The 56,361-nt window shown below is 35.6% G+C and overlaps 7 protein-coding genes and 1 pseudogene across 10 annotated transcripts; 6 read left to right on the forward strand and 2 right to left on the reverse strand.

The window, feature by feature from the left end:
- The first annotated feature begins 345 nt into the window (after nucleotides 1-345).
- Nucleotides 346-2,227, forward strand: LOC140035047 (serine/threonine-protein kinase-like protein ACR4). The gene has a single exon (XM_072074426.1). It carries the CDS (start codon nucleotides 651-653, stop codon nucleotides 1,665-1,667), a length of 1,017 nt encoding a protein of 338 aa, XP_071930527.1. The 5' UTR covers nucleotides 346-650; the 3' UTR covers nucleotides 1,668-2,227.
- A 7,547-nt stretch (nucleotides 2,228-9,774) lies between these two features.
- Nucleotides 9,775-13,212, forward strand: LOC140035048 (NAC domain-containing protein 73-like). 4 transcript variants are annotated; one of them, XM_072074427.1, is made up of 4 exons: nucleotides 9,775-9,977; nucleotides 10,077-10,313; nucleotides 10,419-10,611; nucleotides 12,270-13,212. In XM_072074427.1, exons 2-4 carry the CDS (start codon nucleotides 10,149-10,151, stop codon nucleotides 12,854-12,856), a joined length of 945 nt encoding a protein of 314 aa, XP_071930528.1. In that variant the 5' UTR covers nucleotides 9,775-9,977; nucleotides 10,077-10,148; the 3' UTR covers nucleotides 12,857-13,212. The 4 variants fall into 4 exon arrangements, with proteins under 4 accessions (XP_071930528.1, XP_071930529.1, XP_071930530.1 ...); XM_072074428.1 differs by having other exon boundaries at nucleotides 9,775-9,957; XM_072074429.1 differs by having other exon boundaries at nucleotides 9,785-9,934.
- A 5,272-nt stretch (nucleotides 13,213-18,484) lies between these two features.
- LOC113726053 (GDSL esterase/lipase At1g28590-like) lies at nucleotides 18,485-23,089 on the reverse strand. Its single transcript, XM_027249595.2, has 5 exons — nucleotides 22,730-23,089; nucleotides 22,311-22,535; nucleotides 20,003-20,148; nucleotides 19,335-19,611; nucleotides 18,485-18,897 (listed from the first exon to the last, which is right to left on the reverse strand). Exons 1-5 carry the CDS (start codon nucleotides 23,004-23,006, stop codon nucleotides 18,623-18,625), a joined length of 1,200 nt encoding a protein of 399 aa, XP_027105396.1. The 5' UTR covers nucleotides 23,007-23,089; the 3' UTR covers nucleotides 18,485-18,622.
- A 6,705-nt stretch (nucleotides 23,090-29,794) lies between these two features.
- LOC140035497 (uncharacterized) lies at nucleotides 29,795-30,745 on the forward strand. Its single transcript, XM_072076751.1, has one exon. It carries the CDS (start codon nucleotides 29,795-29,797, stop codon nucleotides 30,743-30,745), a length of 951 nt encoding a protein of 316 aa, XP_071932852.1.
- A 4,764-nt stretch (nucleotides 30,746-35,509) lies between these two features.
- On the forward strand, nucleotides 35,510-37,089 carry LOC113723911 (uncharacterized; annotated as a pseudogene).
- Nucleotides 37,090-43,720: 6,631 nt separating this feature from the next.
- Nucleotides 43,721-44,913, reverse strand: LOC113726081 (uncharacterized). Its single transcript, XM_027249597.2, has 3 exons — nucleotides 44,420-44,913; nucleotides 44,193-44,315; nucleotides 43,721-44,114 (listed from the first exon to the last, which is right to left on the reverse strand). The coding sequence occupies exons 1-3, from the start codon at nucleotides 44,783-44,785 to the stop codon at nucleotides 43,899-43,901; spliced, it is 705 nt and encodes a 234-aa protein (XP_027105398.1). The 5' UTR covers nucleotides 44,786-44,913; the 3' UTR covers nucleotides 43,721-43,898.
- Nucleotides 44,914-45,398: 485 nt separating this feature from the next.
- On the forward strand, nucleotides 45,399-48,853 carry LOC113723914 (prohibitin-1, mitochondrial-like). Its single transcript, XM_072076752.1, has 8 exons — nucleotides 45,399-45,474; nucleotides 45,520-45,568; nucleotides 46,147-46,168; nucleotides 46,254-46,340; nucleotides 46,469-46,585; nucleotides 46,954-47,124; nucleotides 47,424-47,636; nucleotides 47,754-48,853. Exons 1-8 carry the CDS (start codon nucleotides 45,399-45,401, stop codon nucleotides 48,000-48,002), a joined length of 984 nt encoding a protein of 327 aa, XP_071932853.1. The 3' UTR covers nucleotides 48,003-48,853.
- A 4,287-nt stretch (nucleotides 48,854-53,140) lies between these two features.
- Nucleotides 53,141-54,012, forward strand: LOC113726082 (glutaredoxin-C9-like). The gene has a single exon (XM_027249598.2). The coding sequence runs from the start codon at nucleotides 53,248-53,250 to the stop codon at nucleotides 53,704-53,706; it is 459 nt and encodes a 152-aa protein (XP_027105399.1). The 5' UTR covers nucleotides 53,141-53,247; the 3' UTR covers nucleotides 53,707-54,012.
- The last annotated feature ends 2,349 nt before the right edge of the window (nucleotides 54,013-56,361 follow it).

Below are 56,361 nucleotides of genomic sequence, written 5' to 3' on the forward strand. Positions count from 1 at the left end.
AATCGCTACAGTAATTTTTCTACAAAAAAATCCAAGAAAATGCAATCCAAACAAGGCCGAGTGGAAAAAGTTTACAAGATTATTTGTTTCTATCCAATTTATACTCTATCTAAATTTGGCTAAATAGCTATATTCGACCGATATCCCTTAAATTCGTCGTAGATAATTTATTATTGAAACAAATTTATGAAATATTATAACCAAGTTGTGTCTAACACTCAACGTAACCAAATTGCTGTTTGGCGCAATTTATGGTTCGTTCTACTGCAATCATTTGTTTCTAGTGATTTTTGGTGTTATATAATGACAAATGAATATCGGTATCAACGCCAAAACATTAAAGTTACAAAATCATGCGGAGCAGAGCAGCCAACCTCAGAACCAACATAAGAGCTACAAGTGCTACTAGATTTCCTACTTTCTTACCAATTCCCCACCCCTGAGCCACTGATTTTCCAAAGCCAACACTTCTACGTCAACTGAGATTCCGTCCTTTTTATACAACTTTTCTCTCATTCACTTTCAATCTCCTATATAAACGAACTTCATCCCTCTGGCCTCCCGAAACTTGTCTGCAGTGTTAACTGCCCCAAAAAGTTGCAGAAAATTCCTTAAAACCACCTGATAATATCAAGAACCAGAACATCATCATGACTCATAATGAGATTACTCTTGTTTACGATGTTGTTTTGGTTTTTCTTGCCATTTTTATTAGCGTTCTTGCTACTTTTCTCCTCTTCTTTTGCAAGAAGAAGCCAATCAAAGCAGAGGAAACTCTGCAGCCCGCTGCCAGTTGCAAGCTCTGTGCATGTTCATGTTCGTTGATGGATATCGATTCTGCCACTGATGGTTTCAACAACAGAAGAATTATCGGAAAAGGCAGATTAGGGACGGTTTATGCAGCCGTGATGCCACGAGGAGAATTAGTAGCTGTCAAGAGGATCCATCCGCGGCTTGTTTTGACTAATGCAGGCTTTGGATTTTCATCGGCAATCAAGTGGTTATCCTTAGCTGATCATCCTCACGTTGTTCCCATCATAGGATATTCTGAGGCACCAGGTGAACGAATCATCGTCATGGAATTCGAGGGCATGCTTAGTTTGGAGTTCTATTTGCATCATAATCCTGACGGGGCTGTACTTTTGGATTGGAGCAGGAGGTTGAGGATAGCAGCCGGGGCGGCTAGAGGGATCGAGTACCTGCATCAAGGCATGGCACCGCCAATTGTTCATGGTTGTATCAAGCCATCAAATATTCTGATTGATGTGAAGTTCTGCGCAAGGTTATGCGATTATGGGCTGCAATTTTTGGCACCTAGGGAGCGGCAGGGTCTAGAGGGATATGTTGATCATGAGTATTGGGTGGAAAAAGGAGGTGGTGCTTCCAAGGAAAGTGATGTGTATGGGTTTGGGGTGGTTCTGTTAGAGTTGTTGAGCGGTAGGAGAAATGAAGAGGGATTGATTGCTAAGTGGGCTTTGCCACTGATTAAAGAAATGAAGTTTGATGAACTGTTAGACCCTAGACTTGTAATACCTTCTGATATTAAACCCCTTATTAGATTGGCAAAAGTTGCTTCAGCCTGTGTTGGGAATTCCAGACCAAGTAGGCCTACTCTCAGTCAGATTGTGCCCATTTTGAACAACTTAGAAGTGGAGATGAGCATCTGATTACAATGCAGCAATATTAGTTCTTCTGTACAAATTGATGAGCTAGAATTTACGAGGCCAATTCAAGAAACTGGAAATTCTAGCGGCCTCTGATGTTGATCTATCTTTTTGTTAGTGTGAAACGGTGGAACCCTCTTGGACGGGAATGAATGAATTCCAAGAGGAGGTTGGGGCGGTGGTTTGTCTTGTAGGAAAGGATGGTGACATGGATTGACCTTTTCATGCGCAGGCAACGGAAGATATCTTGGGTGCGAGAGGGACACTTCCGTCTCCCATTGAATGAATGCTCTTTTTGTTGTGTACAAATTTGTAGTGAGGACGCAAATTCATGCTTTTACCAATTGATTTATGTATCAAATTGGATCCACCTAGAATGATGATGAAGATGATAAGGTAGCTAGCTACATATTAGAATAGGTGTTAAGACATTCCATACCGTACTATAGATACTTTTGATCTTGTACTTGGTGGTAAACTTTTTGATCATTCGGTCTAAGGCAGATCCCCGCCTTGATTATCAATGAGTTACTGTAGAAATAGAAATATGTTTTGTTGAGTAATCTGTCTCCAAGTTGGCAACACGCCGCCGCTGCATTGCCCATGATTCCGATCTGCTGTCTCAAATTAACGGTCGTTTGATGTTTGGATATACTATTTATGATTCATAAAGTACTTTGCTGGGCCAAAAGCTTCCCTAAGTTGTTCTCAATGTGAGAATCGGTTTATTTTTTTTTTCTTTTTTTTGGGCTCAACTTTATTGATTTGATATTTTATGTGTAATCTACGTGTCGAATTAGGCAATTGTAGCCCTCAACTGAGTAAAATGAAAAAGTGTGAATGACGGTAAAACTTACATTGTAAAGTTTCAAAAAAATATTTTTAAAATGGAGATAAAATAATTGTAGCCTCATGAACATCGGCACTTGTTTTCAATCGTCAGATCTACTGCTTAATTTTTTTTTTAAAAAAAAAAAATCTAGATTTGCCAAATAGACTCCAAAAATTCCAAATGTGATGATAAAAAAAAATCTGGAAAACTCAAATCTAATAAAAAATAAATAAAAGAAACGACCTAAAACTCTCAGTAGAAAAGTTTAGGAAATTACCAGGCAACTCAAGGAGGGAAGAAATTCTCGATAAGAAATCTTAGAAGAACACAAATGAAAACAAACCAGATGGTTCCTCTCATAAGGAAATATCAGAAAAATCTGATGTCTCACCTATGGGAGAGAGGGAAACTTGGAGGAAGTTTTGGTTAGAAAGTTTTTCTAAATAAGAGGAGGAGAGAATGAAGAGAGTACTCAAGTTCTTATTATCCTATTTGATGTGTTTCTCTCTAATGTATAATTAAGCAACTATTTTTTTTTTTCCAAATATACATTGAGAAAACATGAAGGTGCATCTTGCAATTTGAGGACTTGGACAAAATAATAGGAGAAAAATGCACCGATGGACATCAGAATTGGAATTAGACACTCGAAAAACTTGTAATGATTTGCTTTCCAAATTTGTGTCGTGTGTGTATTAAGAATGGGCTAGCTCTAGAATAGAAAGTAAATAAAAAAATGAAAAGAATCCGGAAAGGAGATGTTTAACACCTGAGAGGAAGGAGAACGTTCAACAGCCTCAAGAAGACAGTTGGGCCTCACTCCTATATACAGCTGTCAATCTTTGCTAACATATAGATCCATCACCCGAGTTTGAGCCTCGAATATCGAGCTTTCGTCCCACTTCCAACCCAAACAACCCTACTTAGAAACTCGAACATGTTGCAAGCCCACATCTCACATTGTTTTGTAGTACAAATTACGCACGGCATACACTACACAGGAAGGAAACAAATTGCTGAAGCCTCTTTCACTGCTAGCAAGTGTGTTTGGTTAGAAGATAATGTGGAAATTATTTTAGAATAATAATTACTGTAGTACGTTTTTTTTTTATAATGAGATGTATGTAAGATAAAAATATATAGTTAAAAAGATAAAAAAATAATTAAAAAAATGTTTTTCACGCAAGCAAATAATGATCAATCCAAAACAATGGTCAAATTATTTAGGGGTGTTGTCTATTGTAGAGTTTTAGCTGCTATCTAGAATTGGGGCTTTCTCTTTATTGACAAAGAGCGATATCTTGACGAACAATTCTAGCAACATATAGCTTACATTTGGATTAGCATTTATAGTTTTATTGGAGAGGCAATAGAATTAACCTTTGCTTGATTTGCTTTTAAAGGATCGGAAATCCAGCTAGTTAAGGTGGAAGAAGGATTAAAGAGAACTAAAGTCCTACCTCTACAGCTCTACTTCAGAGCAGTGCATTGTTACGCCTATGTGCTTATAACTCAGATTACAATCGTATTCGTCGCTAGATCATAGTCTTGAATGTTTCTCGTAGGTCGAAAACCAATGTAGTTGGTCATGGCATAATTTCTTATTAATTTGATAATTGCATTCAAGTTTGAGTTGATTATAACTTAAACGTGCTATTTGGCCTTGTTTGAATTGTATTTTGACACATAACTTTTTTAGATTTCTATGAAAATATTCGTTAACATATTTTCTAACTATTTTTTTTTTTACCTCATCACATCTTAATAAAGTGCTAGAATGTATTTTACTACAAAAACTCTCAAAAAAATTACAGTCCAAACAAGTTCTAATGCGCTATGGAGTTTCCAACAAAACAATTTGCAACTCAACCTAAACCTGATATTGCTAAGGGAAACAGGAGGCCCCTGTAGTATCCCAATTAGAAACATTACAAGATTGTTGAGTCGGTGGTTAGTCATGGAGTATTTCCACGTTATCAATTGTACAGATAGGGAGAATCTCAGTAGTAACCGCCATTTGTTTTGTATAAATAAGAGAATTAGAGAAGTGCCTAGGGAGTTGATTTGATGTAACTAATTCTCACCCTCGCAATAAAATTATCTCTCTTCTCTCCCAATTTCTTCTTCTTTCTCTTTCCTCTTTCTTCAACCCTCCACCGGGTCATTACAGTCCTGTTTGGTAAATGAGTTTTTTGGATATTTGTCTAAAATTTTACTATAACTTGTAGGAAAAATTTTTAAGATGGAAATTATTTTCTTTTTCTTTTTATTTTTCTGTCTTTCTTTTTTCTCTTTCTCTTTGTTCTTCATTTTCTTTCTTTTTTTTCTTTACTCTCTTCTTCTTCTCCCTTCCCCTCCCCCTCTCCCTCCCCCACCACCTCTCCCTGCAATGCCAGAAGAACCCATCAACAAACCTGGAATTTTTTTTTGGTTCTTTCTCTCCCTCTCTTCTCCCTTTCCCCCGCTACCCTCGCCCTCCCCTGGCTAGGATCTAGTCTCGCGATCTAGTCACATGACCAGATCGAGTAGAGAGGGAGGGGGAGGGAGAGGGGTGAGAGAGGTGGCGGGGGAGAGCGGAGGAGAGGGGGAGAGCGGAGGGGAGGGGAGGGGAGGAGGAGAAGAGAAAGAAAAAAAAAAAAGTGCTAGCGCTGGCCGGTCTTGGCTAGCAGCGTGGGTTGAGGTAGGAGAAGAAAGGAGGAAGGGAAATTTTTTTGTGTGTTTTGAAATGTGTTAATTAAAAATTTTGAAAATTTTTTTGAGATTACTATAACAAAAATTGTTAAAAAACTAGTAGAAGCCAAATTTGAACAAAAACTCATTTGCTTAACAGGCTCGGAATTCAGGCCTTATTTGGACACATTTTCAATCGCCTTTTTACTTCATATATATCAAATTGTTACAATAATTTTTCTATAAAAAATTCAAAAAAATACAATCCAAACAAAGCCTTAATATGCGGATGGACCCATAGTTCGCCTTTTGTGTGTTTTGAGTATCAATGATTAATCTTGACATGCCATGTATATAAGTGATCCTTTACTTATAATTACTATAATGTCTTGAGTGCGAATTGTTATACTTTAACTCATTTGATTGTTATGCGTAAATAGATAATTATATTATAAGAGATTGGGTATACCATGAAGTATGGAAGGGGCAGGGGGATGATCAATTAAGATCAGCCACATATTGTGGCCAAATTGTGGGAGGCAGGGGTTGATCCCCTGATCAACAGCATCACCATTATGGTGATGACCACTGGACCAAATGGCCAGTGGCAACCCTGTTGACTGTACAGTGCAGAAATTATGCCAAAGATTTGTACTAGTCTGGAAAGGCCTTTACTATATATTACTTTCCATAGGTGAAGAATATGATGAGACTAAATAATGAGACAAAATTAAGGAATTCGAGTCATATATTTGTGTCGATTAAGAAAACCGGATCTTCGTCCTTTTGTTTTTGTTGAGATACAGACCTTCATATTTGAGCCCTGCACAAATAAGGAATCGTATAGTGTAAGTTAAGGATTTGACTTCTTCTTCAAAAAATAAAGGTGATTATCGACAAAAGAATACCTTGATGATCATCACAACAAGGAAGGATCTGATCCAAGAATGTCTACAAGGCCACCATCTATATTTTAATATATGTTAATCACATCATAGAATCAAAAACGAAACTCTCATATCAATAACAATATGGATAAGTTACACTTATCCCCTAATAGTATCATATATTTTTTATTTTTCAGAGGGAGAGATGGATGGGATGATACAGGAAGAGACACTGTCTCACTTACACTTAAAAAAAAAAAAAAGATTTGATTTTACCTCGTTTGTTATTTCATATTAGCACTAGAGCTTCATATAGATTTCAAATATTAATACTTTTTGGACAAAATTGACCCCCTCATGCAGGGCTTTCCTTTGTTATTATCTCCTCCATTTTATCATGTCACCACTTCCTCCCCTTGATCATCTCCTTTTTGTTCCAGTTTCTTTAGCTTATTCCCTCTCCTTGTGATGTAAATACTTGACTGTTTTTTTGTCCCGGTGATGTTATCAATTACTTGAATATATAAGCTAGGGACTATGAATTGAATTACTTGAACTTGAGCTAAATAATTCTAATTTACACGGCAAATGCATTTGATAAGTAACTAAGGCTCGGTATGTTGTTTATCTAGATATATTAATTCTTTATATAGGAAACGGTTATGTGAATGTTGCACTGAAACATTTTGTTAATTTTTCTTTTCAATTGTAGTTGTTCTAATCAAATATAGTTGAAGTAAATATAAGGGGGTTGCCAGTCATTAACCCAAAGTTTTGAACTACTAGGAACAATAATATAAGTACTCCTAGGGCGCTTTCTTCTTATAATAATAATTATATTATTTTTTTAATCTCCTTGTTTGGATTGCCCTTTTTTCGAAGGGTTTGTTTTCTTAACACATTTTTTGCTTCACATACACCATGTGACAAAAAGTGTTCCAGTTTTTTTTTTCATACAAAAATTTTATTAAAAAAAAAGAAAAGAAAACTCTCAAGAAATGCAATCCAAATTCCAAACAGCTACACTTTTTTTTTTTTTTCTCTTTTGGCTTCAAACAATAAATGTCAACTTGTCAAACAAAAACTGGTAATTCCATCTTCTAGCCATGCAGCAGCAGCAGGTCACTTCAGAAAAGCCTGCACTAGAAAAGCTCAAGAAACTGCCGTAGAAAGTAGAGGCAGAGCAAGACCGGAAGGTTTAGCAAGTCTACAACGTCAACAAGCTTTCTATTTTGAATCAGAGAAAAGCATTTAATATGAGGAAGACCGGAAGGCAAGTCTAAAAGGGTTTTATGCATGTGAAAGCTCTGAGAGGAAAGATTAAGATACAAGTCGTCACGCCTTGCTTTTCCAAATTATATATGGACCGGACGATATTATCCCTACATAAAACCCTCATCCGTACGTTAAAGTAAACCCTAATAAAACTTCCTCGTTAAGCTTTCTGTTGCGTGGCTTCTATGAGAAGCTCTCCAAGCATTTGTGAATTGACTGCCCAATCATATCCACCATATATATGTCGGCTATCTACAATTTTTTTTTTAAAAAAAGGGTTTTAAGATTAATTCATTGGCATGACTTCTGTGCAATCGTCACCTATTTGGCCAAGTGTTTACTCATGTAGTATAGCAACTTTTGCTAAATGAGCTATAGCTACGTATATGAGCTAGGCAGTATACACAATTTACAATGTTCCTGTTTAATTGCTTTTTTTTTTTTGGTATAAAAATATATCGTAACGATCTGATGTATGTGAGATAAAAATATGATTGAGAAATATGTTTGTGAAAAATGTAAAAATTTTTCTATGAATAGCTACAATTCAAATGAGGACACTTGGTGAAAATGGTAAATTGAGGTATTTGGCTTTTTGGAATTCACATTACATTTTTTGTTGGTGTCCTACGTTGGCCTTGTTTGGATTGCGGTTTTTCGTCAGAAAATTACGTCGTTTTTCGTGATCACATTTCCCTATTATCTTTTTTCCTCACATACATTAAATCGCTACAGTATTTTTTTCATAAAAAATGCAATCCAAACACAACCATTATTTAGTTTGTCAAAGAACTGAAAAGTGTTTTGACTTCATATGTCTCATTCAATCTAGCTAAGCTGGTCCTATTTAATAACCCAATTACATCATCGACTTATTTACTAAAAATTCCAAAAATTCTTGTCACAAGGCATCCTCAGTAATTTGCCATCGTACGTACATTGCATGAATATGCACAAATGGAACGTTGACGACAAAAAAGAACAGAATATTTGAAGTCATAAAAAAAACCTTTTCCAAAAAAAAATTTGCTAAATTTTCCGTGAACACATTTTTCAATCATCTTTTTATCTCACATGTATCAATCGCTACAGTAATTTTTCTATAAAAAATTCAAAAAAATGCAATCCAAACAAGGCCTTAGTCATAGAATCCTGTACAGTTGTCCCTGCGTATTGATTTGGTGCAGTCAAGACTGAAGACCAACTAGGACAGCATATTGCTACAAGTTTTATCAGAATCATCACTCCTGTCCTATGCAAGAAAAGATTGAGTTTAATCAAAGATCAAAACAAGTAAGAGACATAACACACAATTTGTTGCACCATAGGAGCTAATCTATGCTCTCTAAAAATTAATTAAAGTAAGCTGTAAATGTGGTTAATATTGTGTGTTTGGATAGGAGATTATCTGAGATAATTTTTTTTAAAAAATACCGTAACACTTTTTTGATGTGATGTATGCGAGATAAAAAGATGATTGAAAAATGTGTTGAAGATGCAAGCAAATCAGTTCAGTATGTGTAAATAAAAAGTATAAGGTCATGCTTGGATTGCTTGTTTCCGTCGAAAAATATTGTCGTTTTCCGTGATCACATTTCCCTATCACCTTTTTCTCTCACATATATCAAATCACTACAGTAATTTTTTCATGAAAAATGACGGAAAATGCAATCCAAACACAACCTAACAATTTCTCGGGTGGACTTGGTCAATCATTCCATTTCTTCTTTAGACCTTGTGACCACCTAAATATTCAAGTCACCATCGTGATACCACATAACGTTAAAACTTTTATAACATAGTAGTGTGAAAAATGCTTGATACCGAAATTTATCATAAGCATACTAAAGAATAGTAACAAAAAGAAACAAAAGAAAGGATGGAGTCCTCGCCTAATTGGGATGAGAAGTCTACGCAAAGTAATGGGAAATGGTACAAAAATACATAGAGATGAGGAATGTAATCCCGAGTTTGTTACCATCACATTTGTTGGTGAGTATATATACTACACTGACCAATAACCCATTAATTCCAGACATATATATATATATATATATATATATATATATATATATATATACATAGCTTTAAGCACACTCTAGCTTGACACTGCAGCTAAAACCCCCTCAAGCTTTGATCTATTCCTAGAAATTAATAAAGAGGTGAACTGTCCTCAAAGAATCAGTCTTGCCCCATATCCACTCCACTTAACACTCCTTTCCCTTCTTTCTTTCTTTTCTTTCCCCACTTTAACAATGAAAAATTTGTCATATTTTTTTTTTTAAATAACTTTCTTGAACACAGTTAAAACACAATAAGTGATAGAGTAAAAAGGAACGCGGAACTGCATATATTCTGGTACAGGTGTATATACACATTAACAAAACCAAACTTGTCCTCCAAGCAATCACATATTTTATTTTCTATCAGTTTCTTTGTCCTTTTACAGAATATAAGCAACAATACTCCGACCCCCTCTTCTTTCTCTCTCCCTGACTCGCTCTAGGCTCTAACTCTGGGGACTCAAGTAACAGCTCGAAAAGAGTAGACAAAAAGTGGAGAATTCTCAATTCCTTCCCAACTTCAACAAGAAGAGAAAAAATTTGGTTAACTCCAGATTATATAAAACGTGATATTTAAAAAAAAAAAGTGACAACTTTGCTTTCTTTCTTCTTTTATTAGAGTTCCCCCCCCCCCCCCCCCCTATTTTCCTTTTTTCTGATTATGGCTTTTCGAATTTTTGCGTAGGTTGGAGAGGTGGAGGAAGATTCGGGAGAAGGAAACCCAATTTGGGATGGGCATAAGGGCAAAAGAAAAGAGATGACATGGTGCAGTAATGAATCCAATCAAGAAAATCTACCCCTCCAAATTGTCCCAGCTCAGATATCTCATGAAAAAAGCACCACTGTTCTCAACTCAAAGCTAAATGAAGTTAAGACTATAGCTTGCCCTTCATGCGGCCACCCCCTAGAAGTTCAAGATCAGGTACCATTTTAGTTCTTATCTTTGTATAGCTCTTCATTTACCCAAAATTTTATTTAGTCATAGAAGTTCTCTTTTTGTTTTTATTTGTGGGAAAATTTGGATTAGACTGGACTACTACAAGATTTGCCAGGATTGCCAGCTGGGGTGAAATTTGATCCATCCGACCAAGAAATTCTTGAACATTTGGAGGCAAGGGTACTATTGGACAGCCGGAAAATCCATCCGTTAATTGACGAATTTATTCCCACAATTGAAGGGGAAAATGGGATTTGCTACACGCATCCCGAGAAGCTACCAGGTGAGTGGCGAATAATTGTTCATTTGTCCTATTTTACACAAAATTGTCTTTGCTCAGATTCGGACAAACAGCGTACCAGAATATATGTGCTTTAGCTTCCTTAAGCTGATAAAATTTCATAAGATTTTCGTGTGTCATCTTAATCTTGTTAGAATTAGTTGGCGGTGATTGCGTGGATCATAGTCACAAGCTGAAATGTAAAGTGACTTTTATTGCCTTTTTTTTTCTTTTTTTATTCTTACAAGCTATTCTGAGGTTTCTTGAATCCTTTGGATTTCGTGGAGCAATTTTGCTGGAAAACTTTGGGGGTTTTTCTAAAATATCGTATGATGCGACTTGTGCCTATGGTTTTCTGTGCTGTGACAATTGTTTTCTGAAAGTAGGAAGTATTCCTTCCATTTGCTTTAGCCTAATTAGTTACAATGTCATGGAGTTTTTATATTGGTAGTTTGTGATTTTTGTTTGCTCCACTAAAAGATTCTTGGTATTGGAAACCCAACGTTAGTGCGGCTTCAATAGTTTGCCTTACGTTGATTATTTCTTGCTTAAAAGAACAGTGGAAGTAGATTTTTTTTCTTATGAAATTTGTTTTTTTTTTTTTTTTTTTTTTGTAATGAAACCGAAGTAAAAAGAGTGATAGAAGCTCTTACAATTTTAATGTTTCCAACACATACCTCTTCCTAAAATCTAAATAAATTTTGGATTGTGTTTTACTCATGCTTTAGTGTTTGAACTTGGAACAAATTTTGTAGCCTTTTATGTTAGTCAAGCAAGTGTTTTTGGCAGAATTATGTAACAAGATGCCGCGTTGTATGGTTGTAAAACTTGACCATCCATGGCCTTGAATGAATTGAAACGTTTTTCTAAGAAAATGTGGTATGATATCCCCATATTTTTGGCATTATGGCATAGTAATTGCACAAGGAGATTGATATACGATGGTAGGCTAGCATGCAACCATTTCACGTTCCTTAGATCATCTTCACAAATTTTTGACTCACAAATGATGTGATTATATATACATATGTGTGTGTGTGTGTGTGGGGTCTAGGTCTAGGTACGGTGATAAGAGATTTTACTGAAGAGGATTAATTTACCTACCGTAAAACAGTATTAAGATGAATGAGTTGACTTGTCGATATCCTTGAATCATCTCCTAATTATTTATTTAATCCCAGTACTTTGAGATTCACAACATTCCCCCATGAAACAAAATGGTCTTTTGGTCTTTGGTCTCAAATGAAGCAAGAAAGCATGTTCACACCATAATTGCGATGAAATGTAAATCACAAACTGTTTTGCTTATAGGGGAACTTTCGATTCCATGATCATTGATGTTGTCCTATATTATCATGTACACTGTTGATTTATTGCACGGGTATGCAGGCTTCCTCAAGAAACTCATTACATTATTGTAATTTAAGCTTAATAGCTAGAGCCCAAAAGTTAACTCTAATCTAACTGTTATTTGGTCAGTACAGTTCTCCAGCTAATTAATTGTTAGACTATCTTAGTGGCTAATAGTTGTACTTTGATTCAACTCATACACTACTTAATCCTCAGATAAAGCAGGGCTTGTCAACTGTGGAATGAGTGAACAAGTGACAAATATGTTAAGTGAATGACTTAATATTCTTGTTAATTGCGTGATCATGCAGGAGTAAACAAGGACGGTCAAATCCGTCACTTCTTTCATAGGCCTTCAAAGGCATATACCACTGGAACAAGAAAAAGAAGAAAGGTTCACACGGACACTGAAGCTGATGGCGGTGGTGAAACAAGATGGCATAAAACAGGCAAGACTAGGCCAGTTTTCATAAGTGGAGCCTTGAAAGGGTACAAGAAAATACTAGTCCTCTACACAAATTATGGCAGGCAAAGGAAGCCTGAGAAGACTAACTGGGTAATGCATCAGTACCATTTAGGCACTAATGAGGAGGAAAAAGATGGCGAGTTGGTGGTTTCGAAGGTTTTCTACCAAACACAGCCAAGACAATGCGGTGGCTCGTCAAGCATCTCAGAACTCGACAAAAGATCAACATCTTCTGTAAGCCACAGCCATTTGATGAAGAGTACGAGTAATAACTTCATTGATTATTATCCACATCCCTACAATATTTCGTATAACTTGGGAAGCCAAAGTGGAGATAGTCATAGTTCATCTCAGCTAATTCCAAATCTTGTCGTCCATGGTGATGGCTCATCCTTTATCCATCTGCCTTCCAGTGTAAGCAAAGGCAAATAAGGAGGTTGAAGTAGGGAAAATATACGTTCTCATGCTACTAAGTTCATACAGCGACAATGACACTTTTGCTGGTGGTTGTTGCTTGTTTTATAGTTGTGAAGCATAAGTTATCGAGCTTTACAAATGAGGGAAGGCAAATAAAGTTATGTTGTTCTATCTTTTTCTCGAAGAGTTGTCCAGTTATTCTTTGATGTCATTAGCCTTATACAATAGGTAAAGAATCCTTGAATTTTGTAGTTTTGGTTCTTAGGAAGAATTAATATATGTTTTAAATGGTTGCTTGGAGTCCTTATATGTTGTACAAATCTTTGAATTATACTATGTTCTTAATTTAGTGAAATCTCGTTTCTCACAAAGACCTTATGTGAGCTGTTTTTTTCTGTCTAAAAATGTAAGTGGTGAGGTGTTTCTTGAGTGCGCTACAAGCGATGCTGCTTTGCTGATTTATCGCTTTTTGTTAGAATATAGAAGAGTTACGCGGTGTACTTTATTTTGATAGTTATCCAAATTTATATGTATATACACTGTATATACATTTATGGAAATTCAGAATTCCAGGACAAATAAGTGCTAATAAAATATCAAACTTATAATTTTCATTTTCATGACAACCTGAAATGGAAAAAAAAAAAATTGAGGATAATTTGAGATTGAAGAAGATACAAAGGATTTTGGAGGTGATGCAAAATAGCAATCACCTTGGTGCTTAATTTGAAGCGAATCAGCAGAAGTAGAACATGTCATTTTAGCTGACACAACCATTAATATAGAACTTGACAAGCAAACACCCAAAAGCGATACTTTTTGCTGTACAACTGAAATATTGCAAATTGCCTACATCATTGCAAAAACAAGAAACATATATGCATGGTTGTAATTACTAATTAGGGGGAGCCTATCGCTTCTGTTCTGAACGTACTTTCGAAGTTCATTTTGCAGCCATAAGTGCATGTTGTAACAATTTGGTTCTATAACATATTTTGGCAAATTTACGGAGCGGCAAAGGAACAAACTATGCCCTTTAATGGTAGATTTTTACAAAGTTATCATGCAAACGAGTCCAGGATATTTTCCCCATAAATGGACTTCAAAACATGGTAGTAGAACTTGAGAAACTGAAGGCGATTTGAGGATGCTGTAGACATTATTGTTTTCGATAGCAGAAAGAGCAAAATTTTCACACGTCTATATATGTTGCCCTTTTCAAATGTAACAGGTTACAAAGTTGAAGCCATGGAAGGTTAGTCACAGTTTTACTCGTCAATCACAGGGTGTTCTTATGTTTTGAACGTATAATACCAAACGAAGAAAAATATATAAAGAGAGGAATTTACTTGGGTAACAAGAAGGGACAGATTTTCCTACTAAAGTTCACTGATGACGACAACAACAGCAGGTCAATTCTTCCCTGCAAGACTTGGACAGGAAGAAAAATAAATGATTTACTTAGTCGAACAGAACTAGGAGAAGAAAAAGAAAAATATTCCAGCTGCCACAGAATTATTAGTGGTGTCAACGGGTTGGTTTCGGATTAGAATTGAACATTGCGGACCTAGACCCTTTTTATTTAGTAGACTCGGACCCAACTCGTATATCTTACGGGTCTTGATTTTAGAGTTCCGAAATTGGATCCGACGGTCCCGAGTCAGATTCGAGTATATTCGGAAAGAAAATGTCCAAACTTAAACATTCTAAAATTAAATCCAAAATTAATCACAAATTCAATCTCCAAATTTAAACAAATCAAATTACAAAGCTAAATCACAAATAACTCGCAATAGTCAATCTAAAACTAACCACAAATCAATCGACAAAGTCATTACTAAATTGTTAATTTGGTAAAAGAATGTATTTAGAAATATTTATATTTTAAAATTATTCATATATTGTTCGAATACCGGTCGAAATCCTATATTCTGTATCCTACCCTTTTTTGTTAGAATAAACGGGTATAGGTCCGAGTTCGGATCCAGGTATCGAAATTATATTTTAATCCAAACCCAGAAAAATTGATCGAATACGGGTCGGGTCTAGATCCAAACTCGACCCGTTGACACCCTTACATAGGGATTAACAGAAGGAAACGAAAAAAACAATGATTCGTCCCATATTTTTGACAAAATCTCATAGGCCAAGTCACTCTGCTTGATTTCATTGATCTCCAAGCGTTTTTCTTCTCTTGTTTGGATTGCAATTTTTTCGAGTTTTTGTATAAAATGTATTATAGCAATTTGATATAAGTGAGGTAAAAAGATTATTGGAAAATATGTTCACAAAAAACGTAAAAAATTTTTGATGAAAAATGGCAACTCATATAATTTCCTTCAAATTCCTCATTAATATACTCCATATGAGGAATTTATTGATGTCATAATCAGCCACCTTTTTTTTATATCCAAAAAAAAAATCATCAAATTGGTTTTCACTCCTCTCAAGTTCATAATTTATAGGTTGTTCCAATGACTAAACGCACAAAAGTTTGAGCTTAGAATAAGGGCTTGGGGGTCTTTTGTTACACGTCTTCATGTTACATTATGTTACACATCTTTTGTTAGAATAAGGGCTTGTCTTGTCTGAGACTTTTACATGTAGTACCTGTATAAGCCAAGAATGTTGTAATTTTAGGGATATAGAAAACGAAATTCGAACCAATCGTCGTGATACGATATGTTGGATTGGGGTAATGTAAAATTTCTTATAAACATGGCAACGTTGGTTTGGAAAGATATATGAATATTGATGTATAGGGGTCTTTATAGTTTTAAACAATCTATGTGAGGTAGTTATGTGAACCTCAATAACATTAGTTTTTCAAATTTTTTTAAATTCATAATTGAATCTTTTTTTTTTTTGGAAAGATATAAATTTCTCAACAGACCTACACTACAACTTCCTAGTAAAAAATTAAAAAGAAAAACTAGGTCCATTTTGATTGCGGGTTTTGATTTCAGAACCCAAAATCAGCCCAATCATTTTGGTCGAGGCTTTTCCCTCCTCACACTGGGCTATCTAGGCCAAGTTTGTGGTAGATCCCATTGATTGACCAATGCATGGGACAGGCTAAAACACAAAGCATACATACCAAGATAGCCCAATCACAAACCCACTAAACGGCTATTGGGCAACAAGAAGATTAAACGGATTTCGCAAGTAAGATTATCCTTGGCAATTTAGCTTCCCATTATTTATAGCTCCTCCAACAATTGCAGGAAACTATTCGCTGGAAAAAACGAAGGCTCTGTTTGGATTGTAAATTATTTGAGATATTTTTACTGTAGCACTTTTTGTGATGTGATGTCTGTGAGATAAAAAGGTAATTGGGAAGATAAAAAGGTGCGTTGGAAATTGTAATGATGATATAAGCAAATAAATTTTGGCTAATAAATCTCTATCCAAACAAACCCTTCGGGTTACAAAGCAAACAATTGTAATGGGAGCAGAATAAGGGTGTTTCGCGAATCGAGCTGCTCTCGAGCCGATCACGAGCGGCGCGAATACGAGCTCGAGTCGAGCTCATCAATATCAAGCTTGAGTCGAGCTCGAGCTAATTAATTCGATCTCGAGCTCGAGCTAAAAAACATTGAGCTCGTTGGCTCACGAGCTCAATTATATATATAATTTTTATTTTTTATTTTAATAGTGAAATTACATATATATCTCTAATATTTTATTATTTGTTAAAAAAATTATTGTTTTATTCATTTTAAAAAATAAATAATTATTTTTTATTTTTTTTAAAATAAAATAATAATAATTATTTTTTTATTTTTTAAGCTCGAGCTTGAGCTTGATATTTTGAGCTCGTCGAGCTTGAACTCGAGTTCGAGCTTCACAAAATTAACTCGAGCTCGACTCAAATTCGGCACGTTTGCACCCCTAAAGCAGAATGACCAGAAAACTCAATCTCAATCATCAGAAGGAGCAAAAGAAGCTGATGGAAGTTGAAGACCTCCTTAAATACTTACCTATCGTATCATAAAATTTTGACATAATCTGCGAGGCCAACCATCTGCTGCATTTCATTGATTTCATCTCCTAAATAAATTGAGAGCAAAGCCTTTAGTGTTTCCGGTTCGATTTCCTGTATTAATTGTTTTACGTAAAAAAACATTGTTGGCATATTAAATCAAGACTCAAAAATAGAAATTTGAATATTATTGTTTAGCAGTTTTTCAATCAAGTTAAGGTTTTAAAAATTCTATTTTTTTTTTACTTTTTTAAAAAAGTGTAAGTCGGAGATTTCGAATTCGAGAATTTTGACTTACATTCCCTTTTTTCGTATCACTCAACTCATCCCTTCCCCCAATTAATAATTCTAATTGAGTCAAATTATAGTAATTTTATTATTTAGAAGGGATAATTTCAAAAACCTCCCTTGAGGTTTCTGACAATTTCACTCGACTCCCCTTAGATTTAAAAAATTACACTTATCTCCCTTGACATAGTAAAATACCTATAATGCCCTCCACTTGGTAGACAATTTTAAATTTACGGCAATAAATTTACAAAATCCAAAAAAATCCAATTTTTTGTCTCTTATTTATTTTCACTCCTCTCTTTTCTAATTAATATAACATCTTTGTATTATTTTCAATTTTGTGGATATTAGCCAATTGAAATTACAAAATCAATAGAAAGAGTAGATTATGTGTCAAATTAGAAGGAAATAAAGAGACTCGTAGTGATACAAAAATAAATAATGAAATTGATGAAATTAGAAGAACTAAAGATGTAGAATTTGTCATATTTTGTTTTTTCTCAAGAAAATCTTTTATAAAATGTCAATAATTACATAAGAATTTCTTTCACTGGAGTAGAAATTTTTTATTATGGAAATAAAATTTATTCTCTACTTTTGAGATATTAAGATTGATAACGCCATAGGATGGTTATAATGGCAATTCTAAGTCAGACTAGCTTGTATTAAAAAGGTATTTAAGCATTGACATTTAATTTTGGGGTACAACTGGTTGTCAATGGGGTTTGTGTGTGTATTTTTTTCTTTTTTCTTTTTTTGCGTGACAAGCATTGATACTGTATATGCAATTTGAAATTTTTTAATTGGTTATTTGGTTTTAAAATTTATGTTTGAATGATTATTAGGAATTAGTGTTGTTGATTTATGTAAAGTATGAAAAAAATGATTGAGTATACTATATTTTTTTTCTTAGTTTTATACAAAAGGGCAATTTAGGATTTTTATAAGAAAATCTATCTTATTGAACCTACATTGTTACTAAACATTAAAAGTAAGGGAGGTATATATAATTTTTAAAACCTAAGTGAAGCTCTCTATAATTGTTAAAAACCAAAAGGGAGGTTTGTGAAATTATCCCTATTTAGAAATTGGTGTTTCCTATCACTCAACCCATCCAAGTTTCAGACATCTATAGATGTATCTATAGAAGTATAGACCTATCTATAGATGTATGAAATCACATTTTCATACATCCAAGTTTTTATTTTAAATTTTTATAGGGACTGTTTTTTTTTTTTTTTTGGGTGTTTGGTACAAATAGGGATAGAGCTGGTTAACATTAAATACAATACAGAAGGAATGCTCGACTTCTTGTTCGTTAATCTGCATAACTCTGACGAAATTGAACTATATTCTCTGCGTCGATCAAGTTTAGGAACTTAAGTTTCAATTAGCTACACGAGTTGAATCCCATACATCACAAAGCAGATTAATTCCGCAAAATCTTTGAAGCAATCTGTAATTCCAAATTGTAGAAGGTAAAAGATGAAATCAAATGCAGTAGTAGCTCATAATTGGCTAGTCATAGCTGACGCAAATCCGAAATCCTTCTTCATGGACGTGCAGAAAGTATTGATTCTAGGAGTAGTATAAGGCCCCTCAAGTAAACCTTTGGCCATAAATCTATATGCGGCTTCTGTAAGGTGAATGCCATCCCAACTGATATATAGAGAAGGCCAAGCACAAGCAGTAGACGCTGGTTCTCCACATTGCGCTGAAAAATTATAATTGTAAGGGGGACCTCCATCGCCGCAACAGGCCATAAGCGATCTTCCTCCGAAACCTGAAAAAGGGGTGGTCAGGGAATTGAGTCTCCTACATACAACTATCACGATATCAACTTACCGTAATCAGAATGATGATGAAGATGATAATTATACGAATAATACAAGGAAAAATCACATGCCTAGATGTCGTTGTTTCGTACTTTAATTGGATTCTCTAGTTTGGAATTGAAACAGTGCTATATATCTACATCTGAAAGAGATCAAACAGAGAATCTAGGAATTTCATTTTGGCCGGTGATTTCTTTAATTGGTTTCTCCTTTGGACGGTGAAAATGTTGTTTCCAAAATCATTGAGATACATTTCCTTGAGGTATCAATTTGGGTGCCAAAAGAGCCCGTGATCCCGATTTTGACCAAATTGATCCGCCTTTGTTTAACAAGCAATTTGCAATATCAGTTGCATTAAACCAGGAATAATGGAGTTGAGAATTACCGTTTTGTTCCGGAGAACGAAAAAGCTGCATCAGAGGATTGAAATAATCGGCATACAATATGAGTGCATCTGGGTGATTTGCTCGAACTCCATTCAGCTCTTCTTGAAGTAGTTCATTGTGATAATTGGAAAAATCGTTCAACCAACTCAGGCAGCCTGTTGCTGTATCATAATCTTCTTTGTTTGAACTCTTGAAATAGGTTAACATCGCTGGCGAGCATCCATCAGGCAATAGACCATTCACCATTATGTTTACCACTCCCAGGTCTATCAATTCCTACATCAGGAGCTCCCCAAAAAAAAATTAAAATCCTCCGTCAGGAATATAAATCAATATCATGCACATACTAGCCCTTTAACCATGTAACGTTCGTGAAAGAAAGAATCCCGAGTTAAAGAGTGGCAACGATGCAATGTAGCATAAGACCAGAAAAGAATGCCTAAAAGTTTTTTTTTTCCCCAGCAAACAACACTGAAAAGATTCTGGAGCTGAAATGTTGTTAGAAAAAGAAATGTGCAAGTCAGAATGCTGCATAGCGCCGTGAGGTGTTGAAGGTGGCAAACCTGACTAAATATATATATATTTTTTCTTTTAGTTGTTCCCTTAAGAAAGAGAAAAAAAAAAGTAGAACTTTGAGCAATAAAAACAAATAGGGAAAAATTCTTACGTTAATGGCAGACCTAGTGGCACTAATAACCAAAGGAACCAAGGATTTTGTCTCCTCCAAGCTTTTTCCTTGCAGAAATGCTTTGCCATAATCGTTGCCACCGAATCCCATAAGAAAGAGCGAGCTTTTGAAAACTTCGCTACAGCCTGCGAATGACTCCCCCATGAGCTATTAACGTTAATTTTCAAAGCCATTAATAAATCAGTAACTCGAGAACCTCTCAAATAAACCTTTGGCTTTGGACAGCACACCATCTGAGTCAGCTCAAAAAAATTTTGATACACACTATGCATTTCCACTTAAATACTTCAATATCCTGTTTTGAGTTGGATTGGGATTATTTTATGCAATTTTCATGGTGCAGTTCATGATTCTGATGTCTTGAATTTTAATTTGGATTGACAGGAGTGCTGGTGGGACATAGCTTTAAATCAATGTTTCACTTTTTACACGTTATTTTATTAGTGTTTATACCTATTGCATTTGTGACGATGCATATACGTACATATTGGAAATCAACAATCCAAGATACACACACCAAATAAGGTTGAGGGTGGCAATTGTCCCCATAGAAGTTCGATGATTATTTGTTTGACTTAGAAATCTTGAAAGTTTTTATATTCGCACCATTTTTGCCAACCTCCTCACCTCTATCTACTCCACCCACTAAATTTTGGAAACTCCTCTCGTCGCTACCTTAAGATGTGTTCGACCATTTCAAATTAAAAGCAGCTGTCACCAAAAAGTATGGAGAATGTGAATTATGATGTTCATAATAAATTTGAGCAAACAAAACAAATTTATTCAATGTATGACATATGCGTCTCCTATCACATCTATCGCTAAATATATTAGTGAGATCGACTAACATTTATGCATTTGTAAGTTTATATATACCCTCCAATTTTGTCTTCTTTTAGACCGCGACTTCATTGGTTACTGGACAGAACCACCGGGGCCACGTTGACAGCGGAGTTTGTGTTTATAAGAAATTGAAGATCATGAGGTCTTCTTCCAAATAAATACACTTTTAATTTGGAAGTTTGGTTTAAACTCGTATTTTGTACATGGGCTGCCCTTACCATAGACTCTCCTCTCTTCCCGTCTTATTTTCGGCATAAAGATGGAGAATGGAATTTTAAAATGTTTGGGGACCAAAATATCATTTACTTGACTCCGTAGGGGAAGTTTTGCCCAAAATTTGGGATGAAAAGGTGAGGTTTCTTTATAAACATCATGGACTACTTCAGCAGTTTTGAGTATTTTGGCTTACAAGCACGTCCGGGGAAAAGAAAAACAACTCATGATTTTTCAGTGAGAGATGTTATATCAGCCGTGTGCCTTTTTTTTTTTTTTTTTTCCCTAAAGGAAGTGTCAATGTTAAGTTATTTAGAAAAAAATCTCTAGGTTTTCTGTGCTATTTGGTAGGGAAAATTAGCAATTTGATCCATTTTATTTAATTTTTTTTAACCTCTCACCTCTCCCTATACTTTTTGGACTTTCAATCATCAAATCTAAAATTCGAACTGTGAACCTAACAATTAAAAGAATTCTAAGAGATCTCTCTCTCTGGATCATTGAGTCAAGGAAATTTTTTGTGGAGATACCCGACCCGAAATTCAGGGGAATTAAAGGAACATGCTGGTCATGTTTATAACACGAAATTGGTCAATCTCCCCTAGCACGTTGAACCTCGTTCAACTTGCGGGGTCATATTTCCCTCTAAACTGATTCTTTGGATTTTAATGCATATGTCTCTTTTTTTTTAAGTAAAGATTAATGCATATCTTGGAAAGAATAGAAAAAAAAAAATAATACGTGGCTGTTGATGTCTAATGTGTCATGTCATACAACCACCATAGGACACCGACCGTAGTACATGCATGCCATTTCTTTCTGACAGTTTCTTACGAAAGTAAGAATTTTTGGAGTACATGGCAGACATAAATTTGAGCAGAAAATATCCGACACATCTTGCACGTGGCTACTTTATTTTTGCTTTTTTGACTCTTCAACTCATGAGCTTATTGATTTGGTATAATAGTCCTAAATATTTTTTTAAAAAAATAATAATAAAATAAAAAAAAAACACCTGATCTCCAACGAATTGCATATTTAGATGGTAAACATTGGAAAATCATGCCATATCAACTTAAAATATGCGTCGTTCTCAATCCCTAAACATCTTTAAGCCTTTTTTTTTTTTTTTTTGTTCTTTGAGGATAATAAAAAAAAAGATAAGAATTCTCGTCCAACACGAGTAGCTGGGCTTTGAAACCATTTTTCCGTCTGGACAAGAAATACTTACTTGAGGAATTGCAAAGAGATGGCAGCAGCCCTTTGAACCACCTGAGTTGGGTACTCATAGAGATATTAGCCAAAGTAGAAGAAATTCCTTTTTCTCCATAAAATGGGACGTCAAGTGCTGTAGCTCCTGCAACTGCAAAGTTCAGACCGGCTTGAAACCTTGAGTTGCTTCGATGATTCGCGCCCCTAAGATACGGTGGAACCGGTGGAAGTCCATAGTATTCAGCTGCAAAAGACGACGCATGGATAAGTAAAAGATCACTCCTACTTATGCTAGTTCTTCTAGTACCAAGCCCACAACCCTGGGACGTTTCTACCCCAGTGCCGGACGGCGACAAATATGGCCTGAAGAAAGAACATTTTCTAACTTGGTTATATCCAGCAATGGATTGTTTATGAGTGGGCGAAGCGCAGAGCTACCTATGAAATCGATTATTAGCCGACCATCGGAGCATCGACCTGTTGGGTGATGAAAATAGGTCTCTCCGTAAGGAGGTAAGCCGCAGTAGAGTGTTCCTTTGCTCAGATGAAATATAGGCGGGTAAATGGTCGCGTAATTTCCAGTGTCAGCCAGTGAATCGCCGAGGGCAAAGATTGACGTGAAACAGCCGGAGGCAGTTTTCAGTGAGGACAATAATATGAGAAAGGTGACTGAAAATGAGATGGTTGTTGGAAGAGATGAAGATGATGAAGCCATTTCAAATTGTAAATTGTGGTGGCAGGACTTGCAACCTTGTCTTGTATTTGTTCTGTAGTATTCCTGTTTAGTTTATTTCAAAATTTATGTAGCTTTTCATATATAGCAAAATTTATTTGAAATAATTTTGTAAAAAAAAAATTTTTTAATATTTTTTAGATATGATATATGTGAAATAAAAAAATAATTAAAAAATATATTAATAATACAAGTAAATAAATCACCGTCTGTAAATAAAATATAAATAAAGTAAAGTAAAAGATCATCCAAACACGTTATTATTGAATATTTCTCTTTAATGCTCACTTCGCCACATGTCACTATCTCACCTACTTTTCTTACGTGCTCATAAAGCATGATTCTGGCGGTTGCTTTTCATCAGCGATGACCCTGAAAAGAGGCATTAGATTAAATCCTGCGCATGAGATATATGATTCAGTAATCTTTGTTGACAGTAGACATCTGTTCTTCCTATGATTTTATGCATGGATGATTTTGTATACTACGGGGCTCAGAATCAGTAGACATTCTATTTTGTGCTGGGAAAAACCAAAAACGCAAATTTAGAAGCACAACAGGACACCCCTCGGAAGCAAATGTTAGCAAAGTCAGTTAGCAAATCACCAAACGCATAGATTGATGTGTAACTGAAACAGCCGGTGGCAGTTTCCAATTGGCAGAGGATGCCCCAAGATTGTGAGAATCGTGGTGTACAGAAGAGCTGACGAGGATGAAGCCATGTTAAATTGTGGTGTACGCAAAACTGCCTGACCCACAGCCTTATTTCCTGCTCAGTGGCACTTGCGGGGAAATTTCCGTCTTTGTTTATAGTCAGAACTTGCATGGACCAGTCCATGTCCCCAGTCCCCACACATAGGCCTTGTGGTATCTAAGTAGCCACGTCGTGTTTTGTCTTGTTAATGGGCAATAGTCGGTAGTTGATGGGTTAACAACGCCTATATTCTCTCAAAATAGTCAAGGCAAGATTTTGAAGCAGCAACTGTTCCTCGCCGCCCGCCGTTGCTCATTCCCCTCACCACTCTCAGTTTCAGCTACAATTGACACCATAGCTTCATTGCCTGTGGCTTTCATGTGGCCGAGGCACATTGCGCCACCTACTCTTCAATCATTGTCAAGTCTGTTTGCCCATCCTTGTCAAATCATTGTCAAGTCTAAGACTTTTGCCCACTCTTATTTTCTGTTTCTGGTCCCTAGAAAGTAATTGAATTGAGTCGAGCTCAAATCATTGTCAAGTCTAGGACTTTTGCCCACTCTTATCTTCTGTTTCCGGTCCCTAGGAATCAGGATGTAATTAAATCGAGTTGAACTCAAATATCGTTATATTCGAACTCAACTCGACAATAGAGTAGTACTGTTCGAGTTCTAATAAGTAGCAGAAATGGAGTTTGAACTCGAACTTGAAAAATTATTCGAAAATTCGAGATCGACTCGATTATACTCGATTTTTTTACAAATATATGATCGAGGTCTCGAGTTCAAGATTCTTGTCCACTCCCAAAATTACAGAATATAACTCTTCATGTAAAATAGATTGATACAAGCCCAATTTTTCAATTGAAACAAGTTGGAACATTTGCAATTAATCATAAGAAAGTTCCACGTCCTATCATGCAAAAATGGAAATTCGGAAAAAAAAAAAAATAGTTGCACAAAGTGTTAGTTATAAATTGAGCATAGTCACTGATGATTACATTAACATTTAACAACCAAGTAGCTAGCCTCAAAATAAGAGCCCAAAACAAGAGTAATTTACTACTGCAACAGCCTACAACTTGCAAGTCTTACACAAGATAATATCTTAGTACCAAGTCAACACCAAAACAAATTCAAGGACGTCAGTGGCAATAAACCTCCCAAAACAAAGAGTAATTTACGACTTCATCAGCAACCTACAACTTGCAAGTCTACCCAAGACAATATCTTAACACCAAGCTAGCACCAAAACAAATTCATAGATGAAGCAACAAATGAGTAAAAACAAAGGCAGCAGCAAAAAATGCTCCCATAAAGCGGCCATCCTTAAATATTTTTTCAACTGAAAGCCACGTATTAAAACAAAATTGAATGACTAAACAAGCAAAAATTTAAAAATGATAGACCTGAATCACCTAACTACGCTTTGTCCAAACCATAGTTATTAAATCCGGCGGAGGGACCATGTCAATGGGGTCGCTCGGTGGGTATTAATTTAATATTTATAAGGGATAATTGCAGAAACCTCCCCTGAGGTTTCTGACATTTGCACTGACCTCCCTTGTGATTTAAAAAATTATACTGATCTCCCCTGAGGTTACTAATCCTTTGCAAATTCAGTCCAAACGATTAAAATATTGTTTTAGGGTGAAATTAGAAATTTTTTACCAAATTTGTCCTTTGTACTATATGTCCAATGAATGACAAAATACTACAAATCAATTAACAATTAATAAACTTTAAGGAGTATAGTTCATAGACAAATATGCATTACCTATTTAAAGTACCGGTTCTTCATGGGTATTTTACTTTCAAATATTTAATTTAATATAAATATTTATGCTCAAATACATATTTGTATTTACTTTCAAATATTTAATTTTTGTTAAATATAAAAACTACCAATCTCTCTTCCGTAAAAATATTAATATAACACTTTTTCAATTTTAGTTACAAACATTTATATATTTAACATAAATTAAATGATTCAGAATAAAATACCCATAAAGAGCCAATACTTTACTCATGTAATGGATGAAAACTATAAAGAATTAATACTTTATGGGTCATTTTTTTAAAAAAAAATATTTAATTTATATTAAATAAATAACCTACCAATTTCCTTTTTGTAAGAATATTACTGTAACACTTTTTGAATTTTACTAACAAACATTGATATATTTATCATAAATTAAATGTTTAAAAGTAAAATATCCGTAAAAAACCGGTACTTTAAATGAATAATGCGTGTTTACCTATAAAGAGCCAGTAACTATTTAAAGTACCGGTTCTTTAAGGATATTTTACTTTCAAACATTTAATTTAATACAAATATTTACGCTCAAATACAGATTTGTATTTACTTTCAAATATTTAATTTTTTTAAATACAAAACCTACCAATCTCTCTTCCGTAAAAATATTAATATAACACTTTTTCAATTTTAGTTACAAACATTTATGTATTTAACACAAATTAAATGATTCAGAATAAAATACACATAAAGAGCGAATACTTTACTCGTGTAATGGATGAAAGTCATAAAAAATTAATACTTTATGGGCCATTTATTTTTTTTTAAAAAAATATTTAATTTATATTAAATAAATAACCCTATCGATTTCCTTTTTGCAAGAATATTACTATAACAATTTTTTAAATTTTACTTACAAATATTGATATATTTATCATAAATTAAATATTTGAAAGTAAAATACTCGTAAAGAGCTGGTACTTTAAATGAGTAACGCGTGTTTGTCCATAAATTATACTCTTTAAAATTTATTAATTGTTAATTGATTTATAGTACTTTGTCATTCATTAGATATGTAGCACAAAGGGCAAATCTGGTACAAAATTCTAATTTTATTCTCTAAAATAATATTTTAATCGTTTGGACTAAATTTGCAAAGGATTAGTAACCTCAGGAGAGGTCAGTGTAATTTTTCAAACCACAAGGGAGGTCAGTGCAAATGTCAGAAACCTCAGGGGAGGTTTCTGCAATTATCCCTATTTATAAATATAAAATAGTAATTTTAATATATATAAATACCTAATGGAGTAGTCTTAGATACTAATTATTATCCTTAGAAAGATATAGAATGAATATATGGATATTAATAGAACATTTAATTTCATTTTTATTAAACTTTTAGATAAATAAATAATTTAGTCAAATATAAAACAAAATTGTGATTTATTTGTAGAAATGTAGCATTATTTAAAAAATAACACGTTTCTTAACTACCTTTTAAAGACACTTGCTCAAAGCAAACGGGCTCTAAAGTCGCAGCCTGATCCGCTTGTACCTTCCATGTTGCTTTGCAGCAAGAAGAAATTTCCGCTTAGTTAAAGCCAAAAACAAAATTTGAAGAGGGAATAAATTTCAAACAAAAGCAGAAAAGCAAGAGAAATTCAGCAACAAAAAAAAAAAACATTATTTGGTGGCGTCACCTCAACCAGTTTCATTCTTGGATTAGCGAACATTTACTCTGACAAAACGTCTTAGACAGTGGCTACCTTCAACACTTGGGGAAACTATTCTCTTGGTTAATTATAAAGTGATGAGTTCGAAGCAAGCCAGTTGGCTAGTGTTTATACATGCTGATACGGTAACTGGTAAATAATTTCACTAGACAAGAAATTATTTCTTTCCAAGTTGAGTCTTCCACCTATTTGTAGTAGTTAAATGGTCAGGTTTTCAAGGAGTTGTTTAAGTGAAGTAATTATAACTCAAACCGGCCCATATTCTTGATAATCTTGTCACAAGGATTACCAAGCTGGCTGTCGTTTCCTGTACTCGGTGGTAGAGTCAGGACCTAGGCTCAGTGAGAGCAAGATTGTATACTTAAAATGAAATACAAAAAATTCTTCTGTTGTGGAGTTTTTGTTCTACTTTCTACAATTTTTCTCATTCAAGTAGTAATTACATGTTCTCACTGATAAAAATGCTAGTCCGTCTTCTATTGGGATCCCTTGAAAATGTTGTGGTGACAAACTCCAAGAAGCAAGGTGGGATGACAGATAATGGTGGAAATGAGGTGTTGATGTCCATATGCTGAAAAAGGTTTAACGTCAGAAATTTTTTGGGTGGCAACGGAGCAGCCAAGTACTGGCATGAAAAACGTCTCCTTAAGCTGCCATTCTCTGGACGGAGATGAAAAGGGTTGTCGTGATCAGCTACAAGGAAAATTGGGTTGATGATGAGGATGATGACTTCATGGCAGCAAAAGCAGCTGTTTTAGGTGAAGAACATCGGTGGTTTTTGGTGAAGCTGCAAAGGAGTTGTTGACTAAGAACAACATTGACAAAGGATTTTTGTGGCTGGTCTGCCTTTGATTCCCATGTGTGATAGCCAAAACACGGTGAAATTGTTTTTGTGGGGTTGGGGAGAGTCTTGCTGCAGATTCTACAGTTATAGCATGTTCATTATGCTTTGCTAGTGATTTCTTCTTTTGATTGGACGGCCTATTCTGGTATATAATCGGAGTTTTATTGTCATTATTTTAGAGCTTCTAGTTCATTAATTTACTATTTTATTGTGCAGCTTCTTCGTCCTTTTCTAATCCATCCATGTTGTCTGTTTATAGTCTCGGATTTTAGAAAAGAAAAAGAGAATTTTCTTCATGGAGATGCATAGAAGGAATTTGCTTCTTTGGGGGTTTGATGCAAAAATATCCTCGATTCTGGATTGGTAATTGGTTTCCTCGTAGAGTTGTACCATATGCCTACTTGCTTTTTCTTTGGTTACTTAATTTGGCTCTTGAGCAATTTTTGTATGTTCAGCTAATATTGTGATTAAATTCCACTGCCACGCTCAACTAGAAAGTCCGTACCTCCTCCTTTTAAGTGACAATTAAGAAAAAAAATCATCACTACTTTCAGTGCTTCTTCTCCTTCTTTTTTTTCGGGTTTTCAAAGAGGAATTGCAAAATAAGCTTTCAAAGGAGAAGGCAAATTTTTTTGGTGAAGCTGCATCAGAAATGTTTAAAAAAGGTGAAAACGTGCAACATGATAAGTTTTAGGGTAAAATTCAAAATAGAAGAGAAAATACGAGTAAGAGAATTGGCGAGTGAGTATCTCAAAAAAAATTTTAGAAGATAAAGAAATAAAAAGATCATTAACACAAGCGTGTAAATGGCTAAATGAGGCCACTCTTGCTTATCATGTATCTGTGAACTCGGGAAGAACTCTAGAATCATTCTTTATTGCTTTTCAAAGGGAAAAAATCTCCAAAAAACTGGGGGCGAAAGATAAGAGACTTGGCTAGTAAATTTCTCCAAAAAAAAAAAAAAGAATTAGCAAGTGAAATAAATCCAAAGATGATAATTAATCGATTCTATAAAAGAAGAGAAGCTTTTAAATAAGGAATGCTGTTGGAGAATTTTAATAAGAAGATAAAGAAATTAATGACCATTGATACAAGTGCATAAAAAGGTTTATGGAAAAAGCAATATAGTCTAAAAGGAAAAAAAGAAAAAGAAAAAAGAAGCAGTCACATTACAAGCTTGATAAGTTATATATGTTTAGCCATATCCAAAACAATATGAGAATAACTTCCACATTCCATTTTTAACTATCTAGGCATAGAGCATCTTTGCTTACGGTATACTATAATTTTTCTGATAATGATTTTGTACAACTTAATTGACTCGGATTGCATACGCGACCCGTATTTGGAATGAAAATATTCAAACAGGTAGGACTGAAACTAATATGCATGTCACAGGATCCAATTGTTCGTTAAGGCAACTAATTACTGAATTCTGATAAACAATTTCCTTTTTCACAAATGATCTCCTTAAATCAGATTTATTGAATGAAACAACTATTTTATGGATAATGCTGGATAGGATAATGGTGGCAGCATTTTCTTGCTGCCGTAAAAAGCAATTGTACATTTGCTGTTCTGTGGTGCTACCAAAGCAACAGCTGTGATTAAATTCATCTTCCCCGCTCCCCTTTGTTCTATCCTAGCTGTCCTGCGTGTCCATAAATATCACCTGGAACTAGGAATTTAGCGACTGAAAGTTTCAAGCAATCAGAAAAAGCAACACAGAATCTGCGAACTGAAAATGGAGGATTTTGGCGTTAATCAAGTAGGTGAAGAGGATGCTGAACGTCCCTTCAATCGCTTACCAGATGGGCTAATTCTGTTCCACATTTTTGACAAAATCCCAGAAGCCCAGTTCCTTTTCCGTTGTTCAATGGTCTCTAAGCGTTTTTCAGGTCTTGTTTTCCAATCCAAGACTGTTTCCGTCAAAATCCCACTTCAGATTCCCGACCAGGAGTGGACCGATCCAACAGACCCTGTCATTCCTGCAGATTATGTGCTGAACCTTGCTACCGAATTTCTTGTGAAATTCACTTCCGTGGAATCCCTCCGCATTGAATTCGACTGTCCTGGAGGCGGTGGGAGGAGCTCCGACGTCTGCTCCAGTACTTGTAATGAGCCGCTCGTTAAGTGGAAGATCGACTTGGGATCTGCTAGCTTTATCATGCTGTTTGCAGAGAGTCTTAACAATGACGATGTTGTTGTTGAAGAAGTTGACGATAGAGTCGGAGATGAGGAATTAGACGTCATTAGGGGATGCGTCTTCAATCATCTCAACGATGCATTCTTGACGTTGGCACTGATGAAAACGTTGACTCACTTGTTACCAGAATCCCTACGAAATGTTGAGGTCAAAGACACAAAGAAGCAAGGTGGGCTTGTTAGTTTTGATGGGAGTGAGGTGATTGACGTAAAGATGATCAAAAGATGTAAGATTAGAGATTTATTCGCTGAAAGGGGAGCTGTTAAATACTGGCATAAATCACTTGTTAAATTGCCGTTGTCTGGATCTGTGATGAAGGGGCTTTGTGTTATACGGTACAGAGAAAAGTGGGATGATGGCGAATGTGATGATCTGTTGGCAGCCCGCGCAGCTTTTCAAGGGGGTGGAGAAGAAAAGGTTTATGGTGAAGCTGCAAGACAGTTTCTGACGATGCAGAACATTAGCAGCGGAATTCTGGGATACGTTTGATCTGGAGCAATTTTTGTTCTTGAGTATGGGTCAAGTGGCAGCCCATTACCATTTTCTTTCCTATGCTAATTCACAAATTTGTTTCCCATTAACTAATCTAAAAATGTGGCAGGATTGGTCCAATAATTAGGAAAGAGTTCTTAGAGCTTTTTCCTCGGCAAGATTCAGAATTCGAATAATATACCTGACGGGTCGGAGTGGAAGGATGGGGGCAAGGGAAAAAAAATCGCAAGTTTAAATCAGTGGTTAGACCATGTTTGGTGCATGTGTTTATACCCTCTGGCTAGTCAGCATGCGCTCATATCTTTCAGCTGGTAAACCGTTGCTTGAACTCTGATTTGAATATTTCTTGCACTCAAGTCACGGACATTGGGATTGGGCACGTCGATTACAACCGTTCCATCATTTTTCTCCGCTGCCCCTAGCTTGTCACTTTCCTGTCCTATGTCTTTCGATGTTATTTTACCATCTGCCATGTTGCCCTATTTTTCGGAGCTGTGGATGAATGAGTATTGAGTGTTGGCAATTATTTTGAGGAACTTAACATAGGGTTCAGTTGATCAAAAGTCAAAACCTGGGAAGGGTCGAAGTTGTTTGAAGGACGCCCGCGTTATCTATCGTTGCGTTGGAAAAGTCAGACAAGAGTTGCCTTTGACCGCCGGAAGAAAAATGTGGGTCCCATCTCCTCTGCAATTCTTGGTCATTCATTCGCGACAGAGGATTTTAGGCGTTGGTTATCTAAACACACTCGTAATATTAAATAGGGGTGGGCGTGGGTCGAATACCTGTCCTATTCACCATTTGATTGATCTGATCCACATTTTGCGGGTCAGCCATTTTTTGATCCTTACCTGCCCCGCATATCAGCGGGTACCTTATAATCGGGTATCCGCTGAGATAAGGTCGGGTCAGTGGGTACCCGTCCCGTTCCATTTATCATTTAATATTTAAAAAAAATAATTTATACCAATTTAATTTTATATTTTACATATTCATTTAAAATTTAATAATTTTTTTTTCTTAAAAAAGGTTTTCCACCAAAAAACAAGCATGTGAAGAGAATATAAGATAAAGGAAAAAAATTAAAAGAATTCAAAATCAATAAAAGTTTAAAATAAGTAGCATAATTTTTAATATATATGTTCTCTCCCTTTACATTTGTTTGGAAAGTCATTTTTCTCAAAAATTTTTCTACGTTTTCTGTGAATACATTTTTCAATCATTTTTTTATCTCGTATATTTCAAATCATTACATTACATTTTTTTTACAAAAACTTCAAAATATTGCAATCCAAACAAAATAAATCAACCTCTAAAGATAGACACATTTTCTATTAAATCTTCTCGTTCTTTCATTGTTTAATTTCCCAAACACGACAGTAGCTAAAACTCGTATCCAAAGAAAGAAGAGGGTGAATGCACGGCTTAAAAGCATAGACAATAACCAATTTGGATTTTGATTTATTGTGAAAATTTTTTTACGTATTTTATGAACACATTTTTCAAGCACTTTTTTATCTCACATGTATCAAATCGTTACAGTACACTTTTTTTACAAAACTCTTAAAAATAACAATACAAACAGGTCCATTTCTGCATTAGCCACAATGAAATAAAACCATCAATTAGCCACTAATCTGACAATCTGGCATCCCCCACTAATTTCACCGTGCATTGGATGTTGAATAGTACCACCACCAGCTAACACCATACGCGCAAGGGGAGACCAGCTGGCTGCTTTCTCCAGTTATCCGACTTATACAGCTATACTTGCGATTTCTGCTTTCTGCAAAACAACATGAAGCAGCAGGGAGGACAGGTGATTCTCTTCTGCCATCGATGACCTCCTATCCCAACACAAAAATTTGACCATGAAAAGCATTTGATTTCTATGCAACGTAAGAGCTTGTTTGAATTGCTATTTTTAAAAATTTTTGTAAAAAGAAAATGTATTGTATTTGATACATGTAAAATAGAAGAGTGATTGAAAAATATATTTGCAAAAAAATAAATTTTTTTTTGTAAAAAAACTACAATTCAAGGCATAAATTTTTACAAAATTTTCTTTGGATGTTGTACAACCTCTAAAAGGTGTACTACTAAATTGTAGTACTACAAAGCAATTCATGTTAATAATTGCTCGGACCCGAATGTCACTAAAGAACAGGGGAGCATAGCATGGAGCCATAGAGGCAATGTTTTGAAAATCGGACCGGACCGACCGGTTTTACCGTGAAACTGTCAAAATCGGATTGAACCAGTTTTTTTCGATTTTTTTTGTTTTTTAACGTTTTGCAAAATGTAGCTTTCAAGATTCGAACTCATGACCTTTATAATAGAAAACCAATATAGTAACCGTTGCACTATCATATTTTATTAATCTTTGTTATAATTTATTTATATAAAACAAACACTTATATTTCTTTTTTTTATATTTTTTTTTACAAAATCTCATCCTCTCACGGCTCTTTCTTTTTAATCTTTAACTCTCTCTCTCTCTCTCTCTATCCTCTTTTCTTTTGTCACTCCCTTTTTAATCAAACATCTTTATTTTTAATTTATTAATATTTTCTTACATCATTTAATTTTATTTTTGTCCATTAAATTAAAAAAGTTAAAAAAGAATTATTTTTTTAACCCAAATTATTTAATGCACACAATCACTTACTTTTATCTCATTTTTTGTTTCTTATCAAGTTTGCATTTCTATTTTCGATTCTCTTGATTTTTTTTAAACTCCTAACTTTCTTTTTTAAATTGCAATATCTAAATCCCAAAACGTAAATTTAAATTTAAATTCACAATGTCTAAATTCTCATAGACGTGAATTTTGTATAATTTCAAAATATTGTAATATTTGTGGGTTGGATTTAAGATTTTTTGGTAGATATAATTGAAATTGAGATGAAATTTATTTGTTTTAACTTATAATTCAAAAATAAATAATTTATTTTTAAAAATCCAAGTTATTCAAAAATAGTAAACTTTTCATCATGTAAAGTATTAAATTAGTCCATTACATGTGTTATTTTGTGCATATATGTATTTATATAAAATATTTTTTAAAAAATTCATTGAACCAAGATTGAATCGGTCCGACCGGTTGAACCTCGACCCTTTCATTTCACCGGTTCAATTAACGGTCTGATTTGTAAAACATTGCATAGAGATAAATACCTAGCTATCTCTTTTACCACCCAAAAAAAAAGCGCCAAAGCTGATTTCCTGTGAGGCATCCTTCTCATATCCTCCTGCATCATAACCAGTGATGCAACCAAATCAACAATGTTCATGGTGTTTGCCCTGATTATATCTCCAATTAAAAAAGCCCTTTGGTGGAAGAAGCAACAGGCTTGCCCCTTTGCCATGTCTCTTGTTTTCCTTATATCCTTTTCCATTAGAACCATCCCCATTTTTGTCATCTTTTTCCTTGTCTTTGGAAAGCCAATTCATACTCTCTCTTTGATCCCATTAATGCAGCATAATGACCTTCTATCCATATCTGCAAAGTGGGGTTGAGATATTTCAATTCAAGAATTCATGGGGTATTGGTTTTGGACAAAATGGGATTGGAAAAATCAGGACAGAAGCTCGTTTTATATTTTGGTCTCATTGAGAATAATATCTTATGAATTGGGCCTTTCCAAACATAAGAAAAAAAGATGACAATGTTGGGGATGGATCTAATGGAAAAGAAAATAAGGGAAATAAGGGAAGTGGCAAAGGAAGCAAGCTTGCTTCTTCTTCTGCCAAGGGGTTTTTAGGGGTATAATTAGGGCAGACACCATCAATATTATTGAAAGATTAGGAGGGTAAGGCCCTTACAGAAGCTAACAGAAGAAAAAAAAAAAGCAAATATACAAACTCAGGTATAAAAATACCTTCTTCCATGCTAAACTTTCTGCTTTTAATCTTTCATACTTGGCAATTAAAATAAATGGAGTTTTTTTTCACTTTTTTATATTTTTGTTGGAAATGAATTTTTTTTTCCAATTTTCGTATGCAGTATTTTTTAAAAATGTTTTACCCTAATACTTCAAGGGGGCTTTTGCTATCTTCTTCTGCAGGTGTTTTTATCTGTTTATTTATCAAGTAAAATTTTTTCTGGACAAATACCTTCATGATTTTTGATGGGCTTGGAATGCTGCTAGCAAATTCTATCATTAACATGCTAGTTTTACATTAATATTGTTGTTTTAAGTATTGTAGTCTTCTTTTTTGACTGAAGTTATTCTAATTACTTTGCTCTGGTTTTTTGTTTTCTGCTTATAGATCTGTCCCTAGATTAATGTGATGTTGTAATGCGCTGAGTTTTTTTCTTCTTTTTTTTAAATTTATTTTTGTGGAATGGGGCCGGGGGTTAGGAAGGGGGGGACTACTAGTTAATTTAATTATGGTTCTATTTTTCTTTTTTCGTACTAGTTAACTTGCATTGGAAACTTTTGAGCCTGGTTCTATTTTTATCCTATTATGCGAATTATTTTTTAAAAAAGATATATATCGTAAATTAATTTTGTTTTCCTTTTTTTAATTTGGGAATCTTAATCTCCAAAAGTGAATAGGATTCAACGATGTAGTACTCTATATATACAGATATTATAGGTTATAAGCCTGTATTACGCTTTCTTACGTTACTTTATTACGCGTTTGATAATGAAGTTCTTAACAACACCAACGGAGTATTTGGGAGAGAATCAACAATTCGTGCACCATTATTTTTGCCATTCTTTTTCTACAATCCGACAAACAAAACTCAACAAGGGAAACAAAATTCTTATGCCAGCTTCAGCTTTAGACTGCCTTTCTGCTCTCAGGATCGATTATCCAATGATGTTTTCAATCCAAAATACTTATGACGATTGTGTCCGCACTTCTCATTGCGGAGTCTTGGAATTCACTGCCGAAGAGGGTTTCGTCTTCCTCCCTCAATGGATGATGGACAACTTGAAAATCCTCGAAGGGGACCTCGTCCTCCTCAAGGATGTCTCTCTTCCAAAAGGAACTTATGTGAAGTTGCAGCCACACACCACAGATTTCATTAACATATCCGATCCTAAAGCCGTTTTGGAGAAAGCCCTCAAGAAGTTTGCTTGTTTGACCACCGGAGATACCATTACAATCTCACACAATTCCAGAAGAAGTTTAGCATTGATGTAGTGGAAACCAAACCAAACTCGGCAATAAGCATTATTGATACAGACTGCGAGGTGGATTTTGCTGCTCCTTTGGATTATATAGAGCCAGAGAAGAAAGGCTCACATGTAGCAAATAAAATTGGAAACAGCAAGGAAGGCAAAGACAAGCAAAAGTTTGTAGCCTTCTCTGGCTTAGCAAGACGGTTAGATGGGGCGGTGCCAGTAGGGCTGCAAACGAATCAAACGGCTCGAGTCGAGCTCGAGCTAAGAATATTAAACTCGTTAGCTCGCGAGCCCGCTTCGAACTTGAGTATATATATATATATATTTTTTTATTTTTATTTAATAATAAAATTACGTATATTATATATAAATTTTTTTTATTTTTTATTTTTATAGTAAAATTACGTATATATTCTTAATATTTTATTATTTATTCAGAAAAAAATATTATTTTATTTATTTTTTTAAAAATAAAATATTTTTTTTTTATTTTTTTTCGAGCTGGCTCGACTTGATTCGAGTCGAGCTCGAACTTGATAAAATTTAGTCGAGACTCGGCTCGATTAGCTCAAAACTCGACTCGGTTCGGCTCGTTTGCAGCCCTAAGTGCCTGCGGTGTCTGACGCGGTAGTAGAAAAGATGGAGACGGATGAAATCAGCGGCAAGACTTCGTCAAAAACCCGTGGGTGTCAAGACCCCGGAAGCATGGTGTTCGGACGATCTAGCGTGGTTAATGAGGGATCCCCGAAGAAAGACGAAAAAGAATAACATGCTTGCAAGAAAGAAGAAACTAAATTTGAACCATTCACAGGTAGGAAAAGCGTAATAGGTTTCCGTTTAGCGATTGCCTTTTTTTATTTTCACTTGCTCGATTTTTGCAATTAACATGTACTCGGCAGTTCTTGTACATAAGTTCTTGGAGTGATTGAAACAATAATCTTCATGTTTTAAGCTCCATCACATTAACTGAATTAGTGTCCCACAATGTCGCCTATGATTGAGAGTTGAAGTCTCAGGGGGAGACGCATCAGAAAGTTTTCATGCATGACGTCTGTAGATTTTGAAGCTTTCAGCAGCATCTAAAGCCAAATAATTTTTTCTGGAATATTGCTGTAAGCTGGATAACGCCTGCAGACTACTGCTTCCAAGTTCCCTGATGGCGATTTGCTAGTAGCTAGGCCTTCAAATATTCCACTAACAGTGTAAGGCGCAAAATTTAGGACGGTTGTGCTTGCAAGCCTTTAAATGTCCCAGCACTTATTTCCCTTTTTGTCCCTTCTTTTCTTTCAAGTATGAAGAGTATTAGTAATTCGTTTCAATAGCATCTTTTGCAGCCCCCAGTGCACTATCAATTAAGAATCCATAAGTTCACTTCCAGTCTTCCATCTCAGTAACTTCTCTATCAGAATTGAGAAAATACTAAACCACAGTGTCACCTTTTTTGGCTATTTCTTACTTTCAATGTAGTACTTTTTAATTTTCTTTTTTTTTATTTATCTAAATTTTATTTTTCTTTCTTCTTTTTTTTTTTGTTTGCATTTGGGGCAAATTAAGATTTATTACAATTTAGTAGGGCAAAATATGATTTTTTTTTAATATCATCTCTTATTTTTCCAAAGGAAAAGAAAAAGAGAAAGAAAAAGGAAAAAGAAGAAGTAGTATTAGTTTTTATTTGACCTTTTTTTAACTTTGATAATTAGTTTTAATGGAAACTAACAGTTATACTTTACTCCAAATTATGAGGGAGTAATACATAAGTTTTTAAATTATAGGAATTATGTGGTACGGTTCCAAATCATAGGAAAAATAATTTACCTTCAAAAAAATAAAGAATCACAAAAAAAAAAAATAGGGAATGACATTTTTGCCCCCCAGGGAGAAAAGAACCAAGTAAAAAATAACTGCCCTCTCTTTCTTTCTTTTTTTGGGTATGGTATTGCTAAATGGGAGGATCACACTTTGACACTTCACTCTCCAGAGCTCAATGATTCCAGAAATCTTCAAAATACTAGAGGAACAAGAGGGCCTTTCTGATATTAGAATTTTTTTTTTTTTGGGAACCATTTTACAATTTTCAACCCTAGTTTGTGATAATCTACATGCATCTTCGTAATTTTCTTCCAATTTGGCTAACCTAGCTATGATGAACTTATCGGTATTATTTGCATTGTAATTAAGGCTATGTTTGTTTTTAGGAAGGAAAAAGAAATAAGAGAAAACTTTTTTTCTTTTTTGAATGAAAAGAATTGAAAATTTTTACAACAATATACTAGAAGAGAAGAGCTTTCGTGGGTTGGAAATTTCATATGAAAGAAAAGGAATTGAGGAGTACGATGGGATAATTAAGGAGTACGTAGTATACTAGTATTAAGACTTAAAAGATTCCCAGGTTGGAAAGATGCTCAATTACTTCGTTTTCTCTCTTTTCTCCTGTTTTAAAAAATCACAAACATATTATTATTCTTTCTCTGTTATTAACCAACATTAAGGTGGGGAACCCGGCTTGGATTCTTATCTTTTTCTCCGTTATTTTGTAATTTATTTTTGTTTTAACCATTCATTAGAATTCACATATAAGTAAAATTTTAGTCATTCTTGAACTACAGTTGTGAATTGAATTATCCAAGTATTTGAAAGCAAATCTTAACTCAGAACAACTGAATAGGACCTCCTAATCTCCATTATTGTCTTATTAATCAGCCCCAACTGCTGGAGTTTATGATACAAATTAGAACGGGTGCAATTAGGAGTGTCACTCTCCAGACTAATGACAAGTCAGGAAATCCTATATATGTTTACTAAAACATATTACTAGAAAACTTTTTCTGTTTCCAGCTCTAAGCTTCAGCTACTGCCAAAAAAAAAAAAAAAAAAAAAAAAGCTCTATGCTTCAGCTCTTTCATTGCTTGTCTAGCACTCTTGTTGGCTTTACAGGGAAGGATGCTTTTTTTTCATCTTTTGGGACTTTATTTTGGTCATACTACATGTTGAATTAATGCGCATGGAAGGACGCACACTAGCATTGTCAGTCTCTGCCTGATTCGCTTGTACGTAGCTTTGTGACCATCATTAATGTCACAGATACTTGGGCAACAAGATAGTATCAAGTTATTGTCAAACCTGAAAAGACTCAAAAAAAAAAAAATTAAAGTGAAGCACAAATTTGGACAAGCATAGATATCAGAGGAGTAAAGATTGCTTTGCAGTTGCTATAAGAAGCTAACGCTGAACTAATGTACTACTAGATCAAATGATCAATCCTCCTGTAGCCCTTGAAATTTGACCTGATAGAGCGATATTCCACCAAGAAACGAAGGATTAACTTGATCATCAAACAAAATGCCATCACCAGCAGCAGCAGCAGCAGAAGATGGTCAAGATCCCTTCAAACGCTTACCAGATGATCTGTTGATATCCCACATATTTGACAAAATTTCAGAGGCCAAGTCCCTGTGCTGGTGTTCACTTGTCTCCAAGCATTTATATTCTCTAGTTTACCAAACCCGAAATGTTTTCTTGAAAATACCTCTCCTGGTCCCAGATGATGATGGACTCGATCAATTCAGGGACTTCACCCGTCGTTTTTGTTTAGCTGGAAAAAAAGGCGTCCACATTGTCACCATTCCCTTCGAGTTCTTCGTTCATGGCCACGGATCTCGTCCGCCGTCCTCTCCTACTCCTACAGCCTCTGAAAATCAATTCTTGTCTCATCCGTCAACCAAGTGTCTCTGGAAATTCAACTCCATCAAATCTCTCCAAGTTGAGTTTCATCGTTGCGGTTCACGGAATGAGCAGCAGCCAGTGGTCAAGTGGAAGATTGACAGAAAATCAGCTAAATATATACTAATCCTGGCCCCCCCCAACGAGCCCTGGCCCAGCCGATCCTGCTGCTGCTGCTGAAATTGGGTCCCTTATGAAGGTTCACTTTGGCTGTCATCTGGATATTGCTTGCCTAACGTTTTCACTGATGGAATCCCTTCTTCCTTTTTTACCAGAATCCCTTCAGCATGTTATATTCACAGATTCTGAGAAGCGAGGTAGGCTTGATCTTGGAGAAAGTGAACTTGCTCTGATGAGGAGGACTGATATTCCAACGAATACAAGAACAACAAATGCTAAGGATCAAGGAGACGAGGAAAGCATTGGATTCTGGTTTGCACCTTCGCTGAAACTGCCAGTGCTGTCAAGTGGCAGCTCATATATGATCATGATTACTCTTCTCAAGCGCAAAAGAAATGCTGATCAAGTAGGAAATTCTGCTTGTAATTTCCAGAGAGTAAAACAAGCTTTTGAAGGTGAAGAAGAGGTTCTTATCGAAGATGTAATAGAAATGCTCAGGGACGTTGATTTCTGAAAAAAAAAAAGTTTAGCCTTCTGACAATAGTAGTATCTCCTTAGTTATGGTCGAAAAAGTGAAAATCCTTGGTAGGATTTGACTTCTAATCCGTCATGGCTTGTTTAGCTTAAGAAAATGAAATAATAATGTTAACGTTGTTAACATAATTGCCTGTTAACGTTGTTAGAGCATTAAGAAAATGAAATCTCCTTTTTATTTATGCCAACTCATGATTTTCGTCCACCTCACCGAATCCAACAAATTCCCTAAATTTACCGTAGCTATTTGAGGCCAACTCTGAAGTTAGAAAAACTGAGAAAATTGGAAAATACTGCTACTAATAGGAAAAGAATTAGTACTATTACTTTTTATTGGAATTGTATCCAAGTCTTTTACCAAATTATACACATGTGGAATTATATCATATGCGCTCCCCATCAGCCAAGGAAACAAGAACTTGAGAGAATCTCTATCTCATTAAGATAAACATGTGTGAAGTGCTGTGGTACTGTCAGTAAATACGGAGAACATGCCAACAAAGTAAATGGCACGTAATAGCATCAGACAGCAGAATAATTTTCTGGCTATAGTTTGAATCAATGGCAATGCATGTTCATGTAAGAGGTAATTCCTTTACTTCTTTCCTGGTGAGAAGACTAAATTCTGTCTCATTGACAACATTCTGATCAGTAAAGATAAGACTGTTGGCAAAAATAATAATAATAATGCTGCTCCTAGCAACTGGGGCAAACACAACTTTCACGTGGTTAAAAGCTGATGTCTTGACAGAAGAAAGCACTTGTACGTAAACTTTGGCAACGAGGATGTTGATGTTAGGGGTATGTATAAACTTACTCGGAAACATGATTATTTTCAAGCGATTGTTCGGATAAGAGTTTACTTGGATGATTTATTTGAGATATTTACGGTAACACTTTTTATGATGTGATGTATGTGAAATAAAAAAGTGATTGAAAAAATAAAAAATGTGATTGAAATTTGTGAAGTAAATTATTTTGTTTCAAATTATTTCAATCCAAACACACTAATTAATGTAATAAGGGTAGCCCCAAACTCCCTAAATAGGGGTGGGTGGCTGTGGGTATAATCAGCTTCTTCTATCACGCTGTCTCAATTACATGGTGATGGTGGTGGTTTTTTTTTAACTCATGATAATACATATGAACTTGTTTGTTGCTTTGAATCTATTTTCCCTACTCCTAATTTCCTCCGCTTTAGTAACGGATGAATCGCTTTTCCTTAGCCCCAAAATAACAAGAGACAGAACGAAACTGCTAGCAATTAATAATAACATTGATTCACCGGCAGACTACTAATATTAATATTACATGAACGATTCATGAGTCTCAAAATTAAACTAATACATAGTAGCTGACCTTTCGCCCCCAAAAAAAAAAAAAAAGTAACGCGAAAATGCATTAAAAACAGTAATGACAGCAGACTGACTACCCCATTGAAAATCAAACCTCAAAAACCAAACGAATTTTAGACTTTTTAAAGATCATCATGACGAGATAGATATTTGTTTGCTAAGCGAGATTTCCTCAGAGACTAGCTCTAATCTCCTTCACCATTTCCAGTACAGTTTCAACAAAAACCTCATCTTTATCTTCAAAAGCGGATTGTACTTTCAAGTAATCCTCGGACTCATTGGCCAAGAAAAGAGTAAAAGATTGCCCGATTGGGCCTGAAAATGGAAACTTAACTCTAGATTTAGCACTCGTCACCCTCTGCAAATACTCGGTATTTCTTGGATTATCACAAATCCGCCTCATCTGATCAGCGAGATCAGTTTTTCCCAGATCTTGCTTGCTCCGGTTCTTGGAATCTGTGATGGTCACCCGGAGAAGGGATTCCGGTAAGAAAGGCAGGAGGGTTTCCATTATCGAGAAAGTGTAAAAACCCATAGCCAGATGACAATGACATTCAACGGTAAGCAACCCAATTTCCCTAGCATAAATGTTGTTAGCATCATCAAGACAACTTCTGGAAGCATAGAGATATATAAAAGTATCTGATTCGAAGTCGAGCTTCCACTTCATCACAGGTTCCTTGATGAAACGGATACTGCCTGTGGCCTCGGAATCTTCCGGCGGATACAAGATTTCCACATGGAGGGATTCCATGCGGGAGAATTTAGCAAGAAATTTGGTGGTGAGATGAGACAGAAACTCGAAATCCAAGTGCTCGAAGTGGAAAGTCAATCGCTGGGACTTCTGGAGGAAGGGAAACATCCCCAGGGGAGCTATGAAACAGTGGACTGGTTTTCCTGGAAAACAAGCAGGAGTGGTTTTCTTATCGAGTTCCTGGCGGGGAATCCGAAGTGGGATCTCGACAGAAACATTTTTGGTTTGGTAAACAAGGGAAGAGAAACGTTTAGAAACCAAAGAACATCTGCAGAGAGAATTAGCCTCAGAGATTTTGTTAAAGATATGGGATACTATCAAACCATCCGGTAAGAGTTTGAAGTGGGGATCTTCTTGCTCCTTTTGGCTTTTCCTCCTCCTGCAACTATGGTTAGACTAGCCACCAAATCCTCCATTTTTGTGGCCAGACAGAAAGAAGGAGCCTTTGCTTTTCTGATAGCTCCAAATTGCAGCTCTTTCTTGGGACTCAGCCAACCCCAAAATGCCGTGCTAAGGCTGAGGCGGTTACTTTTCTGTGCACATTGAGCAAGGTGTGAATTAAGAAGACAGCTGTTGCTCGATTCTTGATTGGGTACAGTACATAGTACAACAACTTTTACCTGCTGCAGTAACAAAATGTGGCCACCATTGCAGTAATACGTACGTAGTTGAGATTTCCTGAGAAAAACCCTAAACAAGCAGTCGGCTATTGGGGTTTAAGAAAAGGAATCATATAACACACACTATTGAAAGTTGAACCGTTTTTGTGAATATAGATGGGGGGGCCTTCTGCATGAAAAGGGATGTTACATTTCTGCATGAAAAGGGGTGTTATATCACTATTTGAGTAGCATTCATTTTGCATACTCAAAACAAAATTTATCTCTAAAGTTTAAGTTGCATTCATTTACCTATTTAAATTTTAGCAGAAACTCGCATTTTAGGTTTATATCACGTATACAAAATAACGTATAAGGGAGTTTAAGTTGCATTTCATTTACCAAATCTTTTGGATTTTAAGTTCCTAGGGAAAGCTTTAGTCATATCAAAATATATTTTTACAAAATAACTGTCTAGCAATGAACAAGAGGACATATTTTTAAAATATCTTTACATCAATTAGATCACACGAATAAATTCTGAAAATCAGTAATGGTGGTCGAGGTAAAAATTGCAATCATATTATGGTTCTACGGCTATAACTGCGAGACATTCACAAAAATAATTCTCGTAAATGGAGGGTATCCTAGAAGAATTCAAGTATAAACTAAACAAAGAAAATCCTCAATAAATTACAAAAAAAAAAAAAAAAAATTCCCCTCCATTTTGGGGGTACTGTTAGCTTTCAGAAAAATAAGTAAAAACAGAGGGTAGAAAGCTTTTGATTAGGAGGAAAAAGGGTCTAGAGTACAGAGCATGCCATCTTCAACCCAATTTCCTAATTCTCATTTCAAAATTCATAACCTGTTAAAATTCAAAACCAAAACCAGAAAATCCGAGCAGCTTGACATACTCAGGAGAGCATATACAGGTCAAGTCGCAGCAGTTGCTTTGAGCCGGCAGAATTTCACAACTGCTGCGAAGGGATCTGAACCAGACCCATCTTTGCCCCACCATACCAAAGCTTGGAAGGTTTTCAAACCATCAGCAACAGATTCTCTGGCTTGGAAAGTTATGTAATGGTTGGCTCCACAACCCCAAAGTCTTGCGTTTGCCTTCTCAACCTTTTCCAACTTGTACTTTGTGCCCTGGAAGAAATTTAACACTCCTGAATTCACTTCCCTTAAACCGCAGATGCAGAACTAAGGGCGGAAGAGAGCACGTACCTCCTTTTGGTTGAAATCATTAATGGCAGCCACAGAGTAATCGAACAGGTTTTGGCAAGCAGCATTAAAAGGATGATATGGAGCCATAATACAACAACCCGGATAGTGGTTGATATCAAAACCCTAAACGAGAGCGGGCAAATCCAGCTTCACTCAGATAAAATTATGTAGCAGATCATCACAAAAATTTAAAAAAAAAAACAAAAACAAAAGAGGGGCGTACGTACCTCGCTCTCCCTTATCTCTTGATAGTACTTGGACCATTTATCTACATCGACCTCTTCAGAGCCTTCAGCCCCATCAGGCAAATAATCACTCTTCAACCTATTCGGAAGTCGCTGATTATCAATAATAAAATAACCAGAATCGTCGGAATCATATTCCGATGTAAGCACGTCATCCTCGCCAGTGCCATCGCTCATGTCGTCCTCCCCCTCTTTAGCACCGTCGCTATCTTCCATCTCCTCCTCAGCGCCACCGCTCTCTTCATCAAGCTCCTGCTTCTTCTCCGGTGGCGACTGCGTAGATTTTCCCTCATCTTCGCCTCCATCACCAATTATGTGATTTCTGCGTAATTGCTCATCATCGGCCATGGCGATTGATTACCCACGATCCCTACCACTTGCCCTGATTTCCCAAGTTTAGGCAAGCGCACACCAATTGTTAGAAATATTTTTTTTTAAAAAAAATGAAAAATGAAAAACCACTTTGAGCATCAGGCTTTGACAAGTCCAAATCCAAAATATATTTATATTTGGGCCTGAAAGCCTAATCCAAACTATGCCCAGTCTCACCATTAATGCAATTTCGTTGGGTGAAGAAACCCAAGTCTATGTTCCTTCACACAATGAAATCATATAATAAAGAGAGGAGACATGTCATTTTTTGTTAATTACATTGCCACATTTGTTTTATCATAAAAATCATATAATAAAATTACTAGCGAGAGGTGCGATTAACAAAAAGTGAAGTATGAATAATAATATTTTTTTCAAAGAAAAAAAGTTAATAACCAAACTCGAGATTCTCAATTAATTTAGTGATAACTTGTACCAGTTGCTTGTCCAAAAACCAAAATGATGATGATGATGATGATGCAGCGGAGATGCTCGTTTGATTATTTGCATATTGACTCGAACGCCAAAGCTCTAAATTGGCACATGATTACATGCTGATCTCAATGTCTTGCTTTTGTAGAATTCTAATATGGACAAGCTTAAGTTTGATGTGCCAAAGTTGCCAGGATGGGTCTCTGCTCTGATAAAAGTTGGAGTTCTTGGAGGTGCTACCATATAAACTTTGTCAAAGAGCCTTTACAATGTGGAAGGAGGTCAGAGAGCTGCTGTATTCAATCGTATTGTTGGTGTGAAGAGAAGGTGCGTACACTTAAACCAATAGTTATCATGTCAAATAGCTTTGTTCCTTCTATGTTAATGTTAAATTATAAATTCCCAGTTTCCTTTTGCAACTAGACCTTCTTTTATTTGTCGTTCTCTGATCTGCAATGCGTTTTATATTTTAAGTTTCTTCTTAATCTTTCTGAAAAGGTTTTTCTAATTGGTTAATTGTTCTTGAATGTAAAATTGTTACATGTTCAGTTGTCTATTTTCCTGCAATATGTTTCCTATCTCATGTTGAAATAGCAGAGAAATTTTATCCACTTGAAATGAAACTCTGCTCATCACGTCAAAATGTTATTCATATGTGCATCTGTTTTGCTTCATTCTGAATTGAGTTTAATGATGATTTTCCTGCATCCTTGATGTTACATAGCCTGAAATTCATTTTATAGTTGTCAGGTTTCCTTAGGGTGTAAATTGTTTACTTAGTTAGAATAGAAAAAAAAAATCGCTGAAGACTCATCCCTTTCTCATCATTGCCAACGCTAATGTTGAACAACCCTATGCATATTTATTGCTTTGAAATGTTGGTGAAATGGTTTAATCCTCTACAGTGTTTCAGATATTCTACATCAGGTACTTAAAAAGCAGTTGTATGATTATCTCCAACATATTTAACTAGAATAGATCACTTTTATATTGAACATCTTGTTTTTAACAGAAATGCCTCCTAAAATATGCTGATATTTGCTGTTTCATTCTTTCAACCAAGGACTGCAAAACAATCATAATGATGGACCCAACTTCTGTATTTTCTCATCTCCTTATGTCATCCTTCTTCAATTTTCCTTTTGATGTTTACTTTTGGATGTTGAGAGGAAGGCAGGGTAAGGGAAAGAGTCAGTTGGAAAAAATGACATCTCCATCATCATGTAGGTGTACCCTGAAGGAACTCATTTTCTGATTCCCTGGTTTGAAAGACCCACAATTTATGATGTTCGTGCACGTCCCTATATTGTTGAGGGTACTTCGGGCAGCCATGATCTCCAAACGGTAAGTATTCTTGCGCTTATTAAGTTTACAATTAATATACTGTTTTGCCTATATAAACTGTTGAAGGTGGACTTTATTGACCTAATTAACTTAATGAATGCTCCTCATGCACCATTTTAAGCTAAAAGAAACCTTGCCGTAGTGTAGTTGTCAAAAGAAATTAGAATATCCGAGCTCTCCTATATTTGTTTCCAGCTTGAGAACATACATCGCAAGAAACGGTTTCACCATTGGGAATCTATTCTAGCCTTCTCTTCTCATGCACCACATTTTGGCTGTTCCAAATTCTGAGCAGTTTAGGAGTCTTATTTTCTATTTGTTTCATGCTTGGATCTTCGACTTGTTTCCTATTTGCCATTTTCTTACAGGTTAACATAGCTCTTCGCATTCTTACGCGCCCTGTGGCAGATCAACTACCAACCATCTATCGAAGCCTTGGTGAAAACTTCAATGAACGGGTCCTGCCGTCTATAGTTCATGAAACTCTGAAGGCCGTTGTTACTCAGTACAATGCAAGCCAGCTCATAACTCAAAGAGAGGTGAGGACCACATAATTGCTCCAGCAGAGGTCTATAACTGTAAGGAGAATAAAGAGAGACTTTTGATATACAACAACTTGTTATTATCTGGAAGTGCATTTCATCGGTCACATAAACATGAAGGTGACATAAACACGAGCCTTTCTAAGTATGACAGTCAGATCAATACATTGATCTTTCCAACAGGTATCTGTCAGGTGCTTAGTTTTTAGTTGCGCTCAATGATACATTCATTGGATCCTGTTTTCTCTTTTCTAAGACTACAGGAGGTTTACACTTATTGATTACTGTTTCTGCAGACTGTCAGTCAGGAGATTCGAAGCCTTTTGATTAAAAGAGCAGCTTCCTTTAACATCGCACTTGATGATGTGTCTATAACTAGTCTGACTTTTGGAAGGGAATTTACTGCTGCAATCGAGGCAAACCAAATAGCTGCACAAGAAGCTGGGAGGGCTAAATTTGTTGTGGAAAAAGCTGAACAGGAGAAGAAAAGTGCAATAATCAGAGCACAGGTAAAATAATTTCTTCAGTTAATTACACATTATTGTATGTGCAAAGTTTTGTTGTGTCTGTTTTTCATCCCGTGGCTCTCTCATCTCTCTTATTGTACTGAAAACATGTAACCACAGGGTGAAGCCGCGAGTGCAGAGCTAATTGGTAAAGCTACCGCAGAAAACCCTTCATTTATCAAACTTAGAAGAATTGAGGCTTCAAAGGATGTTGCTCAAACAATATCAAACTCTGCTAATCGCGTGTACTTGAATTCAGATGACCTGTTGCTCAACCTTCAGGGAATGAACTTGTCCACCTCTAGTCTGATCGAGAAAATGAATTGCGAAGGATCTCAGCTTTTCTTAATTTGGGGGATCTTTAGGTAGGTGGTGAATGATATTATTGATAGCCATAGTGAGTGTTCAAGCCCCCGTTCAGCATTAAACAGTAGAGATATTTCTAAAACTTAATTACTTTACAAGGCAAGTGATGTGGTCATTTAACTACTTTAAGCATTCTTTGTCTTGTTAGTCAACATTTGCTGGAATATTTATGCTCTTACTCATCACATTCTTGGACTTTGTGAACGGCTGGTGTAGTATGGCCATCAAAATCTTTAAGCCTTTTGGTGTTCACAAGGCTGTGATTTTATTAAGACGTTTAGGTTAACAACTATATACTGCTTTAAGCAGACTGAAGTCATTTACCTTGTTAATTTATCCTCTATTTTCATTGTATGTATGTTTCATTGTGTAACGAATTACATTTTTTGCAACTTCTTGGCAGCTAATAGCAGTGTATCATTGAGGGACTCTTGCAACTTTTCCAAATTCTGGGATGTCTAGACAGGAGAGTACAAAACCACGTTTGGGTAAATCGTACATGTTTGCTATCTGAATCTAGAGTAGATTGGGGGGGGCTTTTTCTATTTCCTCACCGTCGCATGGCATAGTTGGACTTTGTATCTTGAACCCGGTTCTGCATTGTCATGCTTTTCCTTGTTATGTGGGGCTGTGGAGTTGTATAACGGAATGGGAAAGGCACATAAGATGGAAGTCAAAAGTTTGAAGGATAGCAATTAGAAGTGTGTTTGGCGTGGTTTTTCATATCTCATGTCCCAAAGACTTGTTCCACCCCAAATTCAAGGTTGTCCTTCGGAGAACAAAAATGATCTGAACCCAAACACTTGGGACCAGGAGCAACTCTCGCTTCTTGATCCTTTGTGGCCTTGGATTAAATGCCATCTATGTGCTTGTGGTGGGCACTCTTTTGACCAAGTTTTATCTCTATTTCCATACGTTAGGTCGATAGATTCATTGAAGACAAGAAGACGGCTCGTGGAGGCCCAAAAAAAAAAAGAAAAAAAAAGTTTAAAAACCTTTTACAAGTCACAAGATGTACAAACTCGAGAGTCGGTGGGCCTCTTTAGTGCGTATTTATATCGTTTTTTAAGCGACCATTCAATTTCTGACGTTCCCAATGAGGTGTGAAAGCTTCCAGGTCCCTTTTGGCTACTTCATCTTTTCTCATGCTGCTGCTGCTGCTGCTGCTGTCTACTTTACTTGTCCGTCTAGACTTTGACCAGCCGAATGCCTTTGATTCATTTTTTATAGTAAAAAAATTAGCAGTTGAAAATGCGATCACTGCTAGCTTTGAAAAAAAAAACATGGGATCACTGCTGCTATCTAACTCTTCCTTGTCGTTTTTATGCCCTTAATTGGGATTGTCACTCGTCAATTTGAGGGGTTGGAAGAATTATAATTGACAACAAAAGAGGAGCGGATCGTCTCTCTTCCATAATATTCCTCGAGATAGCGCTCTGCAGGCACAAGATGTGCCCTTCAACATTCCACAGCGACTGGATTTGTGTGGGCATAAAAGTGCGGAAGAAGGGAGAATTCAAACTTCAAATAGTAACCATGCTGCTAGTGACATGGTGAAAGGTGCACCTGTCCTGGCTTTCAAAATGTTTTTCTCGACGTCAATTTTGCCTCTTATTCTAATCTTTGGATCCTCCTCTGGCGAAGTTCTCCAAGAAGGGCTCTCTTTTCATTGGAGTCAGCAGTCAAGAAAATCACACACAATAAACGTGGATTTTCGTAGAAAAGGTTTGGTTAGTTTACTTTATTGTAAAATATCTATTCAACTTACCTTCTTCGTAAATACATTTTTCTATCACCTTTGCATCTGATATAAACAAACGTCATATTATAAAAAGTATTACGATATTATTTCAAATACTTTTTTTTTTTTCAAATAATCTCCTGTCCAAACACGGGTTTTGTTATCATGCACCTAATTAAGTTACCTGACCGTGTTCCTTGCAACCTGAAATCGAAAATTATCTCAAACTAAAACTGTATGTTTCTATGGTTGTCTAAAAGAAAAAAAAAATTGGAAAATGTACTCTTTCTTGTTAAATCCAGTCATGAACTCTGGAATTCAAATCTTCCAGAGGTTTAAGTGAGTGCTTTGATCAGGCGTTGACTTAGGTCAACAGCTACCTATTCAAAGAAAAGGAGCAGAACGGGTCTTGGAAATTTCCATTAATCCTGCAACGCAATTTTTCATCTAAACCAATGCCATGAGCGGATGAGCCAATGATCGTTGGCTACTTCAGCCCACTCCCGGCGCGTGATTCCACCTACGGTTGAAATCGCAGCCGCCTCATGTCTGTACGTTTTTTCGCTAGAAACGTTTGTGCGCGTGGAACAAACGCCTTATCACTTCCACCTCGGTGAACACTATTGCTACGCTTTTTGTCCAGTCTTTTTTGGGACGATCCAAAATTGGTAAAAGAGGACAACGGCCACCGGCCCAAGTGGCGACATTTTACGCATTAATTAGTTAACAGGTTTGGTAGTTAGTCTTTAACAAATCCGGTGTTGTCAATTAGACAAGCAAAACTTTATTATCTTGTTTGAATTGTATTGTATGTGCAATTAATGGGTCTATAATCTTATCCTTTTTTATTGATTAAACCGTCTACGGTTGCATTAATTAGCTAGTTTAGAAAAGAAGAAATCTCTCCAACCATTATTACATTCCATGTACTCTGGCAAATTGATCTTTTACTCGTGTAAAGTAATATGGAGGTTATTTCCCTTCACAAAAAATATTCCTAAAATGATTCAATTTCATACTTTATTCCCATAACAACCTTTTTTGTTATTCATCCGATCAAAATCAAATGGAAATGAGAAAAAGGGTAAAATCCTTCATTAGTCATTAATATAGTCCAAAAATCCCTTACATGATTATAATACTCTATTCTGAATCTATTTTCTCCTTTTTGACTATAATACTCTACTCTGTTTTTACTTATCACTCTACTGTCCAAAAAAAAAAATCTTGAATACTTCTAACAATAATATTTCCAAACATGAGAGCAAAAGTCTTGAATACTTAACATAAATTTGACGATATTTCCGAAGATAATAGCAAAATCTAAAATTTGACTGTTTATATCTGTTCTAGTTATAATAATTTTCTCTTTGTGATACTTTCCTTCTTATTTAAAAAAAAAAAAAGAGAAAAACTCACTGCAAATCCAGGAAAATTGAAATTATCTCCAAACATGAGAGCAAAAGATAGAGTAACGGGCGCCACAAGTTCGAGTAGTATTGTTCAATATAGCAATTATTTTTTCTTTCCGAAATTGTCAATATAGCAAATTCAGTAATGCTCATGCATGGACGTTATCCGTTCAGTCCAGTCCTCGTGTCGACGTGTCCAACAAATATTTCGACAGTGCAAAGACAAATGCTGATGTGTCGGAATTCCTCTCCTCAACAAAGCTGTCGTTAATAGTCGAATAAGATACAATAAAACAAGTTTTTGAAATACATACTACAGTGCAACTTTTTTTAAAAAAAATATTTAAATCATACGAGCTCAATTTTTAGAGTCCCAACATCAGCATCGATCCAATAAATTGATTTTTTTTTTTTTTTGGGTTGCTAACCCTTAAATCCTTTACTTTATACATTCTTTTCGACAGGATAATTTGGGCCTTCTTCAAGGCTACTTCAACTCGCTAGCACATCATAAGTAATTTGACAAAATCAAGAAATGGGATAATATTTATTTGCACTAACCTATCACAATAATACTTTAAATTTTTTTTTTTTTTTAGCAAAGCCCGCTTACCGGGTGGGGATGCCAGCCCCTGCTTTTATTAATAACCTCTAAACTTTCTTTATGTCTTGGTGTTTTTACTACTTAGAACCTAGAGAAGGAAGGGGTTGATATGATACTGCCCTCCGAAAGGTCAACTTCTATTTTAGATAAATTACTGCAAATAATCTATACTTTTGCCATATTGGATCAAAGACTACAATACATATATATATATATATATATATATATGTGTGTGTTTTTCCATCATAAGAACCATATCTATTCTCTTTTCCCATCTACAATCGATGTCGGAGCCAAACAAAGCATATTATAAGTTGGATCCACAAGGTTAAATTTAACTTCAAACTTTGGATGTTGCAGCTTTTGATAGGTTCAAACTAGGTTATTCAATCACCTTAACTTGCTCTACATGATGTACAGCATAAGAATATTTCAGTTCTTCTTTCTACTATTTTGTCGAAGAATTCTAGAAATTCTCTCCATTTGAATTCTTCAACATGGAAAGCAATTGTATACGAAATTTTCAATTTCAACTCTTCGTATGGTAGGTGCATAACCCTTTACTGTAAACTCCATAGTCAATATCTTAGTGGTACTTATTTTTTGAGTAGTAATATCAGCAGAATGATTATTTACACAATCTCTTTAATCGAAAAACCAAGCCTAATTAAGATTAAGAGTAGGTTAGTGCAAAATGGGCACGCTCACTTAAACACCACTTAACAGAAAAAAGGATGGAAGGATCCCAAAGCGTGAGCAAATGGGCTTCAGTCTAATCTAATGGTCAAAATCCGGATAACAATTTCACATTAGTTGAGTTATTTTATTTTTTTCCTAATGTTTAGGATACGAGTAGATCGTTTCCTATTGTTAATTTCTAGTGATAAGATAATCCCGTGATTCCGTGGTCGGTGATCCAGTGAGAATTCTACACTTTGATAATCACGCTTTTCCAAAAAGCGCGTTGTCTCTATCGTATTCTCATCAATTATTTAGTACGAAGATTCTGCTCTTTTTCTTGCTCTCCTTTTGGGGCGGTTACATTAAATAATAGAATGATTTCAGAAATCTTCCATAAAATTTATAACAACTTCACTTAGCATTTTGTTGAAGTTTTAAAAATACCTCGAATTATCCCAAAAAAAAAAAAGAGAGAGAGATCATATTTTCCTTGCTTATTTTGTCAACATCAAAAAGAGACAAAAAAATGGAAGGCCGCAATTAAAAGTATGCAGCCACTTGGAGTTTGCCTTAGCAAATCAGTGACGTAGTATCATGGTCCCAACAGTACCTATGACGTCTAACGTTACGTAATTTCCATTGACGTTATGGTCTACCAAGCTTCTCTCCGCCCCACCTATGATATATATAGTCTTCCCATCAGCCCCTACCCACTATCAAAAGCCCCCCCTCCACCACACCACCTAGCTATGATCACTTTTTTCTCTCAAAAATCCCAAAAAAAGGGTAGACAGTAGAAATTAAACCACCATGCAGCAAGCAACACCATATACAACCTGGCCTCCGACCACCGCAACCTCCGCCGGCGGCTCCACCAGCCTCGAGTCACAGCTAAGTGACAGTAGCAAAAGTGCGGAAAATGATGGTATGACAAGTAGTACCAGTCAGGTAACGAGACTGGTATCAGAAAATGCAGTGATTGCGTTTGGGAGACGAGGGTGCTGCATGTGCTATGTTGTCAAGCAACTGTTGCTGGGCCTTGGCGTTAATCCCACCATTTTTTACGTTGACGAGGAAGATGAAGGGGCAATAATCGATGAGCTATCGAAAATCGCAGGCGTTTTGGAAGGGGATGGCAATGGGAAGGTGCAATTTCCGGCTGTTTTTGTGGGCGGAAAGTTGTTTGGAGGGTTAGAAAGAGTGATGGCTACACATATTACCGGCGAATTGGTGCCTATGTTGAGAGAAGCTCGAGCTCTGTGGCTTTGACGGTTGACTTTGTCTTTGCCAAAAGTCTTTCAATATATATATATGTATGTATATTTTAAATTGCAAGAATCCTAGGTGGTTAATATGCTTAGGTTTGTTTCTTCTCTCCGTAAGTTTTCAATATTGAGAGATATGCAGGGCAGGAGACATTTCGTCACTGATCTCCTTGTTTTTCTTCTTTGTGTAGAGGATAAGGTTTTAGGACCCGCAGATCATGTAATTTTGATCTCTTAAACTCTTTCCGATCGTATATGTTTCATCCTTTACAAGTTTATCTTCACAATTCATAGAATTTAGCCAAGCAAATCATCAAGTCTTCTTCTTCTTGTTTTATTGTTATTATTCTTATTATTACTATATTGCAATGACATGGTGGTTGCATAAGAGGTGTACGAGTATATATCTCTGGCATATATATATATATATATATATATACGGAGATTAGTGTGTTTGGATTATAAATTATTTGAGATAATTTTGTGAAAAAAGTACAGTATTACTTTTTTTATATAATGTATGTGAGATAAAAAAATAATTGAAAAATGTGTTGATGATGCAAGCAAATCAGTGTATGTAAATAAAGTGTAATAATTTACAATCCAAACACACTCATCGATATCATCAGTGAAAATATATATGGCTCATCATCATCAAAACCCTAGTGTGATGATCATCAGGATGATTATATCATTTTCAGATTTTAACTTTTTCTGACTAATTGAAAGATCTGGATTGCGGCCGATGACTAGAATTAGCCAGTGGTTAATTACTTTGGTTTTACGTGATCGATCGCCTCCTTAGTCCTTCCTTATACTGTCCAAGAATAAATCACAAGATTAAAAAATTAAGCTAGTAAAAACTTGAAGAACTAGAACATAACCGACCATCATGTGCTATCTAAAGCCTAGAAGACTTGCATCCAAAGCCAAACTTAATCGGCACGAATAATAGTTAGTTTAATGATCACGAGATCATTGGTTTTTATCTCAAACTTTCTCATCTTTCCCTTGTAATTAAGACTTGAAGTCTTCTTTTAAAGTAAAAAGAAGAAGGACAAAGGAAAAAAAAAAAAAAAAACACCCGAAATATTGATTCTCTATCTAGGCCGACTCGGGGGAATAGAATAAGTATCTAGGCAGGCATATAGTAAGATTACGTACCATCGATTTGTTAAAAAAGCCAGTACAATTACGGGAAGGAATCTGCTTATGTAACCAAAATTTTATCCCTACGATTTTCTTTTCTTGATTTTGTATGTGAATATGACGTGAATTCATAAATTATTGCTTGAACAGTGAATTATTTGTTTATATTATCAACACGTTTTTAAATTATTATTTTTTATTTCATATGTATCACGTCAAAAAATATTACAATGCTTTTTAAAAAAAAAATTATCCCAAATAATCTATTATCTAATAACCTCCCATCACATACATCACATCAACCAAGCTCACTTGTTATCCACAGTCTATAATATCGTTTTCTGCAATTCTAATAGAGATGAAACACGTCAAAAAAGTCTTCTGCGTGTAAGGTAGCAGCCGTGTGCGGTGCAAAGAAAGAGTAAAGATTGACAAGCATCCACACACACAAAGCTAGTTAACCTTATCCAATCCCTTTGCTATTCCCTTTCATCAGTGTATGGATATTTTGAAGCCTGAATTGGTGCTATCGAATCGACGAAGTTCTTGAGACTGTTGGTTGTCATCGTATTAATGTCCCAATCTATTCCATCGCTCACCAGTTACGAAGCAGTGTACAACATCTTTATTAACGTGCCAGTACGAGTAGCACCATCAAATCTCATGGCAATTTTGATTTTGAAAAGAACATTACCAAATTCATGCTTCTAATAATATCAGAATCCAGCAATATAGAAAGAGCCAATAACAAACTGTTCAAGTGATCACTCGATTTCCTTTATCACGAACCTGGATTTCAATCACTTTTCCATCCACTAGAAAAAGAACTAATGTAAAAAAGATTATCTTGCGTCTCAAGTGCTAATACAATGACTGCCTTTTTGTCAAAAAAAAAAAAAAAAAACTATGTACTCCCAGATGCAAGGTTAACAATACTACACCTTAAATTAAACCAACTGTAGTTCTATTTTTTTGGCTTATTCTTCTTGAAAAACGATCGATGGCCTTCCACAATTAATAGTGTAATCATTTCTTCCTGAATATTTGATGATCCACTGAGACCGTGGACCAAATATAACCCCAGTTGACTTCAAAACTAACCCAGCATTCCCTCCTTTTTTTTTCTTTTTTTTTTCCCCCTTTGGAATGCTATACCGAATCTACATACGCCTTGTTTCATCATGAATAATAGATAATTGATTAGTACAATTATGCATCATTATCCGTGAGAAAATCATTATATACTTTGTCTGATATGAGCCCCGTGACGGACAAACAGCATTATGAAGTCAGCAGTAACTGTCATTACGTGAGAGGGTTGGTCATGATGAGGAAGATGATGATGATGATGACCATGACGATGCAGCTTATGTAAGTGTGATTATATTTCTTCTCATCGAAAATTCAATGTGCGCTTCGGTACAATCTGCCAGTGGGATTCAATGGTTGTCCGCATCGGTCAATAAAGTTGTTTGCATTTTTTTTTGTTATCGATACGATAGACCTACAA

This window comes from Coffea arabica, chromosome 2c, assembly GCF_036785885.1.
Source record: "Coffea arabica cultivar ET-39 chromosome 2c, Coffea Arabica ET-39 HiFi, whole genome shotgun sequence".
NCBI classification, from domain to species: Eukaryota; Viridiplantae; Streptophyta; class Magnoliopsida; order Gentianales; family Rubiaceae; genus Coffea; species Coffea arabica.

What these genes read in the sequence shown, in the direction of transcription:
- LOC113726082 (XM_027249598.2), top strand. Translation starts at nt 53,248, where the DNA reads ATGCAGCAAGCAACACCATATACAACCTGGCCTCCGACCACCGCAACC.
- LOC140035497 (XM_072076751.1), top strand. Translation starts at nt 29,795, where the DNA reads ATGGAGGATTTTGGCGTTAATCAAGTAGGTGAAGAGGATGCTGAACGT.
- LOC113726053 (XM_027249595.2), bottom strand. Translation starts at nt 23,006, where the DNA reads ATGGCTTCATCATCTTCATCTCTTCCAACAACCATCTCATTTTCAGTC. An exon ending in GCTAATAATCGATTTCATAG is followed by an intron (nt 22,536 to 22,729) that starts GTAGCTCTGCGC and finishes CGTCTTTTGCAG; the next exon opens with CTGAATACTATGGACTTCCA. An exon ending in ATCTCTTTGCAATTCCTCAA is followed by an intron (nt 20,149 to 22,310) that starts GTAAGTATTTCT and finishes AGTCATTCGCAG; the next exon opens with GCTGTAGCGAAGTTTTCAAA.
- LOC113726081 (XM_027249597.2), bottom strand. Translation starts at nt 44,785, where the DNA reads ATGGCCGATGATGAGCAATTACGCAGAAATCACATAATTGGTGATGGA. An exon ending in AAGAGATAAGGGAGAGCGAG is followed by an intron (nt 44,316 to 44,419) that starts GTACGTACGCCC and finishes GCTCTCGTTTAG; the next exon opens with GGTTTTGATATCAACCACTA. An exon ending in ATGATTTCAACCAAAAGGAG is followed by an intron (nt 44,115 to 44,192) that starts GTACGTGCTCTC and finishes AATTTCTTCCAG; the next exon opens with GGCACAAAGTACAAGTTGGA.
- LOC140035047 (XM_072074426.1), top strand. Translation starts at nt 651, where the DNA reads ATGACTCATAATGAGATTACTCTTGTTTACGATGTTGTTTTGGTTTTT.
- LOC140035048 (XM_072074427.1), top strand. Translation starts at nt 10,149, where the DNA reads ATGACATGGTGCAGTAATGAATCCAATCAAGAAAATCTACCCCTCCAA. An exon ending in CCCTAGAAGTTCAAGATCAG is followed by an intron (nt 10,314 to 10,418) that starts GTACCATTTTAG and finishes AATTTGGATTAG; the next exon opens with ACTGGACTACTACAAGATTT. An exon ending in GCATCCCGAGAAGCTACCAG is followed by an intron (nt 10,612 to 12,269) that starts GTGAGTGGCGAA and finishes GTGATCATGCAG; the next exon opens with GAGTAAACAAGGACGGTCAA.
- LOC113723914 (XM_072076752.1), top strand. Translation starts at nt 45,399, where the DNA reads ATGGACAAGCTTAAGTTTGATGTGCCAAAGTTGCCAGGATGGGTCTCT. An exon ending in ATTGTTGGTGTGAAGAGAAG is followed by an intron (nt 45,569 to 46,146) that starts GTGCGTACACTT and finishes AATCCTCTACAG; the next exon opens with TGTTTCAGATATTCTACATC. An exon ending in GTGCAATAATCAGAGCACAG is followed by an intron (nt 47,637 to 47,753) that starts GTAAAATAATTT and finishes ATGTAACCACAG; the next exon opens with GGTGAAGCCGCGAGTGCAGA.